At 35.8% G+C, this 72,089-nt stretch overlaps 1 non-coding gene across 1 annotated transcript; it reads left to right on the top strand.

Moving 5' to 3' along the window:
- The first annotated feature begins 30,175 nt into the window (after nt 1-30,175).
- On the top strand, nt 30,176-30,282 carry LOC141721942 (small nucleolar RNA R71). The gene has a single exon (XR_012574982.1). It is a non-coding gene; the product is annotated as a small nucleolar RNA R71 (small nucleolar RNA).
- Nucleotides 30,283-72,089: the final 41,807 nt, after the last annotated feature.

Below are 72,089 nucleotides of genomic sequence, written 5' to 3'. Positions count from 1 at the left end.
CTACTATACGTGTGGCGGAGAAGCCAATTCATTTACACTTATCCTTTCTATTTTACTGTTCCAAAAAGACTAGCATAATGTCTATTAATTCTCTTTTCTTTCTAATTCTAGTAATTCATGCTCATGAACATTTGCAACATTTAAAGGTTATTGAACCACATTCCCACATGTTTCTCTGTTCAATTAACCTAGTTTATAATCGCTTCCAATCGCATTCGAGGCTCTTTAATCGTTCTCTTAATCTTCACATCCATCTGCAAATGATATACTGAAACCATGGCGTATTCGATTTCTAACGTTCTCGAAATTACTCCAAAATTAAAAATTAACGAGAAATTCTCGACTGAATATAATTAATGGACAAACTTATCATCATATCTTATTTTCCTTGAATCATAATCGAGTATATTTGCTGAGCAAAAATCTCTTACTACTTTGAAGAAAGTACACTAGCCTGGAGGCATCACCGGCTTATTCTAACCCATATTATCAATTATTTTGGTTCTAAGAAGTTCTCATAAGAAACTGACTGCAATGTTTTCCTTGACATCTAGTCACATATAACATTTATTCTTTCTTGGTGCCATACTATCAGAAAGTCTTCTTTGCCCTCTAGATCTTGTATCATATTTTCGGAGTAGCTTGAATCTCTTGAGCTATCATAGCCAAATTCCTATCTTTTAGTTCCGCCTTAATACCCGTTCATCTAGGAGTGGTATATACTATTCTGGTTTGATATAATTCATTGTATTCTGAATACTCCTGTCAAATCTCACATCAAACAATATTGATCATTTACAATCAATTTTTGGATCTGATGACGTACCATCATTTCTTCAAATAGCAACTAACCCACTTATTGGACGAACTGCTTACAAATAAAAGAGAAAGACTGGGTTTGGATAACCTATCAATAAATTTAATTTACGTTATCCTCACCTTTGGTTCTCAGGTGATTTCACTACGACGTCTCCTGGGGAAAAGTATCCATCTATCATTTGATGTCCCGCCTTAATTCTTGGGTAGGTATAACATTTATTTACGTTTTCCCCCATTTAATCTTCACGTCTGGTCACTAGATATTTCCCTTTAGCCTTCGGTACTTGATCGTACTCCTGGGATGCATTCCCTATCTCAATTTACAAATGTTTCCTAAATTTTTCACCTTACTTCTGTCTTTCATATTACCCATATCTTACCTATATCCTGGCATCTTATAAAGTTTCTTTATCACCCTTTGATTCCACTTCCTCTCCTATTTCCGTTCTTCAGTCTCATAGCTCATTCAAACTGAACTCTTGACCTTAATATTCATTTTGATGTCATATCAAATTAGATATCAATACGAACTTTTATGCTCACCACATCCCATTCTGAAGTAAACATCAATCATCTATATTAATACCACTTTCGATATTTGACAACAACTTAAGTATTAACATCAATCAGAAATTGAATTAAAACTGTATCTCACATTTTATCCAAACCAGAATTACTTGATAAATCATTTATTTTATGATTATCAAAACAATTTGGAAACAAGACGTCCTTTAACAAAACTTTATTGCAGATAATAAAATCTCTTTGATTGACTAATAAAATCCATATTGGTGTAGGTACTAATCTCTTCTTCATTCCACCTCCCTTTTTCCTTTCCTTTCTTTCTTCTCTTTGCTCTATCTTAAATCTTTAGTTCTTAAAACGTTCTCCTTACTTGTCCAAATAAATAACTTTTTATTTCACTTGTCCATTATAAAGGGCATATTTGTAATGCTCTTCAAACCCGGGTGAGAAGTTTGGGGTTTACAACACACACCCAATATATAAACCTGTATATAAAGTATTATATGCATTGACCCTTCATTACACAACCACGGATCGTAACAGGGTAAATTATGAAAAAAACCCCAACCTTAACTTTTATTACAACGTACCAAATCCCATCTAATTCAACTTACAATTGATAATGATATCGTTCTCACAATCTTACATAACTTATTTACAATATCAAGCTCCTGCTAGCTCGATCCAACTTAACCTGGAATCCTAGCTCACACACTGGACTGGGAATCTTCATTACCAATAATTTCCTTTTCAACTGTTGAAAACATAAAAAGTTTTCAAGAGTGAGCTAACTAGCTCAGCAAGTCATAATAGCAATAACGGAGGTTAGACAATAACCAATTGAAATGATTCAGAAGATTCAAGTTTCTGAATAAGCAATGATTAGAATTGGATATTCACTTTTCATTTTAAAAACCAAGGTTAGGCTGCTGATCAGTCACGCACTAACCCTGAGCAAGGCACACAGCTCTGCTCTCTATACTGGATCCAAGGCATACATTGGCCTATTATGACTACGAATCTGGTCCGACCACGAATCTGGTCCTTAATTTAAAAATAATCCAATTCCAGAATAACAATATGATAACCAATGTAAATCAATAAACTGAATCATAAATAATATTTATCTCGAAGCATAGGGTGTTTCACCACACCATGAAGGTATAACAAGGATTTCAAAAAGATTGGCTTTCAATCAAGGAAAGAATCAGAAAGTAAAAGACCAAGGGTTCAAGGGTTCCAAGGATTGGTCTTCTGTTAAACAAGGAATAAGGGTTGGTATGTCAAGAAATTCAGTATCAGAATCATTATGTGGAAGATATGTATTTTTGGAGTGGTATCGTATGTGTCTGGCTCGTATCTGAGAATTCAATAATCAATGGTTTATGAAGAATAAGGCTTATGACTCAAGATTAATAAGAATCAGGGTTCAAGGTTAAATAGTTTAAAGTGCTTGCAGTATAAAACATGAGTTATTTTCAATAATAGCGACATATTATGAAACAGTTCGAAAATATTTGCAATATATCTTGAAAAAGGTTCAGAAGTACTTGCCTTATCACCGACGATTTCCACTTTACTTGTACTCATCTAATAGTTTTACTCATCAAACACTTTCCTTCTTTTTCTATGCCTTGCTGACTCTGCAAGGCATCACAAGTATCTATCAATTATTCATATTCATATTATTTTATTTGTCACATAGACGTCATAAGCTTTTATCTACCATTCGTTTCACCCAAATCTGATTTACGGATTGAAAGTTATGACTGAAACAGTCAAACAATAACCACATAGACATATAACACATTAATCAGATAGCACGTAGCACATAGCATGCATGATATTCGGTCAAAATAAATTTTCCAAAGAAGATTCGGGGTCAAAATGATTTTTCAGGTATTTAATACGAATTTTTGAACATTTTTCGAAATAAAAATTGGACTCCGAATCATTTGGTGAAATACTTTACAGAAATACACTCCTAAGTCTCCCAGGAACTCGCAGCTGCCCTCTGTTCTTATTTGTAACCCCGTGCCCGTGTTTTCTGGCAAAACGCCATTAAAACAGGCCGGGTTTTCGAGCTTTTCCGGCGATTCAATCCAGGAAGCCAACACCGAAATTATATACATAAAATGAATAGTTTTAAAATGATCTAATCACTGATACTGCTTTCTCGAACCCAGAATCAACCAAAACAAAATCCCCAAATCGAATTAAGAACATTCAGATAATTAAAAACCCTAATTCGAATTTTAACAGAATCAAACCCCATTTTCACCATGTTATTGACCTCTATTTTTGACATAAAATATACCAAATTGATCAGGAGAAAATTATCTACATGATTATGCCATCAAATCACACAAACAACATCAAGAACAATATTTCATATTTTAATTACTAAATAATTCGAATTTAAATTATTAAATAAGAAAATCACCTTGATTTGTGCACTGATATGGATGATTGATTATGAAAGAACTTTTCGAGTGCTTCATTTTGATATATTGCACGCCCGAATCGGAGTTCGATAACGCCTTCGTCCATACGTTTGATTATGAACACGACGTGAATTCAACATTTTCTCTATATTTTACGGGGTTTTACTGACTGATTGTGATTATTCGAATAAAATGAAATGATAAAAGGGCTATATATATTTTTGGAATATTGGTTCGTGTTGAATCATTAAATTCGTTACTTAGCGATTAAGTAGCTGCAAAAACGAGTATTAGATCGATAAATTAGTTACTTAGCCGCTGAGTAACTGTAAAAATAATCCGATTTAATACCCGTACTGGATAATTATCCAAACCGGGCTTCTTATAAAACAGTTTATATGAAAATATTGTAATAATATCCCGTCTTTCGAGAATACGGGTTTTGATGAATCACCAAAATAGTCATCGTATCGAAAATCTTGCGTCGGTCCGTGCACGGGTCAAACCGTAATTCGGATTGAAAAAGTAAAAGCAAGGAAAATGTCCGGAATTACCAGATTAGGTTAGTAAGGAGTTTTCGGAATAGTTTCGGGTTATAAAAACATAAAAACTGTTGAAGTTGGAAGATTCCCGGCTTTTTAAAATAATTTTGTAATCATTCTGAAAATAATTAATAAATTCATAAATCAATATAAAATTCGATAATACTCAAAAAATTACCAGAATAATACCTTAATTATCTACATTTTATCTTGGTCATAATAAAATTAGCATACTTATACTTTATCACATATAAGCATCCACATATCTACACCAATCATCAGATAATTCACCAAAAATCACATAATAATCATATAAAAATTATTTATTGATAAAAATAATTACACGCGATATCCTGGATATTACAATATTCATCCAAGTAAAGCCTCACGCAGTTGCAGCAATTCCTGAATTCTACTGGTGTCCTTACTTTTTCCAAATTCCTCATTGCTTTGATTTTGGATTTGAAAATCACATCAAAATTTGACTTAATCTAATTGGAATCGATTTCCATCTAACTGACCATTAATTGGTAAAATTAACCAATTAACTCATTTAATTGATCAATTGGCCCAAGTGATTACTAGCTAAATGAAATCAAAGACCAATTATATATAGTCGGATTGGCTGTAACAACCTTTTTCAAAAACCGAGATCACAATTATTTGGAGTATTAACAGGAATATCAATAATACACGAAAGTATACTTTCTATCTTTAAAAGCAGGGAAATTTCTGAAAATTTGGGCAGCATCTTCTTTATATTATTTACTACCAGTCGGGCTCAAGCCGACACCAACAATCAATCACACAACTAACAATTAACCCAGAAGTAGACCAATCAACTTCCGCCTTCTAAACTCACCATTTCACCACCTCATGTAATATTAATCAGTACAACCCATGTCTCTAGTTCAACTTAAGATTAGAGCGAACAATTCTTATTATACCACACCTTTTTCTCATATTTCCTGATTATAACAGAATATCAATGCTGAGTACAATTACAAATTATTCTAAAATTCTTCTAGTTCATGTTTCAATTCAAGCTCTCTCATTAAGAATTCGTCTATCCTTGACAATATACACTTGTTCTTATTAATTAATTTGTTCAACTTCTGATAACTAACAACTGGTCTCAACCAACACTCTTATAATCTCGTGAAAGAATTCCTTTGGTTTTAAAGCATCATTTCTTAAAAATTGTTGCAGTCAAACCACCATACCTTCATTCCCCTTATGTCCTTTTTATACTGAACCTTCTTTGCTGACCCAGTTATAAGTATCAAATTTGCCGTAACTTACTTACCCGAGTGGGAAAGCCTAACCATTCCTTGATGAACGCACTCAAAGTTTATTCGTAACTAGCATTTCTTTGATCTTGAATCTTCATGACAAATATCTCCCACATGATTGAAGCATGCTTCATCTGCACAATGTATTAATTGATTATCTGGTTATTATTAAGAATTTCTTCATTCGCTTCCGTTGTTCAATCAATCATTTTCCTTATCCGATATACACATCTTTACTTTCTTATTTCTCTAATTAATTTATCTCATATGGTTTGATAATTACTCCAATTCATGCCAAAATCTTATACTCGCAACTTATCATGTATACAGATTTCCGCTTCTGATTTGATGTCCTCGCAACAACCGCATTATCGACATAATGGTTCTTCTTTGCACGTAAATGTCCACCATTTATTGGATTGTAATTATCCATACTCGTCATATAACTCCATCTGCTACACGGTTTCATTTCACTTCCTTTTTAAAACATTCAAAGGATAGACCTTTGACAAGAAAGAATTTATGTATATGATTCTGATTGGAAACCTTTTGTAGGGAATAAGAGTACAAGGAAACAATCGGAAAGATCCATGAATCAAGAAATCATAATTGGAGAGGAAAGAATGAATGATGATTTGGATATGAGTGAGACAACCATATTTGTACTCAAGATGGCCAGTCTTTCATACTATATGGCATACATCATATGATTAGGTGGTGTCCCACCAGACTTTTTGCCATTTCGACAAAGTGTCACACCATAACACTGCTTGTCTCAATCAGAAAGCAATATTTTGAAGGAGGAATGATTCGAAAGAGATTCAACAATTTTCTTGTCACCTTATAGAGCTGATCATGAAAAAAGTTCATACTTTACTCGAGATTCATAAGAATATATAGGATTATAGGAAAGAATAATACCATTGGTCGCCATCCACATTTTATCTATTTACAGCTTCAACGCTTGTCCGATCAATAGATCCCATTCCGAGTCATATATTAACTTTAGAAAATTATCTGAATTGCCTTCTTAAATCAATCATTAAAATAAATTCTCATGTACTGGGTCTTGTATCTTTCGCGTTGCGCTTCCATGTTTATAATTCGACTTTATTTGCAGTCTTACGAGATTTACACTCATAACTTCAAATTTCGCTTATGCTGCTGATCGTTCAACATATCACCCCTTTTGCTAATATCGTTCTTCCCTTAGAAAGTCTAGAGATTTCCTCAATCTTCTTTGCTTATACTCGGCTTCTTGTGAATCAATGTATTCTTCTAACTCTAATCGTCTCATAAATTGGATGAACAGTTTCTCCGTACATTGGTTTCATCGTTAAACTTATCAAACAAGATTTATACTCTTCTGCTAAGAACAATCAAACCTTCTCTATAATAGCGGGTCTATTTGGCCTTTTAAATTAACCGTACTAACTTCTAGAACAAGTATACTTCTAGGTAATCCAAATTTTATAACAATCGAGAAACTCAAGTAGTAATTGGACAACCAAGTTTTTTTAAAACTTGTTTTGTTCAAAGGATTTTTAGAAAAAAAAATTCTGTTAAGAAAATGTCTTTTGAAAACTGGTTTAAAATCTTGAAAATCATACACCTGGTCGTCATTACTATATGAGTTGGTTGTCGTTCTTTTCAACCATTACAAAGTATCAAATTAGGGTAACACTCAGATAAGAGCTCATTCATTCCCATATATCTTCTACTCTTTATTGGGTCCATTTTGCCTTCATTGGTCGACAAAAACTTCAGTTACCGTTGCATATTATCTTATTCATAACTTCACTTCTAGTCTTCCATACTGGTAACACTCTTATCATTCTCTCTTACGATTACTAGGTATAACAAGTCTATCCAGTAATCATTAAATCCATTTTATAAAACAAGGTTGACTAATATCACATCACATTACTACTATACGTATCATGATTGATCATAACATCATCATTAATTCCAAGAAAACTCTCAATATCCAACCTTCTCAAATTCCTTTAAAATCCATCTATCTCACTTCACAATATAATCATGGGTGGCATACTTACTAGTAGTTCCATATAACCTGGTAGCGGCTATCTTCCGGAACACACGTATCATCACTCTAGGTTCTTTCTCACATTTCTTAATACCTTATATACTCACCATATATTGTAACTATCGAATCCATCTTTATAGGTGTTGTTACTTCATAAGATGAGTTTTAATCTGATGGTATGGAACAAGGCGTAGTGTAGACAGAAAAGATGCGCTTATAGCTGAATATCCGGTAGAACCAGAATTAGCATATGGGGGGATTCTCGAATAGGTAGCTTCGCATCAGGGAATGAGATAATAGCTTAAAAAGGTACAACAGTCACAACATGAGGTGATATAGTTAACACCAGTGGAAGAGCAGGGCATGAATTAAATGATGGTCCTCCGACTGAAGGCTCATAATCATCAGACGATATCGGGATAAAAGAATCTGCCATCGCAGCTATCTGAAAATTGCATCGCTAGATAAGAATCTCGAATCTCATCACGAATCATACCAAAACCTATTGTACAGTCGCACTCAACCTCTCGACATTCTATCTTTCTATTTCCTAATCCAAATCCTCTATCCATTCCCGACAATCTAGGCTTGTTTCAGTGACTTATAACCCGTGGCTCTGATGCCAAACCTGTAACGCCCTCCAAATCCAGGTCAGAAGTTTGGGGTCCACAACACACACATACACACCATATTTAAACATGTATATAAAATATTATATGCATTGACCCTTCTTTACACAACCATGGATCGCAACAGGTTAAAGTATGAAAACAAGCCACAACATTAACTTTTATTACATCGTAACAAATCCCAACTAGTTCAACTTACAATTGATAATGATATCATTCTTACACTCTTGCATAACTCATCTATAATATAACGCTCTTGCTAGCTCGATCCAACTTAACCTGGAATCCTAGCTCGCACATTGGACTGGGAATCCTCGTTATCAACAAATTTCCTTTTCAACTGTTAAATACATAAAAAGTTTTGCAAGCGTGAGCTAACTAGCTCAGCAAGTCATAATAGCAACAATTGAGGTTAAAAAATAATCAATTTAAATGATTCAGAAGAATCAAGTTTCTGAATAAGCAATGATTAGAATTGGATATTCACTTTTCATTTTAAAAAACAAGGTTAGGCTGTTGATCAGTCATGTACTAACCCCGAGCAAGACTCTCAGCTTTGCTCTATATACTGGATCTAAGGCACGCATTTGCCTATTATGACCACAAATCTAGTCCGACCACGAATCTGGTCCACATTTATAAAAACCATCCAATTCTAAAATAATTTAATATGATAACCAATGTAATTCAATAAGCTGAATCATAAACAACATTTATCTTGAAGCGTAGGGTGATTCACAGTACCATGAAGGTATAACAAGGAATTCAAAAAGATCGGCTTTCAATCAAAGAAAGGATCAGAAAGTAGAAGACCAAGGTTTAAGGGTTCCAAGGATTGGTCTTCTGTTAAACAAGGAATAAGGGTTGGTATGTCAAGCAATTCAATATTAGAAATCAGTATGTGGTAGATATGTATTTGTGGAGTAGTATTGTATGTGTCAAGATCGTATCTGAGAATCCAACAATCAATGGTTTATGAAGAATAAGGCTTATGGCTCAAGATCAATAATAATCAGGGTTCAGGGTTAAATAGTTTAAAGTGCTTGCAATATAAAACAGGATTTACTTTGAATACTAAAAAATGTTATGACAAAGTTTGAAAATATTTGCAATATATCTTGAAGAAAGGTTCAGAAGTACTTGCCTTATCACCAATGATTTCCAATTTTACTTATACCCTTCTAACAGTTTTACTTTTCCATCACTTTCCTTCTTTTTCTATGCCTTGCTTCTATTCATCGATCACTTGCTTTCTTTTTCTACACTTCAGTTCTATTTACTGATCACTGGCTTTCTTTTCTATGCCTCGCTTACTCTGCTAGGCATCACAAGTATCTATCAATACTCAATCTCATATCATTCTAATCGTCACATAGACGTCATAAGCTTTTATCTACCCTTCGTTTTACCCAAATCCGATTTACGGATTGAAAGTTATGACTAAAATAGTCAAACAATAACCACAGAGGCTTATAACACATCAATCAGATAGCACGTAGCATATAACATACAGGATATACGATCAAATAATTTTTCAAAGAAGATTCGGGATTAAAATGATATTTCAGGTATTTAATACGAATTTTTGAACATTTTTCAGAATTAAAACAGGTCTCCGAATCATTTTATAATTAAATAACAGGGTTCGAACATCCGGATATGACTTTAAAATAATTTTATAAAAATTATCGAGCCTTGAAAATAATTTAAAATAATATTTTGAAGCTCGAAACTATTTTTCGGAATTTTTAAATTCAAATAAATAATTAAATCTAATTATTAAATTAATTAAAATCAATTAATAATTAATTAAATTAATTAATCGATTAATATTAAATTAATCGATTAATTAAAGTAATTAAAAACTGACTAAAATTAATTAATAAAATAAATTAGATTTAGTTTTGAATTAAAAATGAATTTCGGAATTAAAATAATGGTTTTGGGAATTTTTGGAAATTAAAAACAATTTCTAAAATAAATTTTATAAAAGAAATCCAATTTTCGAAAACTCTTGAAACAAAGGTCTGAAATTTGCAAAGTATAGAAACTTTCAGGGGATAAACTGTAAGAACAACATATCAGAAAGGTTTTTGAAGCAAAATGAATCAAAACCGGGTCAAACCCCGGGTCAAAACTGACCCGAACGGGTCACCCAAATACTGAAGAACACGCCGGCTGAATTGCAGATTCCGGTGACCCAAAAATATTCCGTAGAGGCTTCATTTCGACAAAAATAGGGTTGTTGAACTTGCTTCGTATGGGGTTTCCATTCCAAAATCAACAAGGAACATCGGTGAATCGTTTAAACCAGCAAATCATTCCCTGAACTCTGCTTCCGGTGAAAATCGAACCAAGCCCGGCGAATATCCGGCGAGCTTCGTTCACAACCTTCCCGGAATCGTTTGTAACTTTTATATATATGTTTCGATTGCAAATTGAGCGAGGAACATAACCCAATTAACGGAATCAACTAATAACCCCTAATTAAGAAATACCCAAAAATCAATCAAGAACATTCATATGAATATAACCATAATTTCATAATCCGAGAATCAAACCCAATATTCTATATGTTATTGAACTCTATTTTTGACACATAATATACCAAATTGACCAGGAAGAAAAGATCTACATGATTATGCCATCAAATCACATCAACAACATCAAAAACAAATTTGCATAATTTAATCCATAAATAATTCGAATTAAAATAACAAAATAAGAAATTAACCTTGATTTTTGCACCAAAAGTGATGGTTGATTCAGAAAGGTCTTTTCGAGAGCTTCGATTTGATATATGGCACGCCCGAATCGGAGTTCGATAACGTCTTCGTTCGTGCGTTTGATTATAAAGAACGCAACGTTTTTAGGGGTTTTCTCTATATTTTCTATATTTTTAATGATCGATTATGATTATACGAATATGAAATAATAAAAGGGCTATATATATTTATGGAATATTGGTTCGTGTCGGATCATTTTGGATCGATAAATTAGTTACTTAGCCGCTAAATAATTGCAAAAACAATCCGATTTGGTACCCGTATTGGATAATTATCCAAACCAGGCTTCTTAAAACACTTTATATGAAAATAACGTAATAATATCCCGTCTTTTGAGAATACGAGTTTTGTTGATTCACCGAAATGATTATCGTATCGAAAATATTACGCCGGGACGCGCACGGGTTAAATCGTAATCCAGATTGAAAAAGTCAAAACACGGAAAATGTCCGGAATCACCAGATCAGGTTAGGAAGGAGTTTTCGGAAGAGTTTCGGGTTGTAAAAATGTAAAAACGGTTGAAGTTGGATGATTCCCGCTTTATAAAATAATTTTGAAATTATTCAGAAAATAATTAATAAATTCATAAATCAATATAAAATCATATAACACTACAAAAATTACCAAAAAAATACCTTAATTATCTGTATTTTATTCTGGACATAATAAAATTAACATACTTATACTTTACCACATATAAGCATCCACATATCCACAACGATCATCAGATAATTCACCAAAAATCACATAATAATGACATAAAAATCATTTATTGATTCAAATAATTACACGCGATATCCCGGATATTACAATAAGTGTGTGTATATAGGAGATTAGGAATAGAATTGGTTATGGAAAAGAAGTGAGAATTGATTATGGGAATAATGGGAATAATAGGGTGATGGAAATTGATTTGGAGAGGGAAATATGGGATGTGGAACAGTAAATTTGGGCAGGAATTGATTTTATGTTGCACCCCCCGATTTTCAATTTATTTGCTATCTTTTTTTTTACTACAAGGGGCCAGCGCGGCCGCCCTGCCTGACAGCGTGGGCGCACCTTGCTTCTGGAATTCCAGCGCGGCCGCCCCGCTTCCCAGCGCAGACGTGCGCAGTTACTGATAAATCAGTGCGGCCGCCCCGCTTCTCAGCGCGGGCGCTCCGTGCTTCTGTAGTTGAACTTAATTTTTTTTGTTTTTCTAATTTTTTTTGTGTTTTTCTCCTTGTTTTCTTCTTCCTCTACCTAATAATGTACAACAAACACGGGTTGCCTCCTAAGAAGTGCTTGGTTTACGTCATTAGCTTGATGTAGAAACTCGAGATCAAGTAGACAACAAAACGGCACTAACCACCTCACGGTTTGCCGTATCCCCATAGTAATGCTTCAACCTCTGTCCATTCACCTTGAATGCTTGGCCTGGATCATTTTCAAAAATCTCTACCGCTCCATGTGGAAACACAGTTTTAATAATAAACAGCCCTGACCACCTCGACTTCAACTTTCCAGGAAAAAGACAGAGATGAGAGTTGAATAACAGAACTTGTTGCCCCAGCACAAATGATTTGAGCATTAGACCCCTATTGCACCACCTATTGACTTTGTCCTTCTACATTTTGTTATTCTCATAAGCTTAAAGCCAAAACTCGTCGAGTTCATTCAATTGAAACATTCTCTTCTTACCAGCTGCATTCAAATCAAGGTTTAACCTTTTCAAAGCCCAATACGCTTTATGCTCGAGCTCCACAGGCAAATGACATCCTTTCCCATAAACAAACTAAAATGATGACATGCCAAGCAGAGTCTTGTATGCTGTTCGATACGCCCAAACAGCTTCATCCAACTTCAAAAACCAATCTTTCCTTGATGGACACACAACCTTCTCTAAAATGCCCTTGATCTCTTTATAAGATACCTCGGCTTGACTATTTGTCTGCGGATGGTAGGATGTAACAATATGATGATTCATATTATACCTTTGCATCATGGAGGTGAACTTGCGATTGCAGAAATATGGTCCTCATCACTGATTATGACTCTTGGAGTCCCAAATCTTGTGAATATCTGCTTATGAAGAAAATTAAGCACTACTTTCGCATCATTTGTCGGCAAAGCCTTAACTTCAACCCATTTTGAGATATAATCAACCGCCTACAAGATATACTAATTATTGCAATATGAAACAAACGTCCCCATAAAGTCAATTCCCCAATCATCGAAGACTTCAACCTTGAGAAGCACATTAAGATGCATCTCATCCCTTTTAGACATATTACCCACACGCTGGCATCGATCATATTTCAAAATAAATTGATGCGCATCCTTAAACAATGTAGGCCAAAAAAATCCCGCTTGAAGAATACGAGCTGCTGTCTTTTCTCCACCATAGTGACCTCCATATGCAGTCAAATGGCAATCTCGCAAGATCCCCCCCCCCCCCCGCTGTTTCGCTGTACGGAATACATCTCCTGATGATTTGGTCATCTCCTTGCCTTAACAAGAATGGCTCATCCCACATGTACCACTTCACTTCATGCATAAACTTCTTCCTATGAGCATAAGATAAGTATGGAGGCATAATATTACTCACAAGGTAGTTCACAATGTCTACGAACCACAGTTTTTCATCTTTGCACCCCAAACAATTGCTCATCGGGAAAAGACTCATTTATCAATGTCTTATCTTGTAAAGTAGCACTTGGATCTTCCAAACGAGAGAGATGATCAGCGACTTGATTCTCAGTACCCTTTATGTCCTTGATCTCGAACTCAAATTCCTGAAGTTAAAGAACCCATCGAATAAGTCTAGGCTTCGAGTTCTTCTTTGAGACGAGATAGCGAATAGCAGCGTGATCAGTGAAAACTGTCACCTTCGTCATAACTAAATAAGACCGAAACTTCTCAAAACCATAGACAATAGCCAATAGTTCTTTCTCAGTAGTAGTGTAACACCCCCAAATCCGGGGTCGGGGATCCGGGTTGTCACGAGTTCCATTTCCCTTAACAACACCCAATCTTAATAAATAATCAACTACTCTGTACTGTGACCCCACAATAAACACACACACCACAAGTTATAGTCTCAGAGATGAATATCCAAAAATAATCACAAGTCGTTTTATTCCACAATTATATGCCAATACACCTTAAACAGGTTTCTGAATAAATTTACATTTCTTTGCCATTATTACAATTCATAAATATACATAATCTGATACATCAAAAGTTGAAAGCCTAGCCTATTGGTAGTTCCTACCTCAGCTATGGCGGCATCAGTGCTTCTAGAAAACTGCGGAACGTCTCCTAACCTCTTGCGAATCGGGAGCTTGGTCCGGTTCATCTTGTCTATCTGATGTTGTATGATGAAAGAAGAAAGCAAGGGTGAGCAGCAAGCCCACCAAAATAATATGTATAATGATTAACAATACATAAGCCTTCTCATAGTACTCATGAAAGTCTTGGTCAAAAGAAATGAACCAAGTTGATATCTTAATGCGATGAAGTCGCAAAATATTCAGTATATATATATACATATATACTTTTCAAAATATTGGAAGTCCTCTTCCATGCACAATATACACAAAGTCCCAGTGTATAACTGTATAAAAAAAAATATCGTTGCAAGGTGATCTCATATATCTAACCTTGTCTCAACGTTTTTCTGAAAATCTTTGTCATTCATAAGACAATTATTAATTAGATATAAGTTTAAAAGATGAAGTTACAAGATACCCCAATATACTTATATCTTTCCCAAATTCTACTTGAACTACCACCGTTCAAGTTATAATTAGCTTCAAAAGTTCATCACATAGATGAGACTATAAGGCAAGATTTGAATAGATTAAATCTTTAAAATATTATCAAAATAAAATGAAGTTACGAGATACTTCATTTGATGTAAACATCATTTTGAAAACTTGACCCTGCCAACACTCAACAATCGCCCAACCGTAGCCTTTCTATCGAAGTGCTCTGGGTAGTGTTGCAGAAATTATCCAATTGGATGATGAACTCATTACGGGAGTTTGCCGCGCCAGGAAGACCACTTACGATGATCAGTCGTAGTAGTACAACCCCACCATTTTCTACATGTAGAGGAGAACCTGTCGGATTTACTTGTCAACCGAACACTGAACTCCTAAGGAATGGACCGCCTTAGCGGAACTTCCAGGCCATTTGGGACAATATAATAAGGCTGGGCCGGCGCTACTCGGCCACTTACGCCACTCCTAGTTCAGATGAAATCCATGACTCTGAAACGTAAAGCTTGTCCCCACTTTCCCCAAGTAGAAACTTGTTGATACGGCTCCACCAAGAAGTCGTATCTATTTGGAAAGGAGAACTCACCGATATTTCCCAGGCGATGCCTGTTAATGGATTAACTTGTTCCAAGAATTTTACTTCCCGGGTGTTGGGTAAGTAATCAATTCATTTATCAAAACAGCAACCTTGTTGCGAATATAAAACACACCACAGAGCCGGATCCCTCAGGTTTTGAGCGAGTATTTAAATCCCCTTCGAAAGGAGGATCTTAAAAAAAATGAGTTTTGGGATCCGCTCTAACTTTTAAAAAAATCATTTTGAAGACTCGCAAAACATTTTTAAGAATGTTTGGAGTGAAGCTGATTTAATGAAGTAAATCAGTCCCCAGAATATTTAGAAAATGTCTGAATATTATTATTTAAATAATATTCCCATAAAGAATAATCTTTATAAAATAATTGAAGTAGAAGTATTAAAACTTATACTTGAAATGAATAGCAAATAATCAAAGATATACTTATACGAAAGTAATATCTTTATTTGAATAATCAAAAGTAAGTTTGATTATCGACACCTTATTATTTAATACAATAAAGAATATTATTAAGTAATAAGCGGAGTCATAATACCTCGAATGAATACTATAAATAATATTCATAAAATAAAGGAGTCATACATCCTCAAATGAATATCCAAGTAATATTCAATAATAATATAAACTGAGTCATAAGCCCTCGAATGAATATTCAAATAATATTCAAATAATAAAATAAACTGAGTCATAAGCCCTCGAATGAATATTCAAATAATATTCAAATAATAAAATAAACTGAGTCATAAGCCCTCGAATGAATACTCAAATTAATATTCAATTAAGTAAAATAAAGGTATCGAATAAACCTTATTCGATCCATAGTTTTAAAAACTATATCCATATATATATAAATATATATATATATAATATACTCGGGAACATCGACTCCCGGTTTAGAAATATGTTCACCTTTTATCCCCTATACTAAGGGTATACGCAACTACTTGCTTATTTCTAGCATAGGTATTATGCAACTATAAGCATTGAAATCAACAGATTGATAACCAGATTACGAAACAGACATGCATATATACCATATCAGCATGCTCCAATATATCGCAAAATTTGCTAATAACAATCATGCACTATCACAAGATAATGCATATACATATATTTACATCACAACAACAGTATATCGGGTAGAAAACTTGCCTGAGCGACTGGGGGTTACGAATGGCTCGGGACGAATCTGGTAACCTATAAGCAACAAGTAAGTTGGAATTAAACCAAAGTCACTTGTAAATCTATACCCTAACCAACTCAGACTCTAACGCTCGTTTTGCGCTCACTGATTCGCTTAAGTCACTCGGGTACCCTCGGCTCCACCATTTTTAATAATTTAACCTTTACGAGTTTTAAAGCGATTCCTTCGCGAGTGTCTTACCAACTGCCTAACACACTTACCATAAATGTTTCATATATTAATTAACCCTTTTTGGTCCTTAACCTATGTTTCAAAGTAAGGCGAGGGGAAAAGTTTCGTTCGCGAAACGCCGTTACTTGAAACGGTCGTTTCTCCTAAACCGTGCATCGGAATCGAACGAACTACATATCAAAACGAAGCTCGTAACATGAGCTATCTAAACATGGCAGTGGTCATAATCTAGCAGGGGGTTCTCGGGTCCTAATGTTATGCACAAAAATAGTCCAAAGAAAATCGGACGTTACGACGGCTATGTTTACGCGATTACCAATGTTTAAACTACTCCAATTAACCACCAACCAACTCATAACCATCAATACAACAAAACTTCACCTAAACCATACCACATCAGTCCATAATCTCCAAGTTTTTCAACTCAAACAACCACAATCAAGACCTATGAACTATAATCAAGCTTCAATTACCAAAACACTTCCAAATCAAACCAAACTACTAATAATCACAATCCATGCTTGTCATTTCACAACACCAACCATTAAACTTACTAACAAATAAAGTAAAGGCTAGGGTTTGAATTTTATACCTTCCTTGGGAGGTGTTAAGTTGGTAGGAAGCCTTAGGGAGCCTCCTACAAGCTTGATCTTTCCAAAGAAATCAAGAACACAAAGTTAGGCTTTGAAGTTTCTAAAAGTCCGATTTAAAGAACTGTAAAAATGAGGGTCTTACCATGATTATTTGAACGAGACTTGTGAACAAGAGTTGTAGGCCATCTCAATACCTTTCCAATGAGCTATAGAACACAATATTTGAGTGAGAAATGAAGGAGATACAGCAGTTTTAGTATTCTGGTTCTGTTTTGGCCGAGAGCATGAAGAACAATGCCTTGGTTTCTTTTTGATTTTGATGAAAAATGATTTGCTTGGCTTGGTTGGTTTGATTTTTGTGTTTGTTTTAGTAAATTAGCTAGTTGCCCTTGATTTTGTGTGGTTAAAAAGTCACCACATCTCCTTCCTTTTTTGTCATGCTTGTGTCATCCTCATGATGTCATCCTCCCCTCCTTGTCCTCTTTCTATTGGCTGGATGACATCATCCCCACTAATCCCCTTGATTAACTTCCTAATCGTTTGCCTAATGACCGCTGATCTGTTATACGGTTCGCTTAACTTTCGTTTTCGTTTATCGTTTGAGGGATCATACCCGGGATCTTATTACTTAGGTTCCCTTAACCTTTCTCAATATATTATATTCCTTTTATGATCCTCTCCTATAATCCTTTAATTTAAATCCTTTTTATCCTGTTACCTTTTTCTCAAATCTTTCCGTATCTAGTGTATTTCCGGGAAAAATCAAAGTGTTCGGATTTGGATTCTGACGATCTTTACATACACTTATATCCCATATAAAGTACTAATAAAATCTCAGAATATCCATATCAGAACCCCTACATAGTGTGGCATGAAAAGTTTTCTCATTCAGCAAAAACACTATTCATAAGGGTTTCAAAAATTTCCCAAAAATTGGGGTTATTACAGTCTCCCCTCCTTAAAAGGATTCCGTCCCGGAATCAGATAGAAAGTGAATAGGGATACTCTCTTAGCATTGCACTTTCTAACTCTCGAGTAAATTTTCCCACATTGTGGTTCTACCATCAAACTCTTACTAGTTTGATAACCCTTCTCCTAAGTACTCGTTCCTTTTTACTCTATACCCTTCCTGGTTGCTCCATATAGGTTACGTCTGGTTGCATGTCTATGCGCTCATATGCCCCTATTTGTCTGGCATCCGAATTACACTTCCTTAACATTGATACGTGGAACACGTTATGAACTTGCTACAGGTTCGGGGGTAGGGCTAGCTCATATGCTAACTTCCCAAACATCTTAATATATCCAAGGGTCCAACAAATTGTAGACTTAGCTTTCCTTTCTTTCCGAACCTCATCAATCCTTTTCAAGGGTTTCCAAGGGGATACCTATAACATTACTAGGCCCCCTATTTCATACTCTTTGTCCTTTTTTGAGTCAAATCAGCATACCTCTTATGTCCATCTTGGGTTACTACCAGCCGTCCTCTGATTAGATCTATTATATCCCTGGTCCTTTGGACTACTGCGGGTCCGAGCATCTTGCGCTCTGCAACTTCATCCTAACATAAGGGAGATCGACATTATCTTCCCTCAAGGATCTCATAAGGTGACACCTCGATAATGACATATGATCTATTGTCGTAAGAAAACTCAATCCGTGTTAAGTGATCATTCCAATTTCTTTCAAGTCTATTGCACAGACTCTCATTATAGCTTCTAACATTATAGCTTTTGCTTCTTAATACCCTTTCTTTTCCAGTTCGTAATCGCTACTACCTTCCGTTCCTAATATTATACCGGTTATACTTTTGCTCGTTAGCGTTCTATAACCTTTTAATAACCACATCAACCTTAGTATCACGAATGTGTTCCCATTCCGCATACTACCACCACTTTATTACTCCTTTTTCAGCTGCTTCTATCTTTGGAAGCTTGATCAATCATATAGAAGTAAAGGAATTTGTTGAGAGATCACTATGATCATGAACACTTGTTATATTGCATAGTTAGTACAGAAGGTGGCCAGCCTTTAGTACTTGACAAGCAATTAAACAATAGATGGTATCCTACTAGGCTTCTATCACACAGATAGATAGTCATTCGGCAATACCTCCCCTTCTGGAAGGGTTGTTCTTCTCAGATTACATGAAATGAAAAGAAGAGAAAAGAATGAACTGAAGAGAATTGTATATATAAAAAAAAATATATACTGCCACAAAATATCTGGCTTGGAACCTACCTCTGAATTATAGAGGTTTGTCATAGGAGAACAAAACATAAACATATTTATATCAGCATCAAGTATTATAGCATCGTATTTCCCATGCCTAAATATTTCTATTCCGTCCATCATTCCATGGACCCACACTCTTCCTCGAGCTTATACATAATCACCTTTGAAACTCCCTCGACATCGAAAATCGAATCTGGGATCTCATTCTATACATCATCGTTACTATAATTCTATGCTTGCACCGCAACCTTCCTCGTATAATAATACGACTCTCTATTGATAAGAAAGAATAATTATTCACCAGGTAGATACTCTACTTAATTAGTCTATCAATGATAACTTATACACTACCACAACCCGATTAGTGGTACTCAATCTCAACACCCATTCCAATACAACTCTCACGGTTGTAATCAGCTCACTACTCGCAGAATCATTGCTGCCTTACTATGGTCCACCACTGACCCACTGTCATCATTCACTTTCCATGAAATCTTAATAGCTAACCATACGGAGTCCATACATGTCGTATCAAATCCTTCTAAGGAGGTAACATAATCACCATTTCTGATTCATGAAGAACACTCCTGATCCTGACATACATACATGACATGAAGCAGATAAAAGTGCAGAAGAGTTTCAATCAAAGCAACGATAGCAGGTTAATACTATTCTTAATCATACGCCCTAAATAGAAGAATTAACTCAAGGGTTCATCTAGTCCTTTTTGAAACATGGTCCTGGCTTATCTCAAGATAGGACCTTCTAAGATAGATAGCCCGTTCATGGCGATTACACGAATTAAACCTTTACCAACTATTATTACGGTTGGGTATTGCACAGTCATCAGAAGGAATGTCAATCTTCCAAACCATAATTCAACCTTTACATTTTTAACCATCATCACTGTATTCTTTTGGCACACGCGCCTTTAATTATCCTCTTACCCTTAAAGTGTCGGCCACCTCTTTGGCCTTTCCTGATAGTAAAATTTCCTTACAGTCAATGTCATTTTAACCACCTCCAAATAAATTTTCTACCTTATTTCCGATCATAGCTTATGTGAAAATGCTTTCCTTAAAATCTGATGAGTAAAAAAAAAATCACCATTTTTCCATAAGTTATTGCCTCAGTCTTTAGAGGTTAATCACTGTCATGACTGACTCTCAATCATAATTAGAACATCTTTTATCTTAAGTCCTAATTGCCCTGAATAATTTCGACCATTACTGGTTCGATCCATACTTTCTCGTGGTTTAACACGTGCCCCACTTGGCAACATTATAATTACGTCATATTTCCTTTATCAACATTTCTATTCTTGAAAATTTTGAATATTACCTTTCTCCTTGTAAAACCTCTAAGGTTATCCTTCAATCGTTCCTCCTGTATTCCCTAGATACAGGGCATATTAAAATACCATTTACTATTACTAGAACCATTGTCTATATACTTCTGAAAAATTTCTCCACTGATTCTTAAAGGTTGTTGTTACCTTAACCCTTTCCCAATCATACTGTCAAAACTCATACTGTCCCTATTAAGGGTGACATGCCAACCTTTATGCAGTCCCCTAGGATTCATTTTAAGTTACCAATGTTCTATCCTTAATTCCACCTTTAAAAGGTACCTGCATCCTTCCACGAATAAATCAAGTCATATTTCCTTGATAGATTATCATATTCATCATTCCCACCTCGATAGTCTATACCTAACTTCATAATAGCATCCTTATTCAAATTGAGGTCAATCCATATGGCCTCCAAAAGATAACAACGGTTATCCGCTTGTCTTGCCTAATTTGGTAACGATAACAAGGATGTTCTGGAAGATATTGGTCGTGTTCAATGTGAACTTCTTCTTAATAATTCCTTATTTACTTCTGTTGTTTATCTCAACAGTCACCTCAATGTTGGGATATCTTTCATACCTGGTGTCTCCCTTTCTGGGTATCAAGCCACCGGTCTTACATTTCCTTCTTGAAGGTCACTTCCTTCATCCAATTTTTCCTAATTTCTTACTTCCTTATCCCCTTAGTCTATCCGCGTCTCATTATTTATCCTTCGAATTATCTCAAGGTTTCCTCGAATCCTCCCAACTTACAGGGGATAAACTATATGTATCTCTTATGCCCTCAACCATCAATTTTAACTTATGGTGAATCACCCTCATCCTGACGAATGCATACTTTTCTATTTCTATTGCTACGAGTCGTTAGGGTTTCCTCATACCCAACTCCCTTATCATACCTCAAACTCTATTGCCGTTATATTCCTTTCCACTTCAATTTCTTTTTATTTTCCTTTCTCTTATCATTATTTCATGAACCAACACAACATAAGCATTGATTTCAAACATCCCGTCATTCTGGATTCGTGTCCTCAGAACGAATCTTGATAACTTTTACAACTTAGATTCATAATTTATCATACTCGTCTGCCTTTGTTCTGGCTCTAAAGCTTTTACACTATCTCCTTATCTTTGGGAATTACTTTCCCGAAAACAATTGACTGAACTTAAATCAGTTTATTATAATCTCTTGCTCCGTGCCTTCCTTGGCCTTTTACCGGCGGGTGGTCTCTCTCTTAGGAGGGTAAGTGATAAAAACAGTCTTTGTGATTCGTCAATCATTTAGAATCTCAAATGATTCCTATATTTCCTTTAGCCAGGCTCTTGCCTCGACTGGGTCAGCTTGTTCCTTGGAACTCTGAGAGCTTAGCGATTTAAAGGTCCTGAAAGAATTTCTCACCGCACTGTCTCCTCAGGGTGGTGGTTGGGGATAATAGTCTAAGTTCTTTTTAGACAGGTCCATGAATTGCCGTATAGGAGTACCGTCTCGGGTCTCCTTTCCTTACTCGACTTTCTGTTTCCTTAGTATGAAATGTTTCATCCTACTCCCCATAATTGGGGTCATCTTTTAATTTAAAATCCTCATTTTCCACTCCATTATGTCATGGGTTCCTTCTATCTTGATGGCGACCTCCCTGACTATCACGTTCAGGGTTTGCTCTAAATCTTATTCCTCAAACTATGGCTCTCATCTAAGTTCTCATCCTTACGCTCTTGAACTTTCGGAACCCAAATTCTATAGGAATACCTCATTATTCCCTTATCATCTTTCTCGATATTAATCTTTTATCTAATTGTTGGCTCCCTGCCTTCATTCATAACTTTTTCTGGCACAATATGAACTTTTCCAATAATTCGGGCTGTATTGCAATCTCAAACAGCTTTTCGGTACCGGCTCCGGTTACCTTCACTTCTATTTCCATTTTCTCAAAATCTCTTATAAACTCTCCAAAAGACATTATCATCTTGAGTCTCTCCTTTTTACTAAGGGCATCAGCCACCATATTGGCTTTCCCCGAATGATAAAGAATCTCCCAATCATTATTCTTGATTAGCTCTAACTGCCTCCTCTGGCATATTATAGCTCTTTCTACGTGAAAATGTACTAGAGCACTTATGGCTTAGGTAATTCTCGCACTTCTCTCCATACAAGTAGTGCCTCCAATCCTTAGGGTAAAACTATTGCCACGAGCCTAAGCTCATGAGCGGGGATATCGAATTTCATATTACCTTAATTGTCTTGACATGTACGCGATTACCTTACTGTGCTGCATAAGCACGCACCCTAAGCCCTTGTGCGAAGCGTCACTATACTTCACAAAATCTCTTTTTCCATCCGGCAACGCCAGCATAAGGGCCATCACCAACCTCTGCTTCAGTTCTTGAAAGCTGTTCTCGCATTTCTCTGTCCATTCGAACTTCTCAGTCTTACGAGTAAGCCGCGTTAAAGGGGCTACTATCTTTACAACTTGAACGAACCTCCGGTAGTGACCGGCCAATCCTACCTCTGGTAGTCGACCAAACCATGGTCATCAATTCATCAGTGGTCCTTTATCCAATCCTGTCAGGATCCTCCATGGGATCCTCCTCAACAACTATCCCTTCTAGGACAACATCCTCAACCGCTAAATCCTCAATATCAACATCATCTGGTCCTGCATTAGGACACTCTATCGGATCCACAATCCGATCTCCAATTAGTAATAAAATATCATCGCGATGTTGCTCCTCAACCTCAGGGTTCGGAGTCCCGCTACCATATACGATAATGAACTACGCTCCTATCACGATATTTATAAGGGTTCCCATAAGGGTTTTAACTGTCAGTACTACGTTAGGTAGCCCGACTATGAACTTGGCAAGAGTTCTTATTATCTTAGTGAACTTATTATCTTAACGTCCCATCATCTCTGAGGTTTATAACGCTTAGCTCTGATACCATTTCTGTAACACCCCCAAATCCGGGGTCGGGGATCCGGGTTGTCACGAGTTCCATTTCCCTTAACAACACCCAATCTTAATAAATAATCAACTACTATGTACTGTGACCCCACAATAAACACACACACCACAAGTTATAGTCTCAGAGATGAATATCCAAAAATAATCACAAGTCGTTTTATTCCACAATTATATGCCAATACACCTTAAACAGGTTTCTGAATAAATTTACATTTCTTTGCCATTATTACAATTCATAAATATACATAATCTGATACATCAAAAGTTGAAAGCCTAGCCTATTGGTAGTTCCTACCTCAGCTATGGCGGCATCAGTGCTTCTAGAAAACTGCGGAACGTCTCCTAACCTCTTGCGAATCGGGAGCTTGGTCCAGTTCATCTTGTCTATCTGATGTTGTGTGATGAAAGAAGAAAGCAAGGGTGAGCAGCAAGCCCACCAAAATAATATGTATAATGATTAACAATATATAAGCCTTCTCATAGTACTCATGAAAGTCTTGGTCAAAAGAAATGAACCAAGTTGATATCTTAATGCGATGAAGTCGCAAAATATTCAGTATATATATATATACATATATACTTTTCAAAATATTGGAAGTCCTCTTCCATGCACAATATACACAAAGTCCCAGTGTATAACTGTATAAAAAAATATCGTTGCAAGGTGATCTCATATATCTAACCTTGTCTCAACGTTTTTCTGAAAATCTTTGTCATTCATAAGACAATTATTAATTAGATATAAGTTTAAAAGATGAAGTTACAAGATACCCCAATATACTTATATCTTTCCCAAATACTACTTGAACTACCACCGTTCAAGTTATAATTAGCTTCAAAAGTTCATCACATAGATGAGACTATAAGGCAAGATTTGAATAGATTAAATCTTTAAAATATTATCAAAATAAAATGAAGTTACGAGATACTTCATTTGATGTAAACATCATTTTGAAAACTTGACCCTGCCAACACTCAACAATCGCCCAACCGTAGCCTTTCTATCGAAGTGCTCTAGGTAGTGTTGCAGAAATTATCCAATTGGATGATGAACTCATTACGGGAGTTTACCGCGCCAGGAAGACCACTTACGATGATCAGTCGTAGTAGTACAACCCCACCATTTTCTACATGTAGAGGAGAACCTGTCGGATTTACTTGTCAACCGAACACTGAACTCCTAAGGAATGGACCGCCTTAGCGGAACTTCCAGGCCATTTGGGCCAATATAATAAGGCTGGGCCGGCGCTACTCGGCCACTTACGCCACTCCTAGTTCAGATGAAATCCATGACTCTGAAACGTAAAGCTTGTCCCCACTTTCCCCAAGTAGAAACTTGTTGATACGGCTCCACCAAGAAGTCGTATCTATTTGGAAAGGAGAACTCACCGATATTTCCCAGGCGATGCCTGTTAATGGATTAACTTGTTCCAAGAATTTTACTTCCCGAGTGTTGGGTAAGTAATCAATTCATTTATCAAAACAGCAACCTTGTTGCAAATATAAAACACACCACAGAGCCGGATCCCTCAGGTTTTGAGCGAGTATTTAAATCCCCTTCGAAAGGAGGATCTTAAAAAAATGAGTTTTGGGATCCGCTCTAACTTTTAAAAAAATCATTTTGAAGACTCGCAAAACATTTTTAAGAATGTTTGGAGTGAAGCCGATTTAATGAAGTAAATCAGTCCCCAGAATATTTAGAAAATGTCTGAATATTATTATTTAAATAATATTCCCATAAAGAATAATCTTTATAAAATAATTGAAGTAGAAGTATTAAAACTTATACTTGAAATGAATAGCAAATAATCAAAGATATACTTATATGAAAGTAATATCTTTATTTGAATAATCAAAAGTAAGTTTGATTATCGACACCTTATTCTTTAATACAATAAAGAATATTATTAAGTAATAAGCGGAGTCATAATACCTCGAATGAATACTATAAATAATATTCATAAAATAAAGGAGTCATACATCCTCAAATGAATATCCAAGTAATATTCAATAATAATATAAACTGAGTCATAAGCCCTCGAATGAATATTCAAATAATATTCAAATAATAAAATAAACTGAGTCATAAGCCCTCGAATGAATATTCAAATAATATTCAAATAATAAAATAAACTGAGTCATAAGCCCTCGAATGAATACTCAAATTAATATTCAATTAAGTAAAATAAAGGTATCGAATAAACCTTATTCGATCCATAGTTTTAAAAACTATATCCATATATATATAAATATATATATATATAATATACTCGGGAACATCGACTCCCGGTTTAGAAATATGTTCACCTTTTATCCCCTATACTAAGGGTATACGCAACTACTTGCTTATTTCTAGCATAGGTATTATGCAACTATAAGCATTGAAATCAACAGATAGATAACCAGATTACGAAACAGACATGCATATATACCATATCAGCATGCTCCAATATATCGCAAAATTTGCTAATAACAATCATGCACTATCACAAGATAATGCATATACATATATTTACATCACAACAACAGTATATCGGGTGGAAAACTTGCCTGAGCGACTGGGGGTTACGAATGGCTCGGGACGAGTCTGGTAACCTATAAGCAACAAGTAAGTTGGAATTAAACCAAAGTCACTTGTAAATCTATACCCTAACCAACTCAGACTCTAACGCTCGTTTTGCGCTCACTGATTCGCTTAAGTCACTCGGGTACCCTCGGCTCCACCATTTTTAATAATTTAACCTTTACGAGTTTTAAAGCGATTCCTTCGCGAGTGTCTTACCAACTGCCTAACACACTTACCATAAATGTTTCATACATTAATTAACCCTTTTTGGTCCTTAACCTATGTTTCAAAGTAAGGCGAGGGGAAAAGTTTCGTTCGCGAAACGCCGTTACTTGAAACGGTCGTTTCTCCTAAACCGTGCATCGGAATCGAACTAACTACATATCAAAACGAAGCTCGTAACATGAGCTATCTAAAAATGGCAGTGGTCATAATCTAGCAGGGGGTTCTCGGGTCCTAATGTTATGCACAAAAACAGTCCAAAGAAAATCGGACGTTACGACGGCTATGTTTACGCGATTACCAATGTTTAAACTACTCCAATTAACCACCAACCAACTCGTAACCATCAATACAACAAAACTTCACCTAAACCATACCACATCAGTCCATAATCTCCAAGTTTTTCAACTCAAACAACCACAATCAAGACCTATGAACTATAATCAAGCTTCAATTACCAAAACACTTCCAAATCAAACCAAACTACTAATAATCACAATTCATGCTTCTCATTTCACAACACCAACCATTAAACTTACTAACAAATAAAGTAAAGGCTAGGGTTTGAATTTTATACCTTCCTTGGGAGGTGTTAAGTTGCTAGGAAGCCTTAGGGAGCCTCCTACAAGCTTGATCTTTCCAAAGAAATCAAGAACACAAAGTTAGGCTTTGAAGTTTCTAAAAGTCCGATTTAAAGAACTGTTAAAATGAGGGTCTTACCATGATTATTTGGACGAGACTTGTGAACAAGAGTTGTAGGCCATCTCAATACCTTTCCAATGAGCTATAGAACACAATATTTGAGTGAGAAATGAAGGAGATACAGCAGTTTTAGTGTTCTGGTTCTGTTTTGGCCGAGAGCATGAAGAACAATGCCTTGGTTTCTTTTTGATTTTGATGAAAAATGATTTGCTTGGCTTGGTTGGTTTGATTTTTGTGTTTGTTTTAGTAAATTACCTAGTTGCCCTTGATTTTGTGTGGTTAAAAAGTCACCACATCTCCTTCCTTTTTTGTCATGCTTGTGTCATCCTCATGATGTCATCCTCCCCTCCTTGTCCTCTTTCTATTGGCTGGATGATATCATCCCCACTAATCCCCTTGATTAACTTCCTAATCGTTTGCCTAATGACCGCTGATCTGTTATACGGTTCGCTTAACTTTCATTTTCGTTTATCGTTTGAGGGATCATACCCGGGATCTTATTACTTAGGTTCCCTTAACCTTTCTCAATATATTATATTCCTTTTATGATCCTCTCCTATAATCCTTTAATTTAAATCCTTTTTATCCTGTTACCTTTTTCTCAAATCTTTCCGTATCTAGTGTATTTCCGGGAAAAATCAAAGTGTTCGGATTTGGATTCTGACGATCTTTACATACACTTATATCCCATATAAAGTACTAATAAAATCTCAGAATATCCATATCAGAACCCCTACATAGTGTGGCATGAAAAGTTTTCTCATTCAGCAAAAACACTATTCATAAGGGTTTCAAAAATTTCCCAAAAATTGGGGTTATTACAAGTAGTATAATTCAGTTGAGCTCTATTGAGGGTCTTACTAGCATAGTAGACCACATGAAAGATGTTGTTCTTTCTCTGCCCAAGAACTGCTCCAACTGCATAGTTACTTGCACCGTACATCATCTCAAAAGGTTCATCCCAATTAGGTGCCGTTATGACCGGTGCCATGATCAAACTCTTTTTTAAGATCTCAAAAGCAGCTAGGCACTTGTCATCGAACTTGAACGGAACTCTTTCTCCAGAAGACTACACAAAGGTTTAGATATTTTAGAGAAGTCCTTGATGAATCGACTGTAGAAACCCGTATGACCAAGAAAGCTGCGAATTCCCTTCACAAAAATTGATGGAGGAAGATTTTCGATAACCCCCACCTTGGCTTTGTCCACCTCATGACCTTTACTAGAGACCTTGTGCCAAATAATAATGCCCTGTCGCATCATAAAATGACATTTCTCCCAGTTGAGAACCAGATTTCTCTCAACACACCTTTTAAGAACGTCACCAAGATTTTTCAAGCATTCTTCAAAAGAATCACCAAACACAGAGAAATCGTCCATGAACACCTCCATATTTTGACCAATCAAGTCAGAGAAAATAGCCATCTTGCATCTCTGAAATGTGGCAGGTGCACCACACAACCCAAAAGAAAATCTTCTGAAGGCAAAAGTACCAAATGGACAAGTGAAAGTAGTCTTTTCCTAAGCTTTCGGAGCAATGCAAATCTGATTGTAACACGAATAGCCATCCAGAAGACAATAGTACTCATGCCCAGCCAACCTGTCAAGCATCTGATCAAGTAGAAATGAGCTCTCTGTAGTCAGCTTTGTTCAGCTTTCTGTAGTCAATACAAACTCTCCACCCCGTGCCACGAGAAATAGGCATATGTGCAAGAGCTTCGGCGAAAGGTATATTGATATGAAGTTTCTTGAACACCTCCAGAAACTTCTCAAATTGCTTATCCAGCTTTTTCTTCTACAGCCTCTTAGGAAAATTAGGTGGAGGATAGATCTGTTTCTCCCATGTATTACCCTCAGGAGAGTGTGTTCAATAGTAGTCTTCCTTACTTGCACTTCTGCTTCCTTCTGCACTTCTTCTTCAGCCACAATTTCTTCTTCCGAATCTTGAGCTTTTTCGGGATTTGTAACCTTCCCAGACCTCAATGTGATTGCCTTGACTTGCTCTTTAGCTTCTCTCTTGCTTGACACTTCAGTGTCACTAGGGAGTGTACCAGGTTGACGATTGAGCAAGGCATTAACAATCTGCCCAATTTGATTTTCCAAGGTCTTGATAGAAACGGATTGGCTCTTGCACATGAGCTTTAACTCCTTCAATTCATATTTTTCATTAGATTATTGCAGCTGGAGTTGTAGCCTTGGTGCATATTTTGGCTGTTGAAAACCAGGTGGGTTTTATTACTTTGCTGCATATGGCTGATAAGGCTGTTACACCGCATTCTTAGTGTTGCTCCAGCTAAAGTTAGGATGATTGCGGTTGTTGGGATGATAGGTGGCTGGTACTGGATGCTGCGACCTCTGAAAGTTGCTCACGAACTGAGCGGATTCACTAAAAATAGCACACCGATCAGTCTCATGTGCACCAGCACAAAGCTCACAGACACTAGTGATCTGATTAACCCATAATTATCGAAAGAGTCCACATTCATCATCAAAGCCTGAAGCTGAGCAGCTATAGCAGTAGCTGTATCAACTTCCAAAATTCCTGCAACCTTGCCTTGAGGTAGTCCCTGAGTTGGGTTCTGGTATTTATTGGCATCCATCAGCTCGATCAATTCATAAGCTTCATCATAGATTTTAGCCCACAAGGCTCCTCCTGATGCTACATCAAGCATGGGTCTAGAGATTGGACCCAACCCATCATAAAAGCAGTTAATGATCATCCAATCAGGCATCCCATGATGAGGGCACTTTCTAAGCATCTCCTTGTAACGATCCCAAGCCTCACATAAAGATTCTCCAGATTGTTGAGAAAATTGAGTAAGTGCGTTTCTGACGCAGCAGTCTTCGACATAGGAAAGAATTTACTTAAGAACTTTTGAGCAAGATCCTCCCATTTGGTGATAGACCCTGGTGGTAGAGAATGTAACGAGCACTTAGCTTTATCCCGCAAAGAGAATGGGAAAAGCCTCAACTTAATAGCATTTTCTGAAACTCATTGAACTTGAAAGTGTCGCAGATCTCGATGAAATCTCTTATGTACATGTTGGGGTCTTTTGTCGGAGAACTCCCAAACTGAACTGAGTTCTGTATCATCTGAATTGTGCTAGACTTGATCTCAAAATTGTTCACCGAGATGGCTAGCCTGATAATGCTAGACTGAATATCATTAATATTCGGTTGAGAGTAATCCATCAAAGCCTTCGTATTCACTTCTGGTTCTCCCATAGTAATAAGAGCTTCTTCTTCAACTTTCTCTTCGACAAGAACTTCTCCCGCTACTACAACTTCTTCCTCAGCTTGATCCAGTGTTCTCTTACGAGACCGAGAACGCGTATGCATACACGCTCGCTAGAGTACCTGAAATGTGACAAGGAAAGAAGTGAGTAACAATGTCCGAGTCACTGAACTTTAACGACCACTGATGACAAACACATAAACTAAAAATTAACACCGAGTCCCCGGTAGTGGCGCCAAAAACTTGTTAGGACGAAAACACGTGCTAATATTCACGCATGTATATGCGATCGCAAGTAATATAGAATTATTTCTAGTTCGTTCCCACGGAGACTGGTTTAGGTTAATTTCAATTAATGTACTTATGCAATAATGGTATGGTTATTATTCAATGCTAACACGATCACAAATTGAGATTGTTTATAACTAAGATTGTTAACTAACATGCAATTAAGTAAGAGAGTAAAAAGGTTGGTTTAATTATACAACACAAACATGGGATTCTAGTTTCATTAGTGCTTCATTCAATAGCCTTTTTATTCTTAACCTTAGCATGCAATGATGATGACACTAATCAGATAACACGAAACTGATAAACGCCAACTTTCGTTGTACGAATACCATACTACCAGACATCCACAGAAGAGATAGAAGCTGAATAGACACCAATTATATTGAGACCATATATGTCTATAGAATTTGAAAACATAACGGTTTAATGCACAAGTTATCTATCGTGATTACGTAGGGCAAGTAAGATGGTTAAAATTACCTACGAATCATGCATAATAAATACATGAACCTCTGCTAGCATGGCATGTTCTAAACTCCTATATTCACTTTCGCTTCAATAGAAATTAACACGTTATCTTATAAGTTCACGACGCTCATAAGACGAATAAGCACAACCAATATTAGGTTATCATACAATCACCACACACTAAGGTATCGAAATAAATTAACTAAAGAAATCCATAAGTAAATCCGCTAGAACCCCACGATAACGATTAGCCCATAATCAGACTCAACATCAATGTGGGTTCCGATGAAAGCTTGGTATAATAAACGTAGTCTTTATACTGAATAAATAATAAAATCAAGTATGAAACAAGAGTATAGGTTCACAAGCAAGAAAACTAGCATCCAAAGTTTCAATTTAAAACAAAGAATCATAAGAATAAACTAGATCCTCTTCGCCTTGGTTGAATTGTGCTATACGGTCTTCTTAGGCCTTCTCCTTAAGCTCTGGTACGTCTTGTTATGAAAAACGATCATAGGTTATGTTTATATAGCAGCCCGTGCAGAGTAGAAGTCCAGCTGATCAAAATTAGAATAGAATCAGGATTTTGTGATCCCGACCTGGCGCGGCCGCGCGCTTCATCAGCGCGGGTGCGCTGCAAATTGCATCCCGGCGCGGCCGCGTGCTACTAAAGCTCGGGCGCGCTGACCTTCTGGAAAAAATACTGATTTTTTATTTTCTTGCATAGTTTGAGCTGGAGATCCACGAGCTTTTATTCCAGACACCATCCTAACACCAATTTAGCATCAAAATAATACCAAATCACCTGGATTCCTGATATAAGCCTGAAATGCAAAAAAACTACAAAACACATCAAAAACACAAATAACCTGAGTACAAAATGTCAATTCAAGCCTTTATAGAGCATTCTAAGTGGACATAAATGCCACTTAACACTCAACACGAGAATAACACTATAACAAGACATGTTAATAATACTACGACTACACAAGAAATCAGGATGAATGAAGATAAGGAAAATACAAAGAATCAAAAGATTAGAAGAAAGCTTGAAGTCCGTTTACAGGTCACTGAAAGAAGTTCATTAATATGATCATGCCTCAGTGAAAAAAAGGTTAAAGACTTTCAGGGTTTCAGAAATGATGAAGATTCAGTGTATAAGTGCTACCAGAAGATTTCAGTGTATCAGTATTTATTGAAGAGAGACAGTGTTCAAAGCATAGGAATCTGAAGAATTGAAGACATAGTATAGACAGAGGTTAAAGAAGACAACTGTAGTCTTGAAGCTATACTCACTGACAGTCATTTATATGTTCAAGCGTCAGTAAAGAACAGTGAATGAAGTATTCAAGATTGTAGTAGCAATGAAGACGTTGTCTACAATACCAGAAAGGATTCCAGTGTAAGTACAGTTGTTTATTGACATTTAGTGTTTGATGCAATAAAGTTGTTGCAAGATTAACAATTTAATGAAGGCTATAATACGAAGACCTGAATCGGAGCTAGTCATTAGTGAACTAGACCAGTTGCACTAGGCGTCAGCATTTCATGAAAGTAATTAAAGTATTATCATTAGAAGGATTGATAAGTGAGGATTCGTATCAGGGAATACAGGTTTTATGATTCAGACGAAGACTCAAGAGAGAAGACTTGAAGATTGGACAACTCAGGGAATACAATGCTCTACGGAAACTAAGTCAAGGTGATCATTACCTTGTAGTAGGAGTCATCCTGATCAGTATATTGGTCTTCAGAAGCAATATCCTGGAAGTACGGTTCAATATTTCAGTACGAGTGATATTGACATAGTGTGATACATAGAGAAGTGGAGTGAATTTTTTCTAAGGCAAAAACACCCTCTGCTCCCCTCTGGTCGCCATCGAGAAGTGGAGTGAAACTTTTCTAAGTCAAAAACACCCTCTGCTCCCCTTTGGTCACTATAGAGAAGTGGAGTGAATTTTTTTAAGGCAAAAACACCCTCTTCTCCCCTCTGGTCGCCATAGAGAAGACTGAATTTTTTTTAAGGCAAAAACACCCTCTGCTCCACTCTGGTCTCCATAGAGAAGTGGAGTGAATTTTTTCTAAGATAAAAACACCCTTTGCTCCCCTTTGGTCACCATAGAGAAGTGGGGTGAATTTTTTTTAAGGCAAAAACACCCTCTATTCCCCTCTAGTCATCATAGAGAAAAGGGATGAATTTTTCCAAGGAAAAATTTAACCTCTATACACACTAGTCACCACAGAGAAATTGAGTTGAATTTTTCTAATGCAAAATTCACTCTTGGTCACCACAGAACAATTACCTTGGTCGCCACAGAAACCTCAACCACAACTTTATTGAGTTATTAATTGAATTATGTGGTAAACAATTGGCCACGTATTTCAACAGATATAAAGTCTAAACTTTGAAGTAGAATGAATCAGTTGTATTGTTCTGAGTTTTTATCTACTTCTCCGACGAGAGGAGATAAAACTAGCAGCAAAGAAAATACAGAGAAGCTCCGGGCGCATTATAAATCCGTTATTCTTCTCACCGGAGTAACGTTATAATGCCCGATATAATTCTTGTATATTCATAGGGGCATTATAATCATTGCCCGGTAATTAAATCCTTAGACAAACGAAAGCTAGATCATTGTATAGGATTTGATTTATAAATCTTTGTAGAAGCTAGGAAATTTGTTGTTCTTAAATTGTAGCCGGTTAATTTATTTACCGGAGTGTAGCAACACCCCTCGAGGATTTATATATGAATATATACTTCCCCGAATATCTTGTGTTCCTCGTTTTATTGTGCCAAATAATATTTACCTCAAGAACACGGAACCACTAACCGAGCACTAAATCTATATCCGCTAAAGATTCGAAAGATTTTTTAATTTAGTGATTATCGTATTCAACCCCCCCCCCTTCTACGATAATTCGGGACCTAACAATTGGTATCAGAGCTGAAAGAGATGTGTCCTAAGTCCAATCATGTATGAGGATTTAGGAATAATTTTTATGTAATCTGTTTTGATTTCATTGATAATAATAAAGGACTTGTTTTGTTTTTTATTGTGGGCTCTATCTATTTTAAGTGTTTAAATAAGATATACCACAATTTAGAGTAAAGCTTTTTATGAATTTTGATGAGATCATAATAATGATGTCACACCCCCAACTTAAATAGCAAAATAATTATAGCTATTACATCATTTTAATGAGTATTACACAACCAAAATCCAAGATCTTACAGTTTAGGGTTTGGAACAGCCCAACACTACCAACTATTACATCTGATTATAAATACCGAGTCCTCACACAACTATTATTACTTATTCTACCTGAGCTCGAACATAAGCATCAGCATCACAGGTCTTACGGGCAGTCTGCTTGAATCTAACCATGGCTGCTAGCTGTAATATCAGGGTAAAGCAAGAAGTGAGCCAAAAGCTCAACAAGTGCTAACAATACAACGCAAAGCATAAATCGAGATATACCTTTAGGAATGACAATGGAATGACATAATCAATGATAATCGAGAGATAAAACTTATGTGAGTTGGCATCATTTTGCTTGCATCAAAACAAATTTTAAAACCATTCTTAATCAAAATCATTTTATGACGCTATGAATTACAGCCAGTGATCAGCCGCGAAGTAATCCCGAACCTCGCTGGGTTCTAAAACATTATTGGGAATCCCTAGGCAACTTTTAAGCCTAATATAAGTGTGGAAAGGACTCGCGTCTCAGTCCAGATCCACCATTCAAGAAAACATTTGTCCCCCTTTGGGACTGAAAAATCCACCTTTTATTCATTTTGAAAACTGATGCCGATTTATGACAAAATCTCTTTTGACTGAAATCATTTTTTTTATCAGGGGATTATAGATCAACTTGAAACACTGGAAATATGACACTAAATCTCAGGGCCATGATCCACTAGACTTTACTATATTAGGGTAATCGAGAGATTTCCATAAACAAGAATTTTGACAAGGAAATTAAGCAAGGCTATTGGATAATATGAAAGAGTAATGCCAAACTAGGCTTAAAGCAATGGTTGTAGACAAGGTATAGGTATTAGAACATCAAGAAGATAAGCATCACTGGTTCCAATAGGATAGAGGTGCTAAAATATAAAGGAAGTGATCATCAGCTCAAGATATAACAGGGTATCAAGCTTTAGGGTAAGGATAGGGTTATCAAACAATCATGAATGAATTTAAGAAAAGATTGGCTTTTAGGTATCAAGATAAAGTTTCTATCGAGGTTATTTCAAGAGTTGAATCAAAGCATCAGGGTGCAACATCAAGATTTCTCAGGGATCAATAGCATGATAATCAAAAGGATCAATAAGGTATTATAACACATCTCTATTTTATCATGGCATTAAACTATCATGAAAGACTTTTGAACTACTTGCAATACGTACTCGAGGGTTCATGGCATCTCTATGTAACTCAAAGATAAACAAAAGATACTCTTGATTTAAATATATCAAAATGACTCAGGATAATTGCATCGATATATATATGAACTGTTTACAGTAAATGCGAAGGTCAAGTTGAATCACTTGCCTTGAGATAGACTGGTCTGGTCTGACTGGTAGGAGCAACAACTGGAGCTTCACTCGACTTTTATGGCAAGTTTTCCCTCGTCTCGAGATCCTACATAAATAATAATAATCCTCATTATAATATATTCTTTCCATCTTAACCTATTTACAACCCGAAATTAAACATGGATGGCACTTAGGCCTATACACACTTAATTCATATCCACCATTTATATTTTCAAATGTACACACGTAGCCGCATAATCACATATCGTATATTAATACCAAATAACATCATATACACCATAATGCCACACTAGGCTTGGATGATCTCGACTCACCACTTAAGTTACTTGGTCGCTAACTAAACGAAGTCTTCGAATTTGGGCTTCCTAACTCAATGTGCCTTTCCTAAATTATCCAAAACCTATTGACCCTCACTTGTGCCTTTTGTTCTACTGACCTTATACTATCTTACAACTATGGTGGTCGACCTAATACTCACTTCTAAGTGTCCTAAAACTATGTGATAAGTGAAAGTGCTCACTGGTGCAAATTTCAGAATGGTAACTAAGGTTTCTTGAGTGCATTAGACACTCTTAAACTACAAGTTTTTCTTCAAAATTTTTACACAAGACTCTCCTGACCTAAGGGCATCTCACAAGCTTGATGTGGCTCAAAGGCCTGGCTTGGGCCTTCTTGGGCCTAAGCTAAAAGTCCAAGGTACCCCTGTTTTTCTGGGCAGAAAATGCCCTGACTTGAATTAACTTGTGACACATGGTTCTAGCTCATATCCTATGAACTATGGTTGGAAAAACTTCTCTGACATACCCTCTAACTAAGGCCCAATTGGGCCTAATGAGGGCCTACCCATGACATGGCCAAATCTCCCTATTTCTAAGTTGCAACAAAACTGTCCCCTGCTGGACAGATTTTGTTATTCTACTTGTGCACCTAACCAAATGACATGCAAACCTCCAACCAACTCCTAAAACCTATTATATACTCCCCATACTAACTTCTGGTGGCTTGGGCCTCAAAGTGCACATCAATGACATGGTCAAAACTCACTCTAAACCTCAGGGTACTAAACTGATTTTTCTGCAGAAACTATAACTCTCATTTTCCAAGGTTTTGACTTGACAAACCCAATTATCAACAACTAAATACTTAAACCAAGACTTATACTTGGTATTCTACTGAACTAACTCCCTTTTTCTCAAAATACCCTTGGTGAGATCATCCTTACCTATGGTGCAACTATGGCAAAATAAAAGAGACTACTCTTTACAAATCACAAACCTTTATGCTCTTGAAGCAACAAGATATATATATATTTTTTTTTTTTATAAAAGATAACCACGAATTATTACCATGCAATAAGAAGTATAAATCAATATTAATACATTATTCCTACTGAAATTAAGGCTCACTAACAACCATGAATCTAAATGATCAAAACTTCCAAAAAAAAAATCAAAAGTGATTTGCATGCATGCATGCTTTCGGATCTTTCAAGCCAAATCAACATGATTTCCAAATAAATTTTTATCATAATTCAACATGCAAGCCTAACATGGATTACAACTAAATGATCAACTAGCATGCAAAAGGATTTTATCAAGATTTTACTACAACATTCATGTTATCATCACAAAATACACAAAAATGTTAACAAGGCAACAAAACACCATCCATTCGGCTCCTATCAAGTCATGGCCGAATGGATTAGGGTAAAAACAGCATTCGCATAAGTGTAACACTCTTATGTCTAGCCATTCTTGACCCTATGATACTATAACTCATGGTGAAAGCCTTAGATTCACAAGAATCAAGGAGGTTCACTTTGAGTTTAACAAAAACATCACCATGCAAGGTCAAAACATAGGTTTTTCATTCTAAACTTTTGAAATATATAAGAATAACATATAGGGAGTAAAATTACTTGAATATAAGATGATTGTTTGGGTGAAAGAATGAAGAAATGAAGGGGATGGAGGGCCTCGGCTATGGGATGGCCGAGAGGGAGGGTTGAGCCGAGAGGGAGGGAGGAGAAAAGGGAAGGGTGGAGTGAAAATGGAGTGATCATCACTTTAGTTTTGTTTTTATGTCTTTGACTAGGCTAAATGTGAGTGGATTTAGGAAATGACAAGAGTAACCCTCTAGCTAAAGTTAGGCAAATTTGCATGCAAGGTCAAGGAGGTAATTTGGCTAGCAAAATGTGAGTTAGTGGGGTGGAGAATGTCTTCTTTGCCCTTTGGTTAAATAGAAGAGAGTTTGCATGCAAGGTTATTCATGTAATTTAATAATTATGACAACTAAAATTTATAATGATTTATTTTTATAAAATAAAATACAAGTTCAAAAATTATAAAATTTCTACCATAAATTAACTTGTATTTTTAGAGACTTTATAAAATCATTTTCACAATTTGTGTACAAAATGTCTTTTAAAAGAAAATTTTTCCAAAGCTTAGAATATTCCTTATAAATAAAAAATAAAGAAATTAAATAAATTCTTGCTTTGAAAAATCATATACTACCCAAAGCAAATTTATAATGCAGAAATTTTCACTCACACAAACGTACAAGCATTGAACTTAATATTATTCACAAATAATATTACATAAAATGCCGGTCGTAACATCCTCTCCCCCTTAAGGGATTCTGTCCCCAGAATCTAAGAGAACAGATGAGGATACCGGGAACGCATATCAGACTCTAACTCCCAAGTCGACTCTTCGACCTTAGGGTTCCTCCAAAGTACTTTCACTAACTTTACTGATTTATTTCTAAGACTCTTTACTTGCCAGTCGAGTACTTTAACCGGTTGCTCCACAAATGACAGGTCTGCCTGAATTTCTACAGGTTCATATTCTATCACATGGCTAGCGTCAGGATTGTACTTCTTAAGGAACGACACATGGAACACATTATGCACATGCTGATACTGAGGTGGTAAGGCCAACTCGTAGGCCACCTTTCCTACTTGACTCAAAATCTCAAAAGGACCTACGTATCTAGGTGCTAACTTTCCTTTCTTGCCAAATCTTATCAACCCTTTCCTAGGTGACACTTTTAGCAACACAGCTTCGCCAATTTGGAATTGAACATCCTTACGCGCTGGATCCGCATACTTCCTCTGTCTATCTTGAGCAGCAAGCAACCTTTTCTGAATTAACTTGACTGAGTCATGCAACTGTTGTACCAATTCTGAGCCGAGAATTCTTCCTTCTCCTACTTCATCCCAACTTGTTGGTGATCTACATTTTCGCCCGTACAAAGCTTCATATGGTGGCATGCCGATACTGGAATGATAGCTGTTGTTATATGAAAATTCAATTAATGGCAGGTGGTCGTCCCAACTTCCAGCAAAATCGATTGCACAACTGCGCAACATGTCTTCAATTGTTTGAATTGTTCTTTCACTCTGGCCATCAGTCTGCGGGTGATACGCCGTGCTCATATTCAACTTCGTGCCAAGACATTCCTGGAATTGCTTCCAGAATCTTGAGTTAAATCGGGGATCTCTGTCTGAAACTATTGATACAGGTACTCCATGCCTTAATACGATTTCGTGCACATACAGATGAACCAACTTGTCCAGTGACGACTTCTCATTTATTGGAAGGAAATGCGCCGACTTCGTAAGACGATCAATTATAACCCATATTGCGTCATGTCCGGACTTTGTTCGTGGTAGTCCTACTATAAAGTCCATAGCGATATTTTCCCATTTCCATTCTGGAATCTTCAGGGGCTGAATTAATCCGCTTGGTCGTTGATGTTCTGCCTTTACTTTCTGACAGGTATAGCACTTCGCAACCCATTCTGCCACGTCTCTTTTCATATTTGGCCACCAAAAGTTCTTCTTTAAGTCTTGATACATCTTGGTGCTTCCCGGGTGGATTGAAAATTTCGAATGGTGGGCTTCATGGAGGATCTCATTCTTTAATTCAGATACATGGGGAATCCATATTCTGGATGAAAACCTTAGTATTCCTTGCTCATCCCTTTTAGTATTAATCTCTTCTCCAGATAACTGATTTTTCTCTTTTTCCATTACTTCCTCTTGATACTTCTTTATCTTTTCCAGTAGTGTTGGCTGAAAGGTCATTGCATGACAAACTTCTTTGACTTTCCCATAAGCACAAAGTTCCAATTCAAATTTTCTGATTTCTTCGGATAACTCTTTTGATGTTATCATTATATTCAATCTTTCCTTCCGACTCAGCGCATCGGCCACTACGTTCGCCTTTCCAGGATGGTAATTTATCGAACAGTCATAGTCCTTAATCAATTCCAGCCATCTCCTCTGCCTCATATTGAGCTCTTTCTGAGTAAAAATGTACTTTAAACTCTTGTGATCCGTGTAGATTTCACACTTTTCTCCATAGAGATAGTGTCTCCAAATCTTGAGTGCGAACACTATGGCGGCTAGTTCCAAGTCATGCGTCGGATACTTTAACTCGTGCGGCTTCAACTGTCTTGACGCATATGCTATTACCTTACTGTGTTGCATCAACACACAACCCAAACCCTTATGTGAAGCGTCGCTGAATATTACAAAATTCCCTTGATCATCGGGAAGTACCAACACCGGAGCTGTTACCAACTTCTGTTTTAACTCTTGAAAGCTATTTTCACATTCTGCACTCCATTCAAACTTTTGATTCTTTCTGGTTAACTTGGTCAATGGTGTGGCGATCTTCGAGAAATCCTTGACGAATCTTCTATAGTATCCGGCCAATCCTAGAAAACTTCGCACTTCCGTAGGAGTCCTTGGCCTCTCCCAACTCATAACTGCCTCAATCTTCGCCGGATCCACTTTAATTCCATCATTTCCAATAACATGCCCCAAAAATTAAACTTCCTTTAACCAAAACTCACATTTGGTAAACTTGGCATACAACTTCTCTTGTCGGAGTATCTCCAATGCTATCCAGAGGTGCTGCATATGTTCTTCTTCCGATTTAGAATAAATAAGGATGTCATCAATAAATACCACGACAAATTTATCCAAATACTTCTTAAATACTCGATTCATCAGATCCATGAATGCGGCCGGAGCGTTGATCAATCCAAACGGCATTACTAGGAATTCATAATGCCCATATCTGGTCCTAAATGCGGTCTTGGGAATATCTTCTTCCTTGATCTTTAATTGATGGTATCCCGATCTCAAGTCAATCTTCGAAAAACATTTTGCTTCCTTTAACTGATCAAAAAGGTCATCTATCCTTGGTAGCGGGTAGCGGTTCTTGATCGTTACTTTATTCAACTCCCGGTAATCTATGCATAGACGCATACTCCCATCTTTCTTCTTCACAAAGAGAACAGGTGCTCCCCATTGCGACGTACTTGGTCGTATCACTCCCTTATCCAATAATTCTTGTAGCTGGCTCGCCAACTCTTTCATTTCTGCTGGTGCCATCCTATACGGAGCCTTTGAAACTGGTTCCGTGCCTGGAGCAAGGTTGATCTCGAACTCAATTTGTCGATCTGGTGGTAAGCCTGGTAGTTCGTCGGGAAACACATCGGGGAACTCATTAACTACAGGAATATCTTCCATGCTGGGGCTGCCTCTCTCTGAATCCACTACATATGCTAGGAACGACTCACAACCTTTTCTAAGTAACTTCTTAGCCTGAATAATTGTAAGAAATAGTCGCTCTTGCCTCTGTCCCTTAAATACTACCTTCTCTCCACTCTTCGTCTTTAAATACACTCTCTTGGTCTTACAATTTATCTGAGCGCTATTCTCTCCTAACCAATCCATTCCTAAAATTATATCAAACTCTCCCAGCTTGAAGAGTATCAAGTCGGCCGAGAACTTATATCCCGAAATATCAATCTCACATTTTGGACAAAATTGATTCACAGGAATCTTCTCTTGGTTCGCAATTACCACATTTACTACCTCACTCATAACCGTTTTATCACATTGGATCTTATCAACAAAAGATTCTGATATGAAAGATCTTGTGGCTCCCGAATCAATCAATACTTTGGCTTTGACATTATTGAGTAAAAGTGTACCTGCTATCACCTAAGAATTCTGAACAGCATCTTTCATCTTTAGATCAAATGTCCTTGCTGTTGCTTGCGGGGTTGGTGCGGGTGGTGGAGGTAATGCCAATACCTCAGCTGGCACGCTTGCACTGGTACTTGCCACGTTCATCAGAGCTCTGACTGGTCCTGTTGCCTTACACTCCCTAGCCATGTGTCCAGTCTTCCCACATTTGTAGCACGTAACTCCTGGCTTCGGCATCTTGCACTCATTTGCCAAATGTCCCTTCTGATTGCACCTATAACAGGTCATACTCAGCTTATTGCATACTCCGGGGTGCCTTCTTCCACAGTGCTTGCATTCTGGCCTCTGGAACCTGTTTTCTCCAACTTGCCCTTGGCTTGCCTGATTGTTCCCTTTTGATTCTTGCCTTTTGCCCAAATTTCCTTTCCTTTGAAAATTTCCGCCCTTCTGGAAACCAATCCTCTTTACATTCCGATCTTGCGAACTTCCAGCTTCAGACTTTTCTCCATAAAATGGAACCTTCCTCTTCTTGTTATCCCTCTCTTTCCTTGACTGCATCCCATTATTCTCAATCAGAGCAGCTTTCTGTACTACTCCCGCATAAGTTTCAAGCTCAAACATAGCCACCCTATCTCTGATCCAAGGCTCCAATCCTTGCTGAAATTTCTTTGCTTTTTCTTCCTCAGTGCTAGTATACTTTGTCACAAACCTTGACAACTCAGTGAACTTCTTCTCATATTCCAGTACAGTCATGTTCCCTTGTTTTAACTCAAGAAATTTTAGCTCCATCTGATTCTGCATGTACTTAGGGTAATACTTGTCCAGAAATAACTTCTTAAATCTCTCCCAAGAAATCTGCTGAGTGACTTCCATAGCTTTTACTGATTCCCACCAATAAATGACTTCTCCCTTCAAGAAGTAAGTGGCATACAGCGTCTTCTGATCGTCTCCTAACTGTACCAACTCAAAAGCCCTTTCCATCTCCTTGATCCATGTGTTTGCTATCACTGGATCAGTGGTATCATGAAATACAGGTGGATTCACACTCTGAAAAGCCTTGAAAGTGACAATTTGTCTTGGTGGTACTGGTGGTTCAGGTGGTTGATATGGCTCACGGTTATCTTGGTTTTCAATTCGTTGTTGAAGAGTTAGTTGTTGTTGAGCTATAGCATTGGTTTGCTGTTGCAAGGTTTCCAGTAGTCGAAGAATATTTGGGTCTGTGGTGAAGGTGGTTGTTGGATTCTTCTTTTTGGGAGGCATGATCCTGAAATAAGAGTTGTGTTATAACAAATATGAATGATAAAATGATTCGAGGGTATCGCATGGCATTCTTGTTTACATATGGGGTCAAGTTTCCAGATATGATGACAAAACATAAAATAACAGTTGAGAGCAGATGGAACAATAGCACATAATTATTGAAATTTTAAAGGTCACAGTACATAGGATTGGGACATAGTCTGATTCTAGAAATAACAGGCTTATTTAAAGGAAAGACGGAATCAACTGGGGATTCCATAGAGTCTGATAGTACAACAACATGAAAGGTAAATGGAAAGAACTAAGGCTCCACTCCATCTGAACGGGGCTTGGTAGTCTTTTCCTCTCGAAGCGTCTTCACAATGCTCTGGAGCTCATCTGCCACCATCTGAATGACATACTGGCTGGTACGGTCCCGGTGTGCTGGCATCTCCTCAAGCTTAGTGTTGACGTACCGAACCAAGGTCTCAAGTCTCGCAATCATCTGCTCCTTGGGCTTCCCTTCGTAGTTTCGGCTGTCCGGATACACGTTCTTCAGTCGGTCTATCAGTCGGTCGTACTTGCCCTGAAACATGTCGAACTCGCGCCTCAACTCAGCATACACGGAGAAAGCAATAGTGTCGTCCGACCCAGAGGATGACGAGGAATGCGCCCTTTGCTGACAACCAATAAGAGGAGTATTAATAATAATTTACTTTACCTTCTCTCTCGCGTAATATCTATAACCTACACACAAATCCTATAACCTATTTGGGCTGTCCAGGGACTCTAAACCGTAGCTCTGATACCAAAACCTGTCACACCCCCAACTTAAATAGCAAAATAATTATAGCTATTACATCATTTTAATGAGTATTACACAACCAAAATCCAAGATCTTACAGTTTAGGGTTTGGAACAGCCCAACACTACCAACTATTACATCTGATTACAAATACCGAGTCCTCACACAACTATTATTACTTATTCTACCTGAGCTCGAACATAAGCATCAGCATCACAGGTCTTACGGGCAGTCTGCTTGAATCTAACCATGGCTGCTAGCTGTAATATCAGGGTAAAGCAAGAAGTGAGCCAAAAGCTCAACAAGTGCTAACAATACAACGCAAAGCATAAATCGAGATATACCTTTAGGAATGACAATGGAATGACATAATCAATGATAATCGAGAGATAAAACTTATGTGAGTTGGCATCATTTTGCTTGCATCAAAACAAATTTTAAAACCATTCTTAATCAAAATCATTTTATGACGCTACGGATTACAGCCGGTGATCAGCCGCGAAGTAATCCCGAACCTCGCTGGGTTCTAAAACATTATTGGGAATCCCTAGGCAACTTTTAAGCCTAATATAAGTGTGGAAAGGACTCGCGTCTCAGTCCAGATCCACCATTCAAGAAAACATTTGTCCCCCTTTGGGACTGAAAAATCCACCTTTTATTCATTTTGAAAACTGATGCCGATTTATGACAAAATCTCTTTTGACTGAAATCATTTTTTTTATCAGGGGATTATAGATCAACTTGAAACACTGGAAATATGACACTAAATCTCAGGGCCATGATCCACTAGACTTTACTATATTAGGGTAATCGAGAGATTTCCATAAACAAGAATTTTGACAAGGAAATTAAGCAAGGCTATTGGATAATATGAAAGAGTAATGCCAAACTAGGCTTAAAGCAATGGTTGTAGACAAGGTATAGGTATTAGAACATCAAGAAGATAAGCATCACTGGTTCCAATAGGATAGAGGTGCTAAAATATAAAGGAAGTGATCATCAGCTCAAGATATAACAGGGTATCAAGCTTTAGGGTAAGGATAGGGTTATCAAACAATCATGAATGAATTTAAGAAAAGATTGGATTTTAGGTATCAAGATAAAGTTTCTATCGAGGTTATTTCAAGAGTTGAATCAAAGCATCAGGGTGCAACATCAAGATTTCTCAGGGATCAATAGCATGATAATCAAAAGGATCAATAAGGTATTATAACACATCTCTATTTTATCATGGCATTAAACTATCATGAAAGACTTTTGAACTACTTGCAATACGTACTTGAGGGTTCATGGCATCTCTATGTAACTCAAAGATAAACAAAAGATACTCTTGATTTAAATATATCAAAATGACTCAGGATAATTGCATCGATATATATATGAACTGTTTACAGTAAATGCGAAGGTCAAGTTGAATCACTTGCCTTGAGATAGACTGGTCTGGTCTGACTGGTAGGAGCAACAACTGGAGCTTCACTCGACTTTTATGGCAAGTTTTCCCTCGTCTCGAGATCCTACATAAATAATAATAATCCTCATTATAATATATTCTTTCCATCTTAACCTATTTACAACCCGAAATTAAACATGGATGGCACTTAGGCCTATACACACTTAATTCATATCCACCATTTATATTTTCAAATGTACACACGTAGCCGCATAATCACATATCGTATATTAATACCAAATAACATCATATACACCATAATGCCACACTAGGCTTGGATGATCTCGACTCACCACTTAAGTTACTTGGTCGCTAACTAAACGAAGTCTTCGAATTTGGGCTTCCTAACTCAATGTGCCTTTCCTAAATTATCCAAAACCTATTGACCCTCACTTGTGCCTTTTGTTCTACTGACCTTATACTATCTTACAACTATGGTGGTCGACCTAATACTCACTTCTAAGTGTCCTAAAACTATGTGATAAGTGAAAGTGCTCACTGGTGCAAATTTCAGAATGGTAACTAAGGTTTCTTGAGTGCATTAGACACTCTTAAACTACAAGTTTTTCTTCAAAATTTTTACACAAGACTCTCCTGACCTAAGGGCATCTCACAAGCTTGATGTGGCTCAAAGGCCTGGCTTGGGCCTTCTTGGGCCTAAGCTAAAAGTCCAAGGTACCCCTGTTTTTCTGGGCAGAAAATGCCCTGACTTGAATTAACTTGTGACACATGGTTCTAGCTCATATCCTATGAACTATGGTTGGAAAAACTTCTCTGACATACCCTCTAACTAAGGCCCAATTGGGCCTAATGAGGGCCTACCCATGACATGGCCAAATCTCCCTATTTCTAAGTTGCAACAAAACTGTCCCCTGCTGGACAGATTTTGTTATTCTACTTGTGCACCTAACCAAATGACATGCAAACCTCCAACCAACTCCTAAAACCTATTATATACTCCCCATACTAACTTCTGGTGGCTTGGGCCTCAAAGTGCACATCAATGACATGGTCAAAACTCACTCTAAACCTCAGGGTACTAAACTGATTTTTCTGCAGAAACTATAACTCTCATTTTCCAAGGTTTTGACTTGACAAACCCAATTATCAACAACTAAATACTTAAACCAAGACTTATACTTGGTATTCTACTGAACTAACTCCCTTTTTCTCAAAATACCCTTGGTGAGATCATCCTTACCTATGGTGCAACTATGGCAAAATAAAAGAGACTACTCTTTACAAATCACAAACCTTTATGCTCTTGAAGCAACAAGATATATATATATTTATTTTTTTTTTATAAAAGATAACCACGAATTATTACCATGCAATAAGAAGTATAAATCAATATTAATACATTATTCCTACTGAAATTAAGGCTCACTAACAACCATGAATCTAAATGATCAAAACTTCCAAAAAAAAAATCAAAAGTGATTTGCATGCATGCATGCTTTCGGATCTTTCAAGCCAAATCAACATGATTTCCAAATAAATTTTTATCATAATTCAACATGCAAGCCTAACATGGATTACAACTAAATGATCAACTAGCATGCAAAAGGATTTTATCAAGATTTTACTACAACATTCATGTTATCATCACAAAATACACAAAAATGTTAACAAGGCAACAAAACACCATCCATTCGGCTCCTATCAAGTCATGGCCGAATGGATTAGGGTAAAAACAGCATTCGCATAAGTGTAACACTCTTATGTCTAGCCATTCTTGACCCTATGATACTATAACTCATGGTGAAAGCCTTAGATTCACAAGAATCAAGGAGGTTCACTTTGAGTTTAACAAAAACATCACCATGCAAGGTCAAAACATAGGTTTTTCATTCTAAACTTTTGAAATATATAAGAATAACATATAGGGAGTAAAATTACTTGAATATAAGATGATTGTTTGGGTGAAAGAATGAAGAAATGAAGGGGATGGAGGGCCTCGGCTATGGGATGGCCGAGAGGGAGGGTTGAGCCGAGAGGGAGGGAGGAGAAAAGGGAAGGGTGGAGTGAAAATGGAGTGATCATCACTTTAGTTTTGTTTTTATGTTTTTGACTAGGCTAAATGTGAGTGGATTTAGGAAATGACAAGAGTAACCCTCTAGCTAAAGTTAGGCAAATTTGCATGCAAGGTCAAGGAGGTAATTTGGCTAGCAAAATGTGAGTTAGTGGGGTGGAGAATGTCTTCTTTGCCCTTTGGTTAAATAGAAGAGAGTTTGCATGCAAGGTTATTCATGTAATTTAATAATTATGACAACTAAAATTTATAATGATTTATTTTTATAAAATAAAATACAAGTTCAAAAATTATAAAATTTCTACCATAAATTAACTTGTATTTTTAGAGACTTTATAAAATCATTTTCACAATTTGTGTACAAAATGTCTTTTAAAAGAAAATTTTTCCAAAGCTTAGAATATTCCTTATAAATCAAAAATAAAGAAATTAAATAAATTCTTGCTTTGAAAAATCATATACTACCCAAAGCAAATTTATAATGCAGAAATTTTCACTCACACAAACGTACAAGCATTGAACTTAATATTATTCACAAATAATATTACATAAAATGCCGGTCGTAACAAATGAGACCTAAAAGATTATAACTCTAAACTTAAATAGTTCCTGGTCATAGGATTACTAACTGGTAATTAATAATCTATAAAGATCAGTACATACTATGCTTGCTTTATTATGAAGGTTATCTGTTCTCATAGACATTTGTGTGGTGACACTAAAGCTAGTATGTAGGTGCTTAATATAGTGAGAGAATTATTTCTAAAGTATTTAGAAAAAGGATTAATAATTAAAAGGTGTTTTGATTATTAATTAATAGGTTAATAAAATAAAGGGTTAATAATAATAATATTTTATGGGAAAATTTTCCCTATAAATATACTATTATAAACCCTTATTTTGCCTTAACCTAAAAATTCACAAAAACTCTAATTCTCTCCACCTCCTCCTCCTCCATTACATCGATTTCTTGGTGGATACCGGTGAAGTGCTTCACACTTGAGGAGCAGCTGCTAGGGATCTCCGCTCGTGGTTCTTGGATCGCTTTTAAAGGTTAGAAACGATCCCTCGATTTAAATCATGATCTGTATGTGTATTATATGGATTTTATATCAAGAAAAATTGTTTTCCATGCTTCCGTGATTGTTAAAATCCTACAATGGTATCAGAGCATAGGTTTTATACATATAGACCTGTGATAAAAATTTCAGAATTTTATGTGCTTGTATGAATTAATTATGATTTTTGCAAGTTATATCATGGATTAATTATGACTAATTAGAAATTGTTTCTCATAATTATTTTGACTATAGATCTGGGTTCTACAAGTGTTGTAGATCGTCTGGATATTTTTTTCATAATTTTATGATGAATGGATTAATTATTTTGATTTTTTGAAGTTGTTTTAATTAAATTCATAATTATATACATATATATTTAATCTGTTAGTATATATGTATATTACTCACCTGCTGTAAATTAAAGAATAGTTCTGCTGTACTGAGATTGTTGGTTGCACGGAGTTCGGTGCAAAGTACGGCGACGGCGGCTTCTCAAACAAATTTTTTTTTTTAACGATCTGCGGTGCTTAGCGCATGAAGCGCAGTTGCTGGGAAGGGGAGTTGCGCATTCCGTGAATGCGTTACACTGTGTCGCGCAGTTACGGATTGCGTTACACGCATTAAAGGCTCAAATATGTTGTAACGCATTACCGGAATGCGTTACAACCCTTGTAATGCATTCCTGTAATACGTTACATCCTGACTGTCCACATTAAATTTGATTTTCTGGGAGTTTCGTAACTCCGTTTTGGGCGTGCAATATATCTTTGGATTCGTTTTCCGAGACGGATCTAATGGAGTGGTCAAATATTTTTTATATAAAAGTTTTGAACTGTTTATATTCCCGAAAGTGTTTTAAAGCATGTTTTAATAGTTTTAATTGCTTTTAAATGCTATAATAAATTCATACATCATTATATCAATGTGTGACATGATAATTGCTTGCTTGCTTGCTTGTTTATTTATTTTTGTATATGAGATATATGCCTATGTTTACCATGCGCTGATAGATTTAGGTGAACTTAAATCAATATAAGGCGTGCTCTAGAAAATCTAGAATAGGAATCATTTTTTGCCTTAACAATAATATTATGAATACAATCATGAGATTCTTGTGTTTATGAAACACGTAATTAAATATGAATTTTCAATATTGAGAGAAAGGATGATTCTGTCAACAACAGATTTCTATCTGTAAGAAAGGGTTATTAAGTGACGCCTCTTGACAATGCTCCACCCGATCTGGGAATCATCTGATTATCGATTATTGATTTGAAATATTTAATTTAGAAGGAAGAATCTCTTTATAATATGATTATGATTATAACATAATATAATCCCTCTAAAATTATATAATATCAAGTAGTAATTGGCCAATGACACAACGGGCTTGTGTCGGTCATAGCCTTCCAACATGATAGAAAGTGGTTCTTATTTTAAATCATTGTCGTTTCATGCTACAGCCGAGGGCTTTGATTTCGAAATAAGAAATACTTGTCTATTACATAGAGATGTGTACATTAAATTAGAATCTAAAGGTCGTTACGTGCTACAGCCGTGGGCCATTGGAGACTGATTCAATTGTACAAAATGTTGGGTTAGACTTGACTTAGAATATTGAGTTTATCGTGCTACAGCCGTGACTCAATTATTCAAGATGCTAAAGTTATATTAGGGAATAACATAAGATGTAATTGACAAGAGTTGTCTGCCTATTGAACATCACATGACGTTTCGTGCCACAGCCGAGGTTGTGTGATGGAATGTAGGATCCCTATTCCCACTAGCATTATGAATGCTTAATTTTCACTTAGGGGTTGTATAAATTAGATAAACTAGTGGAAGCCACTTATGAATCAAGACCCGATTCATATAGTGTTTTGAAATGAAATTGAATATTTGTCAAGTGTTGTTATGTGTTTATCATTTACAGATTTACTATATTCGTTATGTCTTCTGCACTAACACTCCGGAGCATACTAGATGATCACAAGTTGACTGGTCCTAATTTTGCTGACTGGCTTCGAAACTTGAGAATTGTTCTCAGGGTTGAGAAGCTAATATATGTGCTTGACTCACCTAAGCCTACTGAACCTGCTAGTGATGCACATAATGATGAACATGTTGTGTATCGTAAGTGGATAGATGATGCAAATATTGCTCAATGCATCATGCTAGCTTCCATGAACATTGAGCTACAGAAGCAACATGAGCATATGGATGCTCACACTATCCTTATGCATCTACAAGAGTTGTATGATGTGGCAGGGAGGACAGCTCGATATGAGATATCGAAGGAACTATTCAGTTGTAGGATGTCTGAGGGATCATCTGTGAATGACCATGTACTTAAGATGATCAATTTGATTGAACGTCTTGGACAACTTGGTTTTGCCATGGATGGGGAGCTGAGCCAAGAATTGGTCTTGCAATCACTTCCGAGTTCGTTCTTGCAGTTTGTTGTGAACTTTCACATGAATAAGCTGGATGTCAGTCTGCCTGAACTCCACAACATGTTGAAGACTGCGGAATCAAATTTTCCCCCTGAGAAGAGTTCTGTTCTTTTAATTGGTGAAGGTTCCAATCCTAAGAAAAGGAAGAAGAACCCTTCCAAGAAGAAGAAAGTAGGTGAGAAAAAGCCGGTTCCACCAAAAGCTGAAGACCCCAAGAGCAAAGCTGTTTGCTTTCACTGGAACAAGGTGGGGCACTGGAAGAGGAACTGTAAGGTTTACCTTGCAGAATTGAAGAAGAAGGGTAGTGAGACTACCGCTTCTGATTCAGGTATGTTCATGATCGAAGTTAATATGTCACTAAGTCAAGTTTCTACTTGGGTATTAGATACCGACTGTGGTTCTCATATTTGCAATTCGTTGCAAGGACTAAAGGGAAGTAGGACTCCTGAAAAAGATGAGGTGATTCTACGTATGGGCAATGGAGCAAGGGTTACCGCCATATCTGTAGGATCATTTAGTTTACATATGCCTACGGGCAAGACTATTATTTTGAATAATTGTTATTACGTTCCCTCTATTGTGAGGAATATTGTTTCTATTCCTATGTTGGATTTGGATGGTTTTTCATTTATTATTAAGAATAATGAACATTCTATTCTTAGAGATAATGTTCTTTATGGACGTGGTACTTTAAATAATGGTCTGTATGTATGTGACGTAGAGCATAATTTACTTCAGATTGAACAAACTAATAAAAGAAAAAGGGATGATGAAAATCTCACTTTCTTGTGGCACTGCAGACTTGGTCATATTAGTGAAAATAGACTGCGGACATTGCATAAGGAAGGGTTACTTGACCCCTTTGATTTTAAATCATATCCTACATGCGAGTCTTGTCTATTGGGTAAAATGACCAAATCTCTATTTAGTGGACATGGAGAGAGGGCTGCAGATTTGCTAGGATTGGTACACACAGATGTATGTGGACCAATGTCTACGCAAGCCATGGGTGGATTTTCATACTTCATTACTTTCATAGATGATCGATCTAGATTCGGATATATGTATTTGATGAAACACAAGTCTGAAGCCTTTGAAAAGTTCAAAGAATATAAGTATGAAGTGGAGAAACAAACCAAATAAAGTATTATAACTCTTCGATCAGATCGAGGTGGTGAATACTTGAATGGAGAGTTTCTAGATTATCTCAAAGAAAATGGTATAGTCTCCCAGTGGACTCCTCCATATACTCCACAGTTGAATGGGGTATCTGAAAGGAGAAATCGAACTTTGTTAGACATGGTTCGGTCCATGATGAGTTATGCGAATCTTCCAGTATTCCTATGGGGTAATGCATTGGAAACCTCAGCATATTTACTGAATAAGGTGCCTTCCAAATCTGTTCCTCAAACTCCATATAAGATATGAAAAGAAAGGAAACCGAGTCTTAAACACTTTAAGATTTTGGGATGTCCAGCTTATGTCAAGAAAGTTGACCCAGATAAGCTGGAATCTCGATCCGTAAAATGTAATTTTGTGGGATATCCTAAAGAGACTTTGGGGTATTACTTTTACACCGATCATCGGGTGTTTGTCTCCAGACATGCTACCTTCTTGGAAAAAAGTTTATCCTTGAAGGAAACAGTGGGAGCAAAATTGAACTTGATGAAGTTCAAGAAGCACAAACTACTACGGATCAAGTGGAAACACCTGTTCAGACTGAAAAACCTTCTGTGGAACAGGCCATTCGTAGGACAGGGAGAGTGTCTCGCCAACCTGAGAGGTATTATAGCTTTGTCATTGAGAATGACAATGAGTTGTCAATCATTGATGATGACGATCCTGTGACCTATAATGAGGCTATGAGTAGTGTTGAATCAGAGAAATGGTATAGTGCCATGAAATCCGAAATGGAATCTATGTATACCATCCAAGTATGGACTCTGGTTGAGGCGCCTGAAGGTGTTAAGCCTATTGGGTGCAAATGGGTATACAAAAGAAAGATTGGAGCAGATGGCCAGGTGGAGACCTATAAGGCCAGGCTCGTGGCAAAAGGATTCAAACAAAGGTAAGGGATTGACTTTGATGAAACTTTTTTGCCTGTAGCCCTGTTAAAATCAATTCGGATTTTGCTTGCGATTGCTGCTTACTACGAATATGAGGTCTGGCAAATGGACGTGAAAATGGCCTTCCTCAATGGGGAACTTGAGGAGGAAGTGTATATGACATAGCCAGAGGGTTTTCTTTCCGAGGTAAAAAAACACCTAGTGTGTCTTAGATGGAACATCCGTTTTGATGAGACAATCAAAGATTTTGGTTTTATCAAAAATATAGATGAACCATGTGTCTACAAGAAGGTTAGTGGGAGCGCGGTAACATTTCTTATATTGTATGTGGATGACATACTTTTCATTGGAAATGATATACCGATGCTGCAATCAGTCAAAGTATGGCTATCAAAGAACTTCACCATGAAGGACTTAGGAGAAGCATCCTACATTCTCGGTATGAAGATCTATAGAGATAGATCTAGAAGAATGATAGGTCTTACCCAGGGTACATAGATCCAGAAAGTGCTTAAAAGGTTTAGCATGGAAAACTCCAAAAGAGGTCTCATACCGATGAGCCATGGAGTGTCCCTTTCCGAAAAATGTCTCCTAAGACACCTGAGGAAAGAGAGCGTATGAGTAAGATTACTTATACTTCAGAAATAGGATCTATCATGTACGCGATGTTGTGTACTAGGCCTGATGTTGCTTATTCAATTAGTGTGACGAGCAGATATCAGTCCAATCCAGGCGAAGATCACTGGAAAGCAGTGAAGAACATCCTTAAGTACTTGCGAAGGACTAAGGACATTTTTCTTGTTTTTGGTGTGAATCTGAGTTGAAAAGAGAGGGTTATACTAACTCTAGTTTTCAATCAGAAAGTGATAGCAAATCCATGTCAGGGTACATGTTTACTCTAAATGGTGGTGCGATTAGTTGGAAGAGTTCCAAACAGTCTACAACGGCTGACTCCACAGCGGAAGCAGAATATATAGCTGCAAGTGAGGCTACAAAAGAAGCCGTTTGGATGAGGAAATTTGTTTCTCAGTTGGGAGTTGTTCCTAGCATTGAAGAGCCTATTGTGTTGTATTGTGATAACAACGCAGCAATAGCACAAGCCAAGGAACCTAGGTCTCATAAAAATTCCAAACATGTCATGCGGAGCTTTCATCTGATTAGGGAGATTTTTGAAAGAGGAGATGTCAACGTCGAGAGAGTTGACACACATAACAACATAGCAGACCCTTTAACAAAGCCACTTTCCTAAAGTCACTTTGATCGTCATAAAGACAAGATGGATATCAGATACCAGAGTGATTGGCTTTAGTACAAGTGGGAGATTGAAAGAGATGTGTCCTAAGTACAATCATGTATGAGGATTTAGCAATAACTTTTATCTAATATGTTTTGATTTCATTGATATTAATAAAAGACTTGTTTTGTTTTTTATTGCGGGCTCTATCTATTTTAAGTGTTTAAATAAGATATACCACAGTTTAGAGTAAAGCTTTTTATGGATTTTGATGAGATCATAATAATGAGACCTAAAAGATGATAACTCTAAACTTAAATAGTTCCTGGTCATAGGATTACTAACTGGTAATTAATAATCCGCAAAGATCGGTACATACTATGTTTGCTTCATTATGAAGGCTGTCTGTTCTCACAGACATTTGTGTGGTGACACTAAAGCTAGTATGTAGGTGCTTATTATAGAATAAGTTCACTGAACATGACTCACACAGCTGAACAACTGATGGAGTTCACTCACGTGTCAGTAGTTGTTCACATAGTGATAGTTATACAAGTATCCTTAGACTTGAGGTCATCATAGTCATCTTGTGTACACTAAACTATGCATTGGTTTAGTTCTTAGTCTCCAGGGACAATTATAAGGGCTCTACTGGGTATAGGAATTTGTACACGAAGATAGTGTAAGATCAATAAAGGATCTACCCCTTCCAGTGAAGGAAGAGAATGTTCAATGCTGATCCACTTATGCTAGTTCAGGAATCTCTGGCCAGAGTGAATGAAATTAGAAAGGAGTTTCTAATTTACATTAAATAGAACTAAGCATAGTGATTGGGAAAGCAAATGATTAAATAAGATAGGCTTGACACAGGTTCCATGCCTTGTATTTAATCGTCAAATTGCAGGGTAGAAGGAATTAATTGTACGGTAACTACTCACTGAATGGGTTCTTGGTATTCTAAGCAGTGAATTCGTATTATCCGGATAGTCGCGATATGCTGAGAAGTATCCCTCACGATGTAAAAAAAATATGATTAATTAATTAATCATATTTAATGAATTAGAGAATTTATATAAATAATGATAAAATAGTTTTATTATTATTTATTTCTACTACCGGCTTAATATTGAACCTACAAGGTCAAACCATAAAAGAGAATGATTTAATGGTGGAGGAATTAATTAATAATGGCTGCTAATTATTTATTTGTGAAATAAATAATTAATTAACAAATTTAATAATTGATTAAATGGGACTTAGTTAATTATAAATTAATTAAGAAAAGTTCTTAATATTATTAATTAAGAATTTAATTTTGGAAATTAAATATAGTGAGAGAATTATTTCTAAAGTGTTTAGAAAAAGGATTAATAATTAAAAGGTGTTTTGATTATTAATTAATAGGTTAATAGAATAAAGGGTTAATAATAATAATAATATTTAATGGGAAAATTTTGCCTATAAATATACTATTATAAACCCTTATTTTGCCTTAACCTAAAAATTCACAAAAACCCTAATTCTCTCCACCTCCTCCTCCTCCATTACATCGAATTCTTGGTGGATACCGGTGGAGTGCTTCACACTTGAGCAGCAGCTGCTAGGGATCTCCGCTCGTGATTCTTGGATCGCTTTTAAAGGTTAGAAACGATCCCTCGATTTAAATCATGATCTGTATGCGTATTATATGGATTTTATATCAAGAAAAAATGTTTTACCATGCTTCCGTGATAGTTAAAATCCTACAATAGCTTGTTGATCGATATACAGATCAGATCCGATGTGTCAGCCCTAACAGTCAAGTTCTCATATTTTCAGATTTTTTAATTTTCAAAAATTAACACTTGAGATTTTTGAATTTTAAATAATTTGGACTTAGCCATAATTTTTATCCTGATTTATTTATTTTTCCCTAAAATTTAAAATTCTTGAATTTAAATTTTTCTTTAATAATAATTTATATTTTATTTAATTTTTAAGAAATTTTGAAATTCTTGATAATTAGATTTTACCTAAATATTTATTTTTGATTAATTTATTTTCTAAGAAAATTACAAATATTGAAAATTTAAATTTCTCTTAAATTTTAAATTAAGGGTACTCAAAGTATTGGTGGACTCAAGATTCCTCCGGGCATTAAAGATGATATTAATCTTTCGAAGAAAACGAAGACCATGTGCTATTCAGACGGAAAATTCCCGAATACGGAAATTAAAGATAATGGTTTTCTTACTCCAATGGAACTGATTTTAAGACCTACAGATGAAAATTATGGAACTTCCTCAAAGGCTTACTCCATAGGATACCACTGGGTTTTCAGACGCAGAAAATGAATGAAATTTCTACGGGTACAACTTTTCTCGGAGATTGTAAGACAACTCTATGATTCCAGATTGTACAGTCACACAATGGTTTGTACCAATGCTATATTTATCCGGGAATCAATGAGATCTTACAGGTACGAATTGTGGAGGTCAGAGAGAATAGTGGGGACAAACAAACATCTCAGTCACAGGTAGTATAGTTGGAACCTCAGGACGGAATGTAAGAGTTACTGATAGCTGAATCAGAAGAAGCTCAGGTAGAAGTACTTGAGGGACTGGACGTCAGGGCAGTGTTTCACATGTCAGGGAATTTTGGTCACATTGGATTCAGATAGAATACAGAAGCTATATCCAAGGATCAAGCCTATCTATTCCGAAGCAGAGACTTTTACAGATTGAGTTCAAGAGGTGATTTCAAGACTAAGATTTGAACAGAAACAAGATTTGATGGTTACAGTTCTGACAAGAGGTGATTTCCATATCAGGCCTATATTACTTAATTCTTATGTGTAATGTTTCTCAATGAATGCCATGTATTCTTAATACAGTGCTTGCTTATTTTTATGCCATGAATGCATCTCTTAGTACTTGCATTAATTATAGAAGAAACATATTTAGGATTACAATAGGGCAAAGACTGCTAGTCCTCCTTATGTAAGGTTGGAATCATTTTTCTTCTATCCTAGAGACAATTTTGTCAAGAGTATCAAAATGGAGAAAATGATCAGTCAAAGATAAGAATCAGCATGATAAGGTTGTAGCTGTTGTTAGCTCTGATTTTAATAATATCTCTAATCCATCTGGACCCAAACTGATAAGTTGGGTACCAAGAACTGCTAATCCATTTGTGAGTACAGGACATAACAGGTTAATTGATCCATATGTATTCTTGGTAATTGATACTCAAGGTATATGATCAAAGAAAGAGCCTCATAATCAAATGTGATTGACAAAAGCTATTCCGTCAATAATCTTTGGAGATGACAGCAAAGATTTTCGCTACGGGACAAGCTATACAGAAAAGGGATGTCATCATCGACTCAACAATTTCTATCACTGATAACAACTAATTATTGGAGTCATTGATAACAATTGAAGCATCTTTCTTGCTAGAAAATCAAGACACAAATCCTCATATCAGACAATTCTGCATCAAAGGACAAATGTCAATTCAAAGAAGGATTAGTGTCTCATCTGAAGCAGGAAGGTTGAGAAGCTTGCTCTTGTTAGAGTAAGGAAAGGAAATGCTTGTGGCTAGACTGGAATCTCAGAAAAGGTGAAGTCAACGGTTTTACTGTAAAGGTTCATCTGACAAAAGTTTAGCTATGACATTAGAAGCTCTCACCATTGAACATTAATTCAAGGAACTCTTTTTACGAAAAGGGTTTAGTGAGAGGACTGCCTCATCTGGAATTTAGAAGACGATAAATGTGAGGCATGTGAGGAAGAGAAGTCAAAGACAACATCACATCAAAGTAAAGATATACCTTAGTGATGATTGATGGCTACTCTTATTTAACAAAGTTGTTGTTCGTGCATTCTCAAGACAGGATATCACATATGGTGATTAATTGTATCATAAGATCTAGGTGGAAGAAACTGTATAAGAAATGATCTTGTGGTCAGATAATGGGACTGAATTCAAGAAGTAGTTCTAATTAATATATGTAACATCAAGAATATTTGAGGCATATTCAGCACTAGGAGCTCCGTTTCATAATGGAGTGGTACAAAGGAAGAAGCGGAACTTAATTAAAGCTACAAGGGAAATATCAATCTAATCAAGACCTTCTAAATACCAAAGGGCTGGAGCAGTCAATACAGTTTGCTACAAGTAAGATCAAGCTTTGATCATGATGTATACATGAAGACCACAAATGAGTTAATGGCCTATAGAAGCAAACACTGGATAACCTGAAGGTGTTTGGAGAGAATGTTCTATAGAAGCAAACAATTAAATATTTTTAGTTGTTTGAAGATCTTGGCTTTTGCAGATAAGACTTGTGAGGATATTCTTCATGGCTTCTCAGCGGAGTCTATAACCTACAGGGCATTTATGGTTGATCAACAGAAGGTGATAGACAGTCTAAGTGCACAATTCAACAACTCCATGCTCCAAGCCGTTAAAGGAGAAATTAATGGTATTGATGATTCATATCCAAGCAGTGGAATGGCAGTGTATAACAAAACTCATTTCTTCAATGAAGCCATTCAGCAAGGGTAAGGATTTTCAGGAAATCCCAGCAACAGCTTAGGGGGAGCAATAGAAGGATCAACTAGTCAGACACAACACCACATTGAAAATCAGAGGACACTAATTGTAATATCCGGGATATCGCGTGTAATTATTTTTATCAATAAATAATATTTATATGATTATTATGTGATTTTTGGTGAATTATCTGACGATTGGTGTGGATATTTGGATGCTTATATGTGATAAAGTATAAGTATGTTGATTTTATTATGACCAGAATAAAATATAGATAATTACGGTATTTTTCAGGTAATTTTTGGATTATTATATGATTTTATATTGGTTTATGAATTAATTAATTATTTTTTGAATAATTATAAAATTATTTTATAAAGCCGGGAATCGTCCGACTTCAACCGTTTTTACGTTTTTACAACCCGAAACTCTTCCGAAAACTCCTTCCTAACCTAATCTGGTAATTTCGGACATTTTTCGTGTTTTGACTTTTTCAATCTGGATTACGGTTTGACCCGTGCGTGGCCCGGCGCAAGATTTCTGATACGATAATTATTTCGGTGAATCAACAAAACCCGTATTCTCGAAAGACATGATATTATTACATTATTTTTGTATAAAGTGTTTTATAAAAAGCCCGGTCTGGATAATTATCCAATACGGGTATCAAATCAGATCGTTTTTGCAGTTACTTAGCGGCTAAGCAACTAATTTAACGATCCAAAACGAACCAATATTCCAAAAATATATATAGCCCTTTCATCATTTCATTTTATTCATATAATCACAATCAGTCAGTAAAACCCCGTAAAATACAGAGAAAATGTCGAATTATTATCACATTCTTGAGAATCAAACGTACGAACGAAGGTGTTATCGAACTCCGATTCGGGTGTGCAAAATATCAAAACGAAGCTCTCGAAAACTACTTTCATAATCAATCATCCATTTTTATGCAGAAATCAAGGTATTTTTCTGATTTAATTATTTTAATTCAAATTATTTATGGATTAAATTATTAAAATTTGTTCTTGATGTTGTTTGTGTGATTTGATGGCATAATCATGTAGATAATTTTCTCTTGATCAATTTGGTATATTATATGTCAAAAACCGAGTTCAATAACATATCGAAATTGATGTTTGATTCTGAACACTTGAAATTAGGGTTTATATTCATGAATAAATTCAATCGAAATTTGGGATTTTTACAATAGTTGATTCCGGATATGTTTGATGAGTACCAACAGTTAGATCGTGTTATAGGCAATCGAACCATGTAAAGAAATTTGAGTTTCGACACCGGAATCAGATGGTCGGAAAACCTTTGAACTCGCCGGCGTTAATGGAGAGTTCGTCGGGGAATTAATTATTAATTAATTTTAATTAATTATTAATTAATTTAATTGATTTAATAATTAGATTTAATTATTTATTTTTGAATTAAAAATTCTGAAAAATAGTTCGAGCTTTAAAATATTATTTTAAATTATTTTCAAGGCTCGATAATTATTATAAAATTATTTTAAAGCCAGATTCGGGTACTCGAACCCTATTATTAATTATAAATGATTCTGAGTCCCATTTAAATTCCGAAAAATGTTCAAAAATTCCCATTAAATAACTGGAAGATTATTTTACCCTGAATCTTCTTTGAAAAATTATTTTGATCAAATATCTTACGTGTTATGTGCTACGTGCTCACTGATTGATGCGTTATATGCCTATGTGGTTGTGGTTTGACTGTTTTAGTCATAACTTTCAATCTGTAAATCGGATTTGGGTGGAACGAAGGGTAGATAAAAGTTTATGACGTCTATATGAAGATTAGAATAATATGAGTATGAATAATTGATAGATACTTGTGATGCCTAGCAGAGTCAGGAAGGCATAGAATAGGAAACTAGTGATCCATAAATAGAATCGAAGCGTAGAAAAAGAAGGCAAGTGATTGATAAATAGAAGCAAGGTATAGAAAGAGAAGGAAATTGGTTGATGAGTAAAACTCTTAGATGAGTACAAGTAAAGTGGAAATCGTCGATGATAAGGCAAGTACTTCTAAACTTTCTTCAAGATATATTGCAAATATTTTCGAACTTTCTCATAACATGTTGCTATTATTTGAAATAACTCATGTTTTATATTGCAAGCGCTTTAAACTATTCAACCTTGAGCCCAAATTCTTATTGATCTTGAGCCATAAGCCTTATTCTTCATAAACCATTGATTGTTGAATTCCCAGATACGAGCCAGACACATACGATACTACTCCACAAATACATATCTACCACATACTGATTTCTGATATTGAATTGCTTGACATACCAACCCTTATTCCTTGTTTAACAGAAGACCAGTCCTTGGAACCCTTGAACCTTTGGTCTTCTACTTTCTGATTATTTCCTTGATTGAAAGCCAATCTTTTGAATTCCTTGTTATACCTTCATGGTATTGTGAATCACCCTTTTGCTTCAAGATAAATGTTATTTATGATTCAGCTTATTGATTTACATTGGTTATCATTTTGAATTCTTTTAGAATTGGATGATTTTATAAATATGGACCAGATTTGTGGTCGGACCAGATTCGTGGTCATAGTAGGCCAATGTGTGCCTTGGATCCTGTATATAGAGCAAAGCTGGGAGCCTTGCTCGGGGTTAGTGCATGACTGATCAGCAGCCTAACCTTGGTTTCTAAAATAAAAAGTGAATATCCAATTCTAATCATTGCTTATTTAGAAACTTGATTCTTCTTAATCATTTCAATTGGTGATTGTTTAACCTCAATTGCTGCTATTATTACTTGCTGAGCTAGTAAGCTCACTCTTACAAAAAAATTTATGTTTTCAACAGTGGAAGAAGAAAGTGTTGATAACGAGGATTCCCTGTCCAGTGTGCGAGCTAGGGTTTCCGGTTAAATTGGATTGAGCTAGCAGGAGCTTTATAGTGCAGGTGAGTTATGCAAGATTGTAACAACGATATCATTAGCAATTGTAAGTTGAACTAGTTGGGATTTGGTGCGATGTAATAAAAGTTAAGGTTGTGGCTTGTTTTCATACTTTAACCTGTTGCGATCCGTAGTTGTGTAAAGAAGGGTCAATGCATATAATATTTTATAAACAGGTTTATATATTGTATGTGTGTGTTGTGAGCCCCAAACTTCTGACCCGGGTTTGGAGGGCGTTACAGTTTGGCATCAGAGCCACAGGTTTAATGTCACTGAAACAAGCCTAGATTGTCGGGAATGGATAGAGGGTTAGGATTAGGATTGGAAATAAAAAGATAGAATGTTGAGAGGTTGAATGCGACCAAATAGTAGGTTTTAGCCGATCCGTGATGAGATTCGAGATTATTATCTAGCGACGCGATTTCCAAATAGCGGTTATGGAAGATTCTTTTATCCCGGGATCGTCTGATCATTCGGAGCACTCAGGCGGAGGACCCTCATCTGATTCGCATCCTGCTCTTCCATCGGTGTTAGACATATCATGTCCAGCTGCGACGGTTGCACCTTTTCAAACTATTATCTCATCCCCTGATGTGAGGCTACCTATTCGGGAATCCCCCACACGCTGATTCTGGTTCTACCGGATATTCAGTTGTGCGCGCATCTTTTTGTCTATTCTATGCCTTGTTCTATATTATCAGTTTAAAACCCGTCTTATGAAATAATAGCACCTATGAGGATGGATTCGAAAGATACAACTTATGGTGAGTACACGAGGTATTAAGAATAGTGAGAAGAAACCTAGAGAGAAGATTTGTGTGTTCCGTAGAATAGCTGCTACAAGGTTATATAGAGTTACTAGTAAGTATGCCACCTATGATTATCTTGTGGAGTAAGCTAGATGGATTTTAAAGAAGTTTGAAAAGATTGGAAATCGAGAATTTTCTTGGAAGTAGATGATGATGATGTGACCAAACATGATGCGTATAGAAGTAATGTGATATAAATCGACCTTGTGTTATATAATAGATCTTATGATTACTGGAGAGATTTGTTATACTTAGTAATCGTAAGAGATGATGATGAAAATGTTACCAGTATGGGAAACTAGAAATGAAGTTACAAATAAGATAATATGGAGCGGTAACTGGAGTTGTGTTGACCAATAATGGAAAAACGGACCCAATAATGGGTAGAGGATGTATGGAAATGAATGGGTTCTTATCTGACTGTTTTACTAGTCAAATTCCTTGTGACTGCTAAGAAGGACAACAACCAACTCATCTAATAACGACGACCAGGTGCATGATTTTCAAAATTTTAAACAGTTTTCAAAAGAGATTTCCTTCACAAAATTTTCTAAAACTTCCTTGGAACAAAACAAGTTTTGAAAACTTGGTTGTCAAACTACTACTTGAGTTTCTTATTTGTTATAAGATTCATATTATACAGACGAATGATTGTTTTAGAAATTAGTATGGTTCGTTTAGAAGGCCAAGTGGAAACGCTATTACGGAGAAACTGTTCATCCAATTTTTGAGGCGATTAGAGTACGAGGAATATGTTGATTTACGAGAAGCTGAGTACGAGCAAAGAAGATTAAGGAAATCTCTAGACTTTCTAAAGGAAGAACATTACTAGCAAAAGAGGCGACAAGTTGAACGATCAGCAACATAAGCGAAATTTGAAATTATGAGTGTAAATCTCGTAAGACTGCAAATAAAGTCGAATTATAAACATGGAAGCGTAGCGCGAAAGATACAAGACTTAGTACATAGGAATTTATTTTAATGATCGATTTAAGAAAGCAATTCAGAGAACTTTCTAAAGTTAATATATGACTCAGATTGGAATATATTGATCGAATCAGCATTAAAGCTGTGAATAGATGAAATATGGATGGCGACCAATGCTATCATTCTTTCCTATAATCCCATTCGTTCTTATGAATCTTGAATAAAGTATAAACCTCGTTCATAATCAGCTCTATGAGGTGATAAGAAAATTGTTGTATTCCTTTCAAAATCCTTTTTCTCTCAAGTCTTATCTTCTGATTGAGACAAACAGCGTTATGGTGTGACGCTTTGTCGAAATGATAAAGAGTCTGGTGGGACGCCACCTAATCATGTGCTGTATACCATATAATATGAAAGACTGGCCATCTTGAGTACAAAAATGGTTATCTCACTCATATCCAAATCATTATTCATTCTTTCATCTTCAATCCTGATTTGTTTATTCATGAATTCTTCCGATTGTTCCCTTGTACTCTTATCCCTTACAGAAAGTTTCCAATCAGAATCATATACATAAATTCCTTCTTGTGTAAGGTCTACCCTTTGAATATTTTAAAAAGGAGCAGCAGATAAAATTACGTAATAAGTGTGGACAATTGCAAGCCGATGGATGGTGGACGTTTATGTGTAGAGAAGAATCATTATGCCGATAACGGGATAGTTGTGAGAACATCAAATCAAAGGCGGAAATCTGTATACATGATACATTACAAGTTTAAAATTTTGGCGTGAATTGGAGTAATTAGCAAACCGTATGAGGTAAATTGACTAGAGAAATAAGAAAGTAAAGCTGCATATATCAGATGAGGCAAATGATCGGTTGGATAATGAAGGTGAATGAAGAAATTTTTAATAATAACCAGATAATCGATTAAAACATTGTAAAAATGAAGCATACCTCAATCATGTGGGAGATATTTGTCATGAAGATTCAAGATCGAAGAAATGCTAGATATGAATAAACTTTAAGTGTGTTCATCAAGGGATGGTTGGGCTTTTCCACTCAAGTAAATGAGTTATGGTAAAATTGATGCTTATAACTGGGCCAACAAAGAAGGTTCAGTATGGAAAAACATAAGGGGAGATGAAGGTATGGTGGTTTGACTGCAACAATTTTTAAAATGTGAAGCTTTAAAACCAAATGAACTCATTCGCAAGATTTTAAGAGTGTTGGTTGAGACCAGGTGTTGGTCATCAAAGGTTGAACACGTTAATTAATAAGAACAAGTGTATATTGCCAAGGATGAACGAATTGTTAAGTAGAGAGCTAGAATTGAGACATGAGCTAGAAGAATTTTAGAATAATTTGTAATTGTACTAAGTAGTGATATTCTGATATAATCAAAAAATATGAGAAAAAGGTATGGTATAATAAGAATTGTTCGCTATAATCTTAAGTTGAATTAGAGACATGGGTAGTACTGATTATTACATGAGGTAGCGAAATAGTGAGTTTAAAATGTGAAAGTGGGTTGGTATAATTGAGGGTTGATTATTGGTTATTTTATTGATTATTGGTGTCGGCTTGAGTCCGACTGGTAGTCAATAATATAAAGGAGATGCTACCCAAATTTTTCGGAAAATACCATACTCTTAAAAAATGGAAATTATACTTCCGTGTGTTATAGATATTCATGTTGATACTCCAAATAATTGTGATCTTGGTTCTCGAAAGAGGTTGTTACATCTAATCCGACTATATATAATTGGTCTTTGATTTCATTTAGCTAGTCATCACTTTGTGCAATTGATCAATTAAGTGAGTTAATTGGCTAATTTTACCAATTAATGGTCAGTTAGATGAAAATCAATTCCAATTAGATTAAGTCAGATTTTGATGTGACTTTCAAATTTGTAATCAAAGCAATAAGGAATTTGGAAAAGGGATGAACACCAGTAGAATTCAGCAGTTGCTGCAAGTGTATGAGGCTTTACTTGGATGAATATGCCTTTGTAATAGACAACAAAAAAGTAATTTGTATGGACAAGTGAGAATAATGTTTTGAAGAGCTAAAGATTTAAGATGAACCAACGAGAAGAAAGGAAGAAGGGAGATGGAATAAAGCAGAGATTAATAACTACACTAATATGGATTTCAGTAGACAGTCAAGGAGATGTTATCATCTACAACAAAGTTTTATCAAAGGACGTTTTGTTTCTAAATTGTTGTGATAATCATACAATAAATGATTTGTCAAGTACTTCTGTTTTGAATAAAGTGTGAGATACAGTTTAATTCAGTTTTCGATTGATATTGATACTTAGATAGTTGTTAAATATCAAAAGTGATATTAATACAGATGATTGATGTTTACTTTAGAATGGGATGTTGTGAGCATCAAAGTTCGTATTAATATCTAATTTGATATGACAACAAAATGAGTTTTAATGTTAAGAGTTCGGTTTTGAATAAGCTATGAGAATAAAGAATGGAGATAGAAAAGGAAGTGGAATCAAAAGGGTGATAAAGAAACTTCATAAGATGCCAGGAAAAGTAAACGTAGTAACAGATGCATTAATCAGAAAGGAAAGACCGAACGTGTTGACAGTGTCAGAAGAATTATACAAGGAATTTCAAAAGTTGAAATTGGAAGTCATAGTTTGCAAACCTAACAATGCAAAGATGTATAGTATGACTTTTCAGCCAGAATTGCTAGAGAAGGTAAAGAAACGTCAAGGGGAAATAATAGATCAAGATATTATCGTTAGAAAAAAAATAATAAATAATATATATACTCAAAAGGATGAAGGCATTCCCAGATTTTATTTCAGAATTTGGGTATTCCACCAGTGACAGAATTGAAGAATGAAATTTTTACAAGAAGCTCGCAACTCAAGATATTCAATCCATCCATGGAGTACCAATATGTATAGAGATTTAGAGGAAAATTATTGGTGTCCAGATATGAAGAAAGAAATGGTGGGAGAGATTAGCAAATGCTACACGTATCAAGGAGTTAAGGCGGGACATCAAAGACTAGATTGATATATTTTGCCAAGAAATGTCATGGTGATGCCACATGAGAACCAAATGTGAGGAAAGCGTTAATTGCATTATTATTGATAGATTTATTTGAACCTGATCATTCTCATTTTGTAATAAATTGTTTATCCCATAAGTGGGTTAGTTGCTGCTTGAAGAAATGGTGGTATGTCATCAGACCCAGAAACTAATTGTAGATGATCAATATTGTGTGATTTGAAATTTGACAGGAGTATTCAGAATACGATGAATTATGTCGAACTAGAATGGTATGTACTACTCCTAGATAAACGGGCATTAAATAAGGCGGAACTAAAAGATAGAAATTTGGCTAAACATCAATAACTCGAGGGATTCAAGCTACTCCGAGAAGATGATACGAAACATAGATGTCAAAGAGGACTCTCTGATAATATGGCACAAAGAAAGAATAAACGTTATACGTAACTAGATGTAAAGGAAAGCATTGCAGTGAGTTCGTATGAGAACTCCTTAAAACCAAAATAAATGATAATATAGATTAGAATATATCGGTGATGTGTCCAGGTTATTGTACTTTCCTCAAAATGGTAAGAGATCTTTGCTCGATGAATATACTCAATTGTGGTTTAAGGAAAATAAGATATGGTGATAAGTTTGTGCGTCAGTCATGTTCAGTCAAAATTTTCTCGTAAATTCTTAATTCTGGAGTAATTTCGAGAACGTTAGAAATTGAATACGCCATGGTTTCAATATGTCATTTGCAGATAGACGAGAAAATTAAAAGAATAATTAGAGAGCCTGGAATGCGATTGGAAGCGATTATGAACTAAGTTAAGTGAATAGAGAAACAAGAGGGAATGGGTTTCAATAACCAGTAGCTATTGCAAACGTTCATGAGTACGAATTACTAGAATTAGTAAGAAAAGATAAATAATATGCATTATGCTGGTCCTTTTGAGATAGTAAAATATACAGGATAAGTGTAAGTAAGTTGGCTTCACCGCCACACGTTTAGCAGATTCATAGGGTATTTATATGTGTATACTCAGGAAGAGTAATTTAGCTCCATTATATACAAAATGGAGACTTGAGTTGAGTTATATGAGCAACAGATAGATTATGATGTCAGCAAGAGGCTGTTAAGTAATGAATGATGCGATGAGTAGAAGTTTATGAAAAATTGTAAGGGTGAGGGATCAACTGGAGGAAATAAAAGTGAGATACTTGAATATATCACTATCTGATCCCTAGAGTGATTCTAAGGATAGCATCCTTTTAAGGGGGGAAGGATGTAATATCCGGGATATCGCGTGTAATTATTTTTATCAATAAAAAATATTTATATGATTATTATGTGATTTTTGGTGAATTATCTGACGAATGGTGTGGATATGTGGATGCTTATATGTGATAAAGTATAAGTATGTTGATTTTATTCTGACCAGAATAAAATATAGATAATTACGGTATTTTTCTGGTAATTTTTGGATTGTTATATGATTTTATATTGGTTTATGAATTTATTAATTATTTTCTGAATAATTATAAAATTATTTTATAAAGCCGGGAATCGTCCGACTTCAACCGTTTTTAAGTTTTTACAACCCAAAACTCTTCTGAAAACTCCTTCCTAACCCAATCTGGTAATTCCGGACATTTTCCGTGTTTTGACTTTTTCAATCCGGATTACGGTTTGACCCGTGCGTGGCCCGACGCAAGATTTCCGATACGATGATTATTTCGGTGAATCAACAAAACCCGGATTCTCAAAAGACAGGATATTATTACATTATTTTCGTATAAAGTGTTTTATAAAAAGCCCGGTCTGGATAATTATCCAATACGGGTATCAAATCGGATCATTTTTACAGTTACTTAGCGGATAAGCAACTAATTTAACGATCTAAAATGATCCAAAATGAACCAATATTCCAAAAATATATATAGCCCTTTTATCATTTCATTTTATTCATATAATCACAATCAGTCAGTAAAACCCCGTAAAATACAGAGAAAATGTCGAATTAATATCACGTTCTTGAGAATCAAACGTACGAATGAAGGCGTTATCGAACTCCGATTCGGGCGTGCAACATATCAAAACGAAGCTCTCGAAAAGTACTTTCATAATCAATCATCCATTTTCATGCAGAAGTCAAGGTATTTCTCTGATTTAATTATTTTAATTCGAATTATTTATGGATTAAATTATGAAAATTTGTTCTTGATGTTGTTTGTGTGATTTGATGGCATAATCATGTAGATAATTTTCTCCTGATCAATTTGGTATATTATATGTCAAAAACCGAGTTCAATAACATATCGAAATTGATGTTTGATTCTGAACACTTGAAATTAGGGTTTATATTCATTAATAAATTCAATCGAAATTTGGAATTTTTACAATAGTTGATTCTGGATATGTTTGATGAGTACCAACAGTTAGATCGTGTTATGGGCAATCGAACCATGTAAAGAAATTTGAGTTTGGACACCGAAATCAGATGGCCGGAAAACCTTCGAACTCGCCGGCGTTAATGGCGAGTTCGTCGGGGAATATGTTACAGGAGATATAAACCCTAAAGGAAATCATCCTTGTATTATTGTTTCGATTTGGAACTAGTTGGCGCACAGAATAGCATCAAACGACTTCTGAATTTACACGAATTGGCTTCGCCCGAAAACTTCCCCGGCCACCGGATTCTAGAATCGGTCGGCTGTTCTTGAATGACCCGGTCGGGTCGATTTCGACCCGGGATACAACCCGATTTCAATCCCAAATTATACTGAATCAAATTCTTTCAACTATTTTTACATTTAGGTCACTAAAGTTATAGACTTTTCCAAAAAAATTGGATTCCTATTTACTATTTTATTAAAATGATATTGTTATTATTTAAAAATCAGAAAAAATAGTTATTTAATTATTTTAAATTTAGAAAATTCTTTTTATTATTTATTTACTTAGAAATAAATTGAAATTATTTTATTAAATAATTTTAATTAGTTTTTAATTATTTTAATTAATCGATTAATTTATTATTAATTGATTAAATAATTTAATTAATTATTAATTACTTTTAATTGATTTAATAATTATATTTAATTATTTATTTTTTAATTAAAAATTCTGAATAATAGTTTCGAGCTTTAAAATATTATTTTAAATTATTTTCAAGGCTCGATAATTATTATAAAATGATTTTAAAGGCAGATTCGGGTACTTGAACCCTATTATTAATTATAAATTAATTCTGAGTCTCGTTTAAATTCCGAGAAATGTTCAAAAATTCGCATTAAATACCTGGAAGATCATTTTAACCCTGAATCTTCTTTAAAAAATTATTTTGATCAAATACCTTACATGTTATGTGCTACGTGCTCACTGATTGATGCGTTATATACCTATGTGGTTGTGGTTTGATTGTTTTAGTCATAACTTTCAATCCGTAAATCGGATTTGGGTGAAACGAAGGGTAGATAAAAGTTTATGACATCTATGTGACGATTATTATAATATGAGTATGAATAATTGATAGATACTTGTGATTCCTAGCAGAGTCAGCAAGTCATAGAAAAGGAAACCAATGATCCATAAATAGAATCGAAGCGTAGAAATAGAAGGCAAGTGATTGATAAATAGAAGCAAGGCATAGAAAGAGAAGGAAAGTGGTTGATAAGTAAAACTATTAGATGAGTACAAGTAAAGTGGAAATCATCGATGATAAGGCAAGCACTTCTAAACTTTCTTCAAGATATATTGCAAATATTTTCGAACTTTCTCAAAACATGTTGCTATTATTTGAAATAACTCCTATTTTATATTGCAAGCGCTTTAAACTATTCAACCTTGAGCGCTGATTCTTATTGATCTTGAGCCATAAGCTTTATTCTTCATAAACCATTGATTGTTGAATTCCCAGATACGAGCCAGACACATACGATACTACTCCACAAATACATATCTACCACATACTAATTTCTGATATTGAATTGTTTGACATACCAACCCTTATTCCTTGTTTAACAGAAGACCAATCCTTAGAACCCTTGAACCTTTGGTCTTCTACTTTTTGATTATTTCCTTGATTGAAAGCCAATCTTTTGAATTCCTTGTTATACCTTCATGGTATTGTGAATCACCCTTTTGCTTTAAGATAAATGTTATTGATGATTTAGCTTATTGATTTACATTGGTTATCATTTTGAATTGTTTTAGAATTGGATGGTTTTATAAATATGGACCAGATTCGTGGTCGGACCAGATTCGTGGTCATAGTAGGCCAATGCGTGCCTTGGATCCAGTATATTGAGCAAAGCCGGGAGCTTTGCTCGGGGTTAGTGCGTGACTGATGAGCAGCCTAACCTTGGTTTTTAAAATAAAAAGTAAATATCCAATTATAATCATTGCTTATTCAGAAACTTAATTCTTCTGAATCATTTCAATTGGTGATTGTTTAACCTTAATTGCTGCTATTATTACTTGCTGAGCTAGTAAGCTCATTCTTGCAAAAAAATTTATGTTTTCAATAGTTGAAGAAGAAAGTGTTGGTAACGAGGATTCCTTGTCCAATGTGCGAGCTAGGGTTTCCGGTTAAATTGGATCGAGCTAGCAGGAGCTTTATAGTGTAGGTGAGTTATGCAAGATTGTAACAACGATATCATTAGCAATTGTAAGTTGAACTAGTTGGGATTTGGTGCGATATAATAAAAGTTAAGGTTGTGGCTTATTTTCATACTTTAACCTGTTGCGATCTGTGATTGTGTAAAGAAGGGTCAATGTATATAATATTTTATATACAGGTTTATATATTTTATGTGTGTGTGTTGTGAGCCCCAAACTTCTGACCCGGGTTTGGAGGGCGTTACACTAAAGAACATATCTACTGAGACAAAGGGTTTGATGTCAATATTATTCCCAGAGTCTAGTTTTTAAGTGATCCAGATGGTGGAGTAATGATTAGAAGGGCTACTGAGTATGAATAATTAATTCTCTAGTTTTCTATCTGAAGAAGAAACTAAGAAAGTTACAAAAGCTCTGATAGATCTGGATTGGTTGGGTGATTGCAAAGAAAAATGAACTCAATCAGTTAGCAAGAAAAATGTAGGGAAGCTAGTATCCAAACAAAATGACAACTTTGTAACTGGTACTAGGATAACCAGAAGTCAATACTTGATGACAATGGCATTGTTACGAGGGACAAGGCCAAACTGGATGCTAGGTTATTATTTGGAAGCAGTATCTGACAGAAAGCACCAGTGATGAGACTTGAGGATATTACGACATATCAGGAACCTGATGCACATTCTACTTGGAATTGGACTCTGGTAAATGTGTACAAGTGCACCCTTAGTTGGTGAGTCAAAAGAGGAAGTCAATGCACCACTATTAATGGATCTTGCAGTTGCAGATCTATTGGACTATGCATATCTCTTCTTCAAAATCTCACTTCAGGTTGGTATGGACTAGTATATTACTCAAGAAATTGTCAAG

Source organism: Apium graveolens, chromosome 4 (assembly GCF_009905375.1).
Source record: "Apium graveolens cultivar Ventura chromosome 4, ASM990537v1, whole genome shotgun sequence".
Classification (NCBI taxonomy): domain Eukaryota; kingdom Viridiplantae; phylum Streptophyta; class Magnoliopsida; order Apiales; family Apiaceae; genus Apium; species Apium graveolens.
The sequence above is the reverse complement of the archived record's forward strand: the minus strand, read 5'-3'. Positions and strand labels throughout refer to the sequence as shown.